The 70,155-nt window shown below is 37.2% G+C and overlaps 6 protein-coding genes across 11 annotated transcripts; 5 read left to right on the forward strand and 1 right to left on the reverse strand.

Moving 5' to 3' along the window:
• The first annotated feature begins 5,652 nt into the window (after nt 1–5,652).
• LOC109236614 lies at nt 5,653–18,751 on the forward strand. Of its 2 annotated transcripts, none has more exons than XM_019402802.1 (19): nt 5,653–6,205; nt 7,384–7,458; nt 7,723–7,838; nt 8,243–8,357; nt 8,478–8,606; nt 10,193–10,240; nt 11,057–11,253; nt 11,344–11,540; nt 11,662–11,954; nt 12,219–12,368; nt 12,472–12,891; nt 12,996–13,145; nt 14,425–14,500; nt 14,705–14,832; nt 14,947–15,147; nt 15,231–15,371; nt 15,453–15,578; nt 16,828–17,058; nt 18,204–18,751. In XM_019402802.1, exons 1-19 carry the CDS (start codon nt 6,074–6,076, stop codon nt 18,366–18,368), a joined length of 3,090 nt encoding a protein of 1,029 aa, XP_019258347.1. In that variant the 5' UTR covers nt 5,653–6,073; the 3' UTR covers nt 18,369–18,751. The 2 variants fall into 2 exon arrangements, with proteins under 2 accessions (XP_019258347.1, XP_019258348.1); XM_019402803.1 differs by having other exon boundaries at nt 5,655–6,205; nt 15,456–15,578.
• A 1,482-nt stretch (nt 18,752–20,233) lies between these two features.
• Nucleotides 20,234–23,474, forward strand: LOC109236615 (probable protein phosphatase 2C 28). 2 transcript variants are annotated; one of them, XM_019402806.1, is made up of 7 exons: nt 20,234–20,462; nt 20,847–20,885; nt 21,031–21,072; nt 21,497–21,883; nt 22,160–22,439; nt 22,908–23,062; nt 23,288–23,473. In XM_019402806.1, exons 1-7 carry the CDS (start codon nt 20,433–20,435, stop codon nt 23,423–23,425), a joined length of 1,071 nt encoding a protein of 356 aa, XP_019258351.1. In that variant the 5' UTR covers nt 20,234–20,432; the 3' UTR covers nt 23,426–23,473. The 2 variants fall into 2 exon arrangements, with proteins under 2 accessions (XP_019258351.1, XP_019258350.1); XM_019402805.1 differs by lacking the exon at nt 20,234–20,462 and adding an exon at nt 20,470–20,603 and having other exon boundaries at nt 23,288–23,474.
• Nucleotides 23,475–24,790: 1,316 nt separating this feature from the next.
• On the forward strand, nt 24,791–25,567 carry LOC109236616 (probable protein phosphatase 2C 28). The gene is made up of 2 exons (XM_019402807.1): nt 24,791–24,975; nt 25,198–25,567. The coding sequence occupies exons 1-2, from the start codon at nt 24,853–24,855 to the stop codon at nt 25,333–25,335; spliced, it is 261 nt and encodes an 86-aa protein (XP_019258352.1). The 5' UTR covers nt 24,791–24,852; the 3' UTR covers nt 25,336–25,567.
• An 11,512-nt stretch (nt 25,568–37,079) lies between these two features.
• On the forward strand, nt 37,080–41,959 carry LOC109236617 (peptidyl-prolyl cis-trans isomerase FKBP42). Of its 2 annotated transcripts, none has more exons than XM_019402809.1 (8): nt 37,080–37,302; nt 37,558–37,694; nt 38,592–38,774; nt 40,193–40,282; nt 40,650–40,834; nt 40,918–41,040; nt 41,135–41,287; nt 41,376–41,959. In XM_019402809.1, exons 2-8 carry the CDS (start codon nt 37,649–37,651, stop codon nt 41,700–41,702), a joined length of 1,107 nt encoding a protein of 368 aa, XP_019258354.1. In that variant the 5' UTR covers nt 37,080–37,302; nt 37,558–37,648; the 3' UTR covers nt 41,703–41,959. The 2 variants fall into 2 exon arrangements, with proteins under 2 accessions (XP_019258354.1, XP_019258353.1); XM_019402808.1 differs by having other exon boundaries at nt 37,589–37,694.
• Nucleotides 41,960–46,224: 4,265 nt separating this feature from the next.
• On the forward strand, nt 46,225–52,316 carry LOC109236618 (protein OBERON 4). Of its 2 annotated transcripts, none has more exons than XM_019402810.1 (3): nt 46,225–46,467; nt 46,905–49,829; nt 51,266–52,316. In XM_019402810.1, the coding sequence occupies exons 2-3, from the start codon at nt 46,928–46,930 to the stop codon at nt 51,838–51,840; spliced, it is 3,477 nt and encodes a 1,158-aa protein (XP_019258355.1). In that variant the 5' UTR covers nt 46,225–46,467; nt 46,905–46,927; the 3' UTR covers nt 51,841–52,316. The 2 variants fall into 2 exon arrangements, with proteins under 2 accessions (XP_019258355.1, XP_019258356.1); XM_019402811.1 differs by having other exon boundaries at nt 46,229–46,459.
• A 559-nt stretch (nt 52,317–52,875) lies between these two features.
• LOC109236619 (DNA topoisomerase 2) lies at nt 52,876–59,767 on the reverse strand. 2 transcript variants are annotated; one of them, XM_019402813.1, is made up of 19 exons: nt 59,141–59,767; nt 58,165–58,439; nt 57,999–58,080; nt 57,632–57,902; nt 57,345–57,544; nt 57,049–57,258; nt 56,841–56,954; nt 56,629–56,739; nt 56,390–56,554; nt 55,954–56,295; nt 55,727–55,860; nt 55,290–55,647; nt 55,012–55,198; nt 54,884–54,933; nt 54,373–54,786; nt 54,106–54,286; nt 53,946–54,007; nt 53,735–53,846; nt 52,876–53,630 (listed from the first exon to the last, which is right to left on the reverse strand). In XM_019402813.1, exons 1-19 carry the CDS (start codon nt 59,690–59,692, stop codon nt 53,044–53,046), a joined length of 4,407 nt encoding a protein of 1,468 aa, XP_019258358.1. In that variant the 5' UTR covers nt 59,693–59,767; the 3' UTR covers nt 52,876–53,043. The 2 variants fall into 2 exon arrangements, with proteins under 2 accessions (XP_019258358.1, XP_019258357.1); XM_019402812.1 differs by having other exon boundaries at nt 53,735–53,849.
• Between the last annotated feature and the right edge of the window lie 10,388 nt (nt 59,768–70,155).

Raw genomic sequence — 70,155 nt, forward strand, 5'->3', positions numbered from 1 at the left:
CTCAGTGACTTGAGCTCCGATAAATTGAGGGCCATTGTCGCATACAATCTCCTTTGGTACACCAAATCGGCAGATGATATTATGCCAAATGAAGTCTCTGACCTCCTTTTCTCGTACCTGTTTAAATGCTCCTGCCTCTACCCATTTAGTGAAGTAATCAGTAAGCACGAGCAAAAATTTTACCTGTCCTTTTGCTTGTGGTAATGGACCCACGATATCCATTCCCCACTTCATGAATGGCCATGGTGATATGACCGGATGTAACAACTCCGCAGGTCTATGCATGTTGTTACCGTACCTTTGACATTTATCACATTTAGCTACAAAACTTTCCGCTTCTTCCTCCATTTTAGGCCAGTAATATCCTGCTCTAATCAAGGTTCTAACCAGTGATCTTCCTCCTGCGTGATTTCCACAATGTCCTACATGTATTTTCCTCATTACGTATTCTGTTTGGGAAAGTCCAAGACATCTTGCTAATGGACCACCGAACATCTTACGATAAAGATTCCCTTGTTTTAAACAGTAACGAGCAGCCTTTTTGCGAAGTGCATGCGCTTGCTTTTTGTCATTAGGGACGGTACCATACTGTAAAAAAGCAACAATTTCGTTTCTCCAATCCCAAGTTAAATTCTTAAAATTTACCTCATTCTTATCTGGATCGAGAACTGAGTGAAATAAATGTATAATTGCAGCATTTGCATCTTTTGCTACATCAGCTGCGGATGCGAGATTAGCTAAGGCATTTGCTTCAACATTTTCATCCCTCGATATCTGTATGACCTTCCAAATTTGGAATTGCTTTATCAGTTCCCATACCTTTTCCAAGTATTGTTGCATCCTTACTTCCCTAGCTGTGTAAGTCCCCAGCATTTGATTAACCACGAGCTGTGAGTCACTTTTGATCACCACTTGATTTATACCAAGTTCTCGTGCCAATTCTAAAACCTGCAATCACAGCTTCATACTCCGCTTCATTGTTAGTTACGGAATGACATTTAATGGCTTGCCTAATAGTTTCACCTATAGGTGGTACTAAAACAATTCCTAATCCTGCACCTTTTACATTAGATGAGCCATCAGTAAATAAGGTCCATGTTCCTGGATTAGCCCCATTAAGTACTTGTACTTCTTTTTCTGCTTCTAATTGCATCCCTTGGCTAAAGTCAGCGACGAAATCAGCTAATATTTGTGATTTTATTGTTGTTCTAGGTAAGTACGTGATTTCATACTCACTTAGCTCTATGGCACATTTAGCTAACCTCCCTGACAATTCATGTTTATGCAATATATTACGTAGGGGGTATGCAGTCACTACAACAATGGGATGACATTGAAAGTAAGGTCTTAACTTCCTAGATGCCATGATTAGAGCAAGTGCTAATTTTTCCAATTGTGGATACCGTGTCTCTGCATCTAACAAAGATTTACTAACATAATAGATAGGAGATTGTTTACCCTGCTCTTCTCGAACCAAAACCGCGCTTATCGCAACTTCTGAAACAGCAAGGTAGATGAAAAGTTTCTCCCCAGCCTTGGGTTTTGCTAGCAAAGGTGGATTTGACAAGTATGTTTTCAAATCTCTAAGTGATTGTTGACACTCCTCATCCCATTCAAAATGATCCTGCTTCTTAAAAGCCGAGAAGAATTTAAAATATTTTTCCGATGATTTAGAAATGAACCTTCCCAAAGCTGCGATTCTTCCTGTTAGTCTTTGAACCTCTTTCTTGTTGGAAAGTATATCAGGAATTTCTTCAATGGCCTTAATCTGTGCAGGATTCACTTCAATACCACGGTTAGAAACAAGAAAACCTAAAAAATTTCCTGATGCCACACCAAATGCACATTTTTCTGGATTCAACTTCATATTATATTTTCGTAAAATTTTAAACGTATCAGATAGGTGTGATATATGATCTTCTGAATGTTGGGTCTTAACTAGCATATCATCTATATATACCTCCATTGTCTTACCTAAATGTTCTTGAAACATTTGGGTAACTAACCTCTGATACGTTGCACCTGCATTCTTAAGACCAAAGGGCATTACCTTGTAACAGTAAGTCCCCCTGTCTGTTATAAAAGAAGTTTTTTCTTCATCTCCTGGATCCATCTTGATTTGATTATAGCCTGAATATGCATCTAAAAAACTTAATAGCTCATGCCCTGCAGTAGCATCAATTAATTGATTATGTGCGGTAAAGGAAAAGAATCTTTTGGACAGGCTTTATTAAGGTCTGTGTAATCTACACAGACTCGCCACTTACCGTTCTTCTTAGGAACCACAACAGTATTAGCTAACCAGTTAGGATATTTTACCTCACGAATTGAACCAATTTTTAGCAACTTTTGAACTTCCTCTTGAATCACCTTATTTTTGAAAGTTCCTTGCTTTCTTTTCTTTTGCTTGATGGGAGGATATGATGGATCTTCATTCAACTTATGAGTCATGACTTCCGGTGGTATCCCTGTCATGTCAGAATGGGACCAAGCAAAACAGTCTGCATTAGCTTTTAAAAATTCAATCAATTTACGTTTTACCTCCGGGCTAAGATTAGCTCCTATGTACACTTTTCTCTCGGGCCAATGTATAAATAACACCACGGCCTCTAGCTCTTCTATCGTTGTTTTGATGTTCTCATTCTCCTCCGGTTCTTGAATGGTATCAGGTCTTGAATCCAGATCTGTTTGCTTTTGCTCAGGTGAGGTTGACTCCGTGTTACCCTCACCTAAATTCTGTAATTGCTATTTGTCTTCACCCTTAACAGTTGAATCTGCAACGGAATTGATGCTTCTAGATGTTCGTTGATCGCCTCTGATTTGGCATATTCCCCATGGAGATGGGAATTTAATAACTTGATGTAAAGTTGAAGGAACAACTTCCATGTCATGAATCCATGGCCTCCCAAGAATCATATTGTAAGCCATTTCCATATCTACAACTTGAAATTTGGTATCTTTAACAACGCCTTCTGCGAATGTAGTAAGTATTGCCTCCCCTTTTGTTACAACACTAGAGTTATCAAATCCCGACAAAGTATGCGCCTTTGGAATTAATTTATCCTCCGCTTGCATCTCGCGCAATACCCGTATTAAAATAATGTTTACAGAACTACCTGGATCAACCAAAACTCGTTTCACGTTAGTATCATGTACAAGTAAAGATATTACCAGTGCATCATTATGCGGAGTTATGAGTCCCTCGGCGTCTACGTTGTTAAATATAACATTCTCCTCTTCCAGTACATGTCGAGGCCGCTTCCCGTGGGTAATTGTCACTTTTGAAACCTTTTTATATGATACATCATTGATCTCTTCACCTCCTCTTATAACGTTGACAGATCTCTTGGGCAAAGGTGGTTTTGGAGGCTCCTGCCTGTTCTTCATGTATGCTTGTTTACCTTTCTCACTGAACAACTCGGTAAGATACCCATGTTTTAACAAATGATCAACTTCACCTTGTAGAAACCTGCAATCTGCTGTTTTATGCCCATGATCGTTATGAAATTCGCACCAATGATCAGGGTTTCGTCTGTTCGGATTTGATCGCATTTCCTTTGGCCATCATACCTTATCTCCCCTGCTTCTTAAAACAGCCACGAGTTCAGAGGTGTTTACGTTGAAGTTGTAACCACCGAACCTTGCCTTTAGACTTCCATCATCGTCTCGTGACCCGCGTGTGTTCCGGTCATTTCCGAACCTCGATGAGGAGCCTGACTCCTTGTTTCTAGGTTTGTGATCGTACCTTTGATTATCTTGCCTTGATCGTGAGTCTTTCCCCGCAGGTCCCATGTATGGCTCGTATCTGTTTTTACCGGATCTCTTTTCATTTTTCACACGCCTTGAGCTTACTTTTCTTCTGTTTTATGTCGTAAAATAATGTCTTCTTCAATCCTCATCTTTGTACTGTATCTGTTGTAGACATCATTCCACGTTGTTGCTGGGAATTCTCAAAGGCTTTCTTTGAGTCGCCTCGTGGCTTCTGAACTCTTCTCATTCAAATTACTAGCAAAGGCTATGGCGACCCAATTGTCAGGTACTCGTGGCAACGTCATTCTTTCCCGTTGAAATCTATATACGAACTCTCTAAGCAACTCTGAGTCTCCTTGTTTGATTTTGAAGATATCTTCCATTCGCGTTTCAACTTTTTGAGCTCCCGAGTGTGCTTTGATAAATAAATCTGCAAGCTCAGCAAACGAATTTATAGAATTTTCAGGTAAAAGAGAATACCATGTTAAGGCCCCTTTAGTGAGTGTTTCACCGAATTTTTTGACCAAGACCGACTCAATCTCTTGCTTAGTCAAATCATTGCCCTTGACACCTGTTGTGAATGCAGTAACGTGATCTCGTGGATCTGATGTACCATCATACTTTGGAATATCAGGCATCTTAAACTTCTTTGGAATTGGGAGGGGAGCAGCACTTGGCTTCCATGGTTGTTGGGAATATTTATCTATATCTACTCCCTTGATCACGGGCGGTACTCCAGGTATTTGCTCTATGCGTTCATTTTGCTCCTTAAGCTGTTTCTGCAAGGTTAGTACTAGATTTTGTAAATCAGAGTTAACTGGATTACCTGGGTCTCTCTCTTGTGTTTCACTAGGGGTTCCACCGCTGCCTGAATTAACCAATCCTGAACGAGGATTCTCCAAAGTGTTGTTGTTTGGAGTAGATGTGGGTGGAACAGCAGGTAATTGGCTAACAAAAGCTTGAAGAGCTTTATTGACTTGAGAGGCAATAAGTTTTTGCAGAGCTTCATTCATGGTTTCAACATTTTCAAATTGAGCCTGTCCATCTGTGTGAGATCCATCAGGAGTGCCTTCACGAGACCGTCGTGGGGAGCCTCGTGGAGAACCTTGTGGAGAGCCTCGTGGGAAATCTCCCTGAAGCTGTTGGATTGTTTGAATTTATGGGTTTCCTTGAGTGTGTCATNACTGATTACCATGCTTTGACTATTTGACCGGTCCACGTGTCATGACACGTCATCTTCAATATTTAAATTCAGTTTTTTCCCAATACAATTTCCCTTGGGATTATGACCGTTAAAACATACTCTTGAGATTCCTAATTTTCACTCAATAGAAACAATAATTTATCAGCATACGTGCCTTAAAAAAAATATGCACAATATAAAAGTTTATTTCTAGAGCAAATAAAAGTGTATATTATTTCAAATTAAAATACATAACAAATATTAGTCGGTAGTAGTACATTATATATATATATATATATATATATATATATATATATATATATATATATATATATATATATACACACACATAATTACGGGAAATGTGTAATGCATAAAGAATTAACCCAAATAGTCGTCTACCCAATCACTTAAATTAAAAACAACCGGTAAAAGTATAATATATGCATAATTCATATTAACACTCACTACTACATAACAAATAAAAACAGAAGCAAGAAATTTACCTAATCATTTCCTATACGTAACACATCAGCAAGAGGCAACAACTCATCACAATATTAAAAAAAATGATAAAAAAAAGTGTTAATCGTACCACCAACCATATTTATATAGAATGATTAGATGATGAGAGTTACTATTATCCTATGCACTATATTATTCAAATTTTGTAAATTCAAAAATTGTAATTTTATTCTGTTTTTTTTTGTGGTCTTGTCTCTCTCACACAACGTAGCCGTTACATAATTTTGCTAAACTAGAGAACGAACGTGAGTCCCATGCAAAACTTAGGGAGATCAGTTCGTTCATGTTGAAATAGGGGAAAGAAAATACCCATTTATTTTCTCTCTCTCATTTTTGTTGCCATTTGAGGGAAGTTGGAGATCTGTGAGAATTCTCCCGATCTCCCTCTTTCCTCTGGCAATCAATTCCCTTCTCTTATATGTCATACATATTAATAATTTCTTCTCTTTTACCACACCCAGTTCTTTAATCTCTCATTTTTACCAATCTTGAATTGGCCCAAGGTTCTTTGATTGGAATTGGAATCAAGAACAGGAAAACCCATATCGTGTTCTCTTTGATTTTGGAGAAAAAAAGGGAGATTTTTTTGTGGGAATTTGTTGAAAATTTGGAAAAATGGGTATTTCTCATAGAATAATGCCAGCCTGTGATCAACTTTGTGTGTGTTGTCCGGCAATGCGGACAAGGTCCCGCCAACCTGTTAAGCGTTATAAGAAGTTGATCTCTGATAGCTTTCCTCGATCTCCGGTTAGTCTTTTTCAATTTTTCATATTTTGATTGAATTGAATTTGTTTGTCTCCAATTATGTTAATTTGTTTATCTTGAAATGAGTGTTTTAAAGTTTGAGAGATTTTCTAATATCTGAATTGGTAGTAGCCTGTGCGGTCTATAGGAAACAACCTCTCTACCTTGGGCGTGGGCGTAAAGTAGCCTGTCCAGGCCCCACTTCTTGTTGTTGGTACTGGCCCCGCGGAAATATCATTCATGCTACATCCTAAAAATGTTCCCAGCTTTATGTTTCTTTACATTAAGAAATTTGATATTCAGAAGCCTTTTAATTGTACAAATCACAATCTATCAGCCAAATCAGCTACTGTCTCTATGTCTATGAGTATCAATAATATAGAAATCGGCCAGAACCCTGCTGCAGGTGTAGGATTCTTCCTGAAAGAAAAGACTCTTCTTTTTCTTCTCCTTTAGCGTTAACACCTTTTCATCAAAGATTTTTGCAGCATGAGCATTTCTTAAATGTTGTTGCTGCTCGCTAATCTAGCCGCTTCTTTGCTAACGTAAACAGTTCATCGATTTTGTACCTCTGAACCTTGGAGCTCCTACCTGATTTTGATGGCAACATTAAATTGTATTTCCTTGGGTCCAAAAGTTGTTCCGCCTGTCAAAGTTCCTAGATTCTAGCATTTTGTACTTTTATAAGCTGCCTCCATGGCTAGCTAATAATGTTCGTGCTTTTTAATTATACACAATTTGCTCTCTTATATATTCATCCAAAGTGTGGTGCTTATTACTTGGTAAAATATGTGAAAGGTCATTACTTGCCCAAATGAGCTTTGAACAATAACACCGCCTAACAGTTGTAGTTCTGGCTTAGTTGGAATTAAATTTAAGCTGGTGTGGATAACAAAACTTGGCCCCAGTTCGACTGGAGAGATGAAGAAACTTTAGCACAAATAGGTGTTTATGTTGTTCATTTTAGAGTATGAATCTCTTAGGATTTTATTCCATCAATGATATTAGTGAGATGTACTTTTGAAATTTACATTTGAGTTTCTTGAATGATTTGAGGTAGGATATAACCTCCTTAACATTTACTATGCTTCCTTTACTCACTTGCCACTATAAGTTTGATCTGTTATTGGTTTGAAAGGACTAAGTTTTTTCAAGCACTAAGTTTCTTTTATTTTTGACAGGATGGAGAGCCTAATGATCGCATGATCAACAAATTGTGTGAATATGCTTCGAAAAATCCACTTCGGATACCGAAGGTTGTGTTACTGAGATATTGAACAAGCTTGATAAGATGGACTTATTCTGCTTCTGAGTTCTACTTTCTGATTTTTATAAAAAAATTTATTCGTTTATTGTTCCTTTTTCACCTTAAAATCATATAGATGGTATGCTTACAACCTTGTCATATTTGGATTCTCAAAGATTGTTAAGGTTTTTGATAAACAGCTATGCGCTAATTAAGATTATATATTTACATTATTTAAAGCTTGAAGAGCTGATTAACTTTAATCTTTGGACAGATAACAAGTGTTCTTGAGCAAAGGTGCTACCGGGAATTAAGAAACGAGAATATTGGGTCTGTAAAGGTAGTCATGTGTATCTACCGGAAGTTGCTTACATCCTGTAAGCAACAAATGTAAGTCCCTTGCTCTTATTGCATTGATGGGGGAAGATTTCTGATCAAGAAAAGGATAATGTCGTGAATATGTACTAATCTTTGTTAGAAGAACATTATCAAATGGCAACTTCTGCATTTTACTGAGGGAAAGTGAGGAAAAAGAGGCTTAAAATGAAAATTTGAATGTATTCCTCATCTGCTACTGTGGGAAAAGAAGCATTAATGCTTCTTCCACTGGGATGTCAACAAAATAAGGAAATGAGGGCGATTTACACAGTTCCATGATATATTTGTTTTTCACTGTTTTCCATTAGCTTTTTAATCGATTGGAGATCATTGCTTTCTTGCTAAACAATGGCGTTTGCTGATTTTCTTATCGTTTTTTGTACAACGAGTCCTGAACTATTAGATACGCACTGCAGGCCACTATTTGCTGGGAGCTTTCTCAGTATAATACACATTTTGCTGGATCAGACGAGGCACGATGAAATGCGCATAGTTGGATGCCAAGCTCTTTTTGACTTCATAATTAACCAGGTCAATAGATCCTTCTTTTGGCTTTACCCTGTAGTGGTGATAGTTATCTTGAAGATAAAGATCTGCAAGTTTTCCTTAACAGTTAAAGCTGATATTCTAATTTGACTGTGCATTGTGCAGAGGGACTCTACATATATGTTTAACTTTGAAGGCCTGATTCCTAAAATCTGTCTTCTTGCTCAAGAGATGGGCGAGGATGAAAGAGTGCTTAAATTGCGCTGCGCTGGTCTTCAAGCCCTGTCTGCTATGGTAAACTGCCAAATAAATTTCCTGTTATTTCCTTATGCTCTTTCTGAGGTATGAACTTTGTTTGATTAAAACCACGTTTGTGGAGATACACTCATGAACACTGAGGTTTCTTAGGAAAGCATGTGCTAGGACATTGACATAGATCTTTGACGACTTTAGATTTGTCAACATTCCGCATTTGTTGTATATTTGTGCCCCATAAACTAGGAAATGAAGTTTACAAGAAGTGTCCTATTGAAGCACAACTTCATCATTTGCTACTGCTTCCTCTGTTGATTATATGTACTGCTTTGATAAAGTAAGTTGCTTATGAGTTCTTTCATGGTGAGTTTCACTTTAATGCGCGGGCTATCTGATTGGTGATGTGGTTTCTCAAAGTAAATAAATCCTTAATTTGGAAGCTATGTTGCTCGGACTCTCGAAAATTATTGCTGGGTGCGTGTTGGATCCTCCAAAAGTAGTGCATTTTTGGAGGATCCGACATGGGTGCGACATCATTTTGGAGAGTCCGCGGAATGTAATTTCGAAGTATATAAGATTGATGTAGATAATAATGGGGTTGATCCCCCACATGAACGGTGGATTTCTGAAAATTTTAAAGTTCCCTAGATCAAATCTAAATTAGAAAGTGACTTTTGAATTTGAAACTAATTTGTTGTTAGCTTTAAAATTTAAATTACTTACAGTAAACTTTACTGGTGTGTTTGGTATAATGGAAAATATTCTTCTGGATAAGTCATTTCTGGTGTTTGCTAAGAAAATGTAGGAAGGACGGATTATTTGGCGTGTAAGGATAGTGCATTTGCCATGAACATGTTGGAAAGACCATTTGGCATGTTGGGTGAAGCATTTCTCTTTTCAGTCTAGATGTATCGGACATTTTGCTATCAATCACTGTGGGCCAGATGGATAGAATTTAAGAAGGGATCTTTACATAAATAGCCGGTTATATTTATTGTTTACTTTTTCTAGCCATATACATAGTTTATACATTGATTATAAATAATTATACACATATAATACATAAATTATACATATATTATACCTCCATCGGCTATTTTTAGTTTAAGCGGTTGGGTGGTCGGCTATTTGGGTTAATTCTTCATCTAAGAATATGTTATGCTGGCACTGGTGTTTTGTATTTGGCTAGAATATAATGGAAGGACTTTTAATATCAATGCAAATCATAGAATTCCTGTAAAAAGAGCTGATTATATCATGTAAGGCCATTGCTTTTAATATCACCTTGTCTTGACTGATCCATGTTCAGATAGCAATCGTTGCTTCCCATCTTCAGCTTCTTTGCTTTGTAGGACTCTTTCCCTTTGCTATTCTGTCTAAACCTTCTATTCTTATTAACAAAAGGTCCTGTTACTGATTCTGAAAGTTGGAAAGAAGCAACAATAACATGCAGCTTCTGCTAGGTCCTTATGAGGATTCAGATATTATTTAATTGATGTTTGTCTTTTCCATTTACTTTGTCAGTTTCTTTATCTGTTTCTCTGGATTCTTTAGGTAAAGTCTGATTTCATTTGTAATGGACAGTCTGAGCAATTCTGTTTCTTTCTTCAACTTTTCATGTACAGATATGGTTTATGGGTGAGTTTTGTCACATGCCAGCGGAATTCGATAGTGTAAGTTATTGCAGACATTTCTATGCTTCTCTGGTTAATCGGTTGTTGATATAATTGGTATAGTATTTCGATTTTGCGAGGTCTTCTTATACCCAATATTAGAACTATCGTGTTGTTTAGGACAAATCTCTTATCTTTCACACAGATTTTCTGCTGCACCTAGTTCAAAATACCATCTTACATGTCTAGGATTATTCTTTTAAATTTGATCACATTTGTATTCGGTCGTTGAAAAGCTTTATATATTTTTACATCACAAAATTTTGATTTAGCCAATACTATGTGTGAAGAAAGAGAGAAGAATATTCTGAGAGTGGATTGTTTGATCTCTCTCAAGTTAGTGCGGATTACATGGTGTTTACAAGAAATTACAGCTCTATTATCAGCCCTATAAACTTGCTAAATTATATAACTATAGGATAAGGGATCCTTTTTATGTTTACAAATTCTTAGTAATCTTCTTCAAGTTGGAGTGCCCATATTGTGCTCCTAACTCGTAGCAAATGTAAAATTGATCCTAAAGTTCCAAATGATTTTGTATCTGCTAAGTGCCCCATTTGAATTGACGAAGTGATAAGTGGTATTTTATTGGATAAAGTGACAGTCTATTTCAATGTAGCTTGGTTTTCTATTGAACAAGATACCTATTATAGGTGTCAAAAATAATATGCATATTACATTGTCTAATGCAGGACATGAACACTTGTTTAAATTCTAACATTCTAGTACTAACACTTGGATTTTCTTAGGGAAGTATTGGGAAGTTCTGTCAGGTGATAGAGAGTATTTTGGTTTTAATTTCATTTATCTTACCAGGTGGCGGCTGCAGTTTTAGAAAATTGTGAAGGCCCTAAGGAGAAGCTGGATCCTAATAATGATAATCAAGATAAGCAGAATCATGGAGTCCAATTGGCTTCTTCTGATGAACACCAGATGTCGTCATCCTCCGATGAATTGAGAAGGGCTACTTCTTGGAGGAATATAGTAACAGACAGAGGCCTTAGTGTAACTGGGTATTTCCTCTTTCCATAGTCTTTATGTATGTTAATTATTTTTACCTTTGTACATCGTCTCACCTCCAATTACAATTCTTTTGTGAACAGGGAAGATTCGAGAAACCCCAAGTTTTGGTCAAAGGTGTGCTTACATAACATGGCAAAGTTAGCTAAGGAGGCAACAACTGTACGGCGTGTTCTGGAGTCCCTGTTCCGTTATTTTGATAATGCTGATCTTTGGTCTCGTGAACATGGAGTTGCCCTCGTTGTTTTGCTTGACATGCAATCTATTATGGAAAATTCTGGTGTTTGATCTTTCTTTATCCTCAGTGATTACCCTTTTTTCTTTTAATTCTTGGGGGGTTAAGCAGCATATATGTCACCTTAACGCCTTGGACTCACTCCATTCCTTTCCTTAAAATGCAGGGCAGAACACACACTTCTTGCTGTCTACTTTGATCAAGCACCTTGATCACAAGAATGTCCTTAAAAATCCAAATATGCAGATAGAAATTGTTGAAGTTGCCAGCTCCCTTTCTAAGGCAACAAAGGCTCAGCCATCTCTTACGATAGTTGGTGCGTTTAGTGATATGATGAGACACCTCCGCAAGAGCATACTCTGTTCTGTTGATGACTCGGAACTTGGGGAAGAAGTAATTCAATGGAACAGAAAGTTTTACACAGCAGTTGATGACTGCCTTGTACAGATGTCCCAGAAGGTGAATTTCATGCTTTTATCCTCTAAAGTCTTAAATATATATGTAATTTCACTTCTCAAGGTCACCAAAATCATGCACTATGCCCTATTTACTTTTGTTCTAAATGAGGTTGTCAGTTTTGAGGATTTTATTTAGTGAGATTCTCAGAAACATCGTCCTAGACGAGACAACATCGCCTGACAAGAAGGGAGATGAACATTTTAATATAGTGCCTAATTTTACATGAGTGTAGACAATGTAAACTCTGATCCCTTTGAAAAACAGGTAGGAGATGCTGGTCCTATTCTTGATGTGATGGCAGTGATGCTGGAAACAATTTCAAATGTAACAGTTATGGTGAGAAATACGATGGCTGCTGTTTATCGAACTGCTCAGATAATTGCATCCTTACCAAATCTTTCATATAAAAACAAGGCAAGGAGGACTCTATTCTTGGCATCGTTATTTTCTCTTAGTGATGCTCTCGACTGGCTGATTGTCAACTTTCTTGTTCTCATTTTTTCCTTTTACCTTTCAGGCTTTCCCTGAGGCATTATTCCATCAAATTCTTTTAGCTATGGTCTCCCCAGACCATGAAACAAGACTTGTGGCACATCGTGTCTTTTCTGTTGTACTTGTCCCATCTTCAGTTTGCCCCCGTCCAACCTCTGTCCATCCACGGTCAACAAAGGCTTCTGGTATTCAAAGGACCCTATCTAGAACCGTTTCAGTGTTTTCTTCTTCAGCTGCACTTTTTGATAAATTAAAAAAAGAACAATCTCCCTCTCATGACAATGTTGCTGGAAAGGAAAAAACATTCAATGCTAAATCAATGGTGAAAAACCAATCAATGCTGAAAAGATTAACATCAAGCTATAGTCGAGCTTATACTGTGAAAAGAAATTCGTTACCTGGAACTGACGAAGGAAAAGAGATTGGTAACACAGAAGAGGAGCAGGTATGTATTTCAATTCAAACAGTTTTTACCTCTGGTTGGAGAAACTAATGCCCACAAGATTATGCTTTCTTGATTGCCCCTTACCACAGTTCACTTCATTTCAGGATGGAATTTTTCTCAAGCTGAAAATTCGACAGATCAGCCTCTTGCTGTCTTCACTGTGGGTGCAGGCAATCTCTCCTGCAAATACTCCAGAGAATTATGAAGCAATTGCTCATACTTACAGCTTGGTGGTGTTATTTTCACAAACAAAGGTGGTGATGCTTTCTTGGTAGTAGATATTAATCTGCATCACTGATATATTTTCCAACATCCATCTTAATCTGCAATCTTTATCTTTGCTCTTTTGTTTTTCTTTAAATCTAGTAGAACTTGAGCGTGAGGTGGTTATGTATCTATAAACTTTGTATTCCTGATATGTAAGTTCTTTCAGCCCCTTATGCTAAATTCTTGACAGATATTTTTCAGTAATACCATCCTGAATTATCAAAGAAATACTCTAGGTACTATTGACTTTTCCTGCTGGTGTCAACTCTAGATAGTCAACTTTTTAGAAGTAAGAAGTTAGTCAAACATTATGTAGTGGCAAATCCTAACATCTATTACAGATATAGAGGGCCTGTATTTTAAGGTAGGAATCTGACTGAGGAATGTGATGGAAAGTTTTATGCTAATCCATTTTTTGGGGGTGGGGGTGCGGGGTCAGGGGGTTTTGGGGGGGGGGAGTGTGGAATTGAGGATGTCGTGCCTTAGAGCTTCTATTTTTTGCAGAATAAATGAATTCCAAACCCTGAGGCTAATGTTTGAAGCCCTGTTTTGCTTCGTATGTGTTCCCATCATGCAGAGCCAAAGTTTCGTACCTTTGAGGATAGGTTTCTTTTTGGTGATATAATGTTGTTATATGATGTTTGTTTGATGAGACAAATCACAAAATTTTGACTGGTAACTTTGATGGAACCAGTGCAAGAATAGATTTCTAGAAAATAAACACAAATTCAAGGATTACAAAATCGAAGACAGTGTAATATTAAAAAAATTGAGGTTGACAAATATAACCTTTAACTGTCTTTCTTCTTCCAAAGGATGGACAACTTAACATGAATGTGGTTGTGGAATTTTCATAAGCAGCTGAATCCAGGCCTCAAATGTTCTGACTGAAATAAACCCATTAGAAGATTTTTCACTACCCTGGAACCTTCTTTTACTATAATCTAATTAGTGCACATTCAAGGTGGTAGGACCCGACAATATAAACGATTTTGGGAAGTATTAGTTAAGAGTATATGTTATTGGATTCTGCTCTATAATGAATTGAAATCTGCTCTAGAATGGAAAACTAAGTGTCTCTTCCTTTTTCCTAAATTGCTAGACATCTTTCTTGTTATCAATCAATCTCATCTTCTTAAGTTTAACTTTTCTCTAGATGCTGACTTTGCAATAGCATCAGAAAGACAAACTTCATATTTGCTTATTAACATTTCTAATATGTTGACTAGGCTGTTGTTGATAACTTGCTTGTATCTCGTTTTCCAGAAATCCAGCCATGAGGCTCTTATTCGAAGTTTCCAGCTAGCATTTTCTTTGAGGAACATTTCTATAGGAGGGAAAGGTATAACACAGTGGTTTGAATCTGAATTTGACAAGTTCTTTATACTCATTTATCCTTATAAAAGAGCATGTTATCTAGATGTTTTGTAAATGCCTGCATATGATCTGATATACTTCTAATCTATGCTGTATTAACGAAACCATGATATGTTATTCCTTAGTAACACTTGCACTGCCTCTTGTCATCTTTATATTGTGTTTGCAGGATCTCTACCACCGTCACGTCGCAGGTCACTCTTTATGTTGGCGACATCCATGATTATTTTCCTATCTAAAGCCTACAACTTTATCCCCGTTGTTGCTTGTGCTAAAGCTGCATTGACAGATAAAACAGTAAGGACAAGCATCAGTCATGTTTTGTTCAATGAACTCATTTTGCAAATATTTTACACAATACTTTCTCTGCAAAGTTGTCTAGTCTAATTCGATGTTCAATGCCTTCAACAGGTTGATCCTTTCCTTCAGCTGGTAGATGACTGTAAACTGCAAGCTGGAACTGGTAACACAGAGCATGCAGTCAAAGTCTATGGCTCGAAAGAGGATGACGATGATGCCCTGAAATCACTTTCAGCAATACAACTATCTAGTAACCAAACTACAGAATATTTTGCTTCAATAATAGTGGAGAGCTTGAGGAATTCTTATAAAGTAAACATCATATCTGTTCTCATTGTGATTCAACGATAGCTTATGCAATGGCGTATGCATTTTGACATTTGACCAATGCGCAGAATAAGACTGCTGCTATAAAGGATCAGTTGCTTAAAGATTTCCTTCCTGATGATGTTTGTCCTTTGGGAGCTCAGCTAGTCTCAGAAACATCAGGACAGATCTACCAATTCGGGTCAGAAGATGATAAAAGTCTGGACGAGGTAGTTGGAGCCACTGCTTCTAAGTCTTTATTTTTTTTTCTCCAATACTCACCATTATCTTATATCCTTGTTTTCTACTAGCAGGTTGGGGACCAGACGCAGCCCATCTTAGAGGACGGTGTACCAACAGAGAATAAGAATATAACTAACTCACACCTTTCTCTGCAAATTCCAGACCTCTTAACTGTCACTCAGTTCCTCGATTCGGTAAGTTTCTGCTTGCATGCCTTCCATTCGTGTCATGCACACAGTAGCCAGGGAATTGCGCAAGGAAGAGTTTGGCTGTCATAATTCTTGCTAGGAACTTCTGAAAGATCTCCTGACAGTTCTTTTGTAGACTCTCCTTTTTTTTCTTTTTACTCATTCTCAAGAAGGTGGTACAGGGGAAGTGAAGGTTCGCTGAAATAAGCTACGAAGCCACTAAAAAAGAGTTTTTTTTTTCTGGTGTTTCTGTGGAAGAAAAAAAGGTCTGAAACTTTAGGCTTCATGACCTCTTGAATGAGGAATATTATTCGTTGGGTTGGAGGGGTGAAAGACAAGGTATGTGAAGAATCTGAACATTCAACCTAAAACCTTAAGGCAATGGGTGGAATGAACAAGATATTATAAACCCCTATGGAAATCTCTATACAGTCATGAGGGACAGGTGTATTCTCTAACACTCTAATACCATGTTAAGAAAATGAACTTTGGGTCTAACTCAACATTTTTTGTTGATAAAGTAATAAGATTTCAATAATGAAGGGCGTAAATGCCCATATACAAGAAGTATACAAAAAAAGCAGAGAGGCCTCACAAAAAACTGGGTCTACTCAACCTTAAAAGCTAGTTCATGCAGTGAAATTTATAAAATCTAATAGAAGCAAATTAATGTAATTGATCCTTCTTGGAAGTAAACAAGTGGTAAGAGAGAAATAGGCATAACATGTGGAGAGATTATTGCATGTTTGATCTGAACTTAAGGTAAAACTGAGAGTGTTGATATTTACTGAATCAAATGATGAGGTCTTCTAAAGAAGAAATTGAGAAATTTTGAATTTTGATACGGAAGGGATACAGGATTTCATTGCTTTCGTCCAATGCCAAACCATCTGGTGGACTGGTGATATTAATAGAATGGCAAAGGACAGCTGGTAATGGAAAAGGTTTTTTTGCCATTTCTTTCCCACATATAATTTTGAATTACATCAATGGTTTTAAGTGAAGGTGACCGGAATAATAATTATTTCATAGGGGTTTTTGGGTGCCCCTATAAATAATTGAGGGGTTTCATCTGAAATAGGGGTGGTTGCTCAGCAGAGGTTTGTGGGAAAAGCCCTTTGGCTATGGTTGTTATTTGTTTTTCGATTGGGTATATGGTTGTAATGCTGACCACTGCGATAATATCATGTATGGCAAGTCTCTTCCCCTAGACATAGTTAACTTTTCTAAATCATTTACCTAAAAACTTATGCAGGTATCAGATACAACACTGCAAGTAGGAAGACTCTCTGTCTCAACTTCTGATATGACATACAAGGACATGGCAGGCCATTGTGAGGCCCTTCAAGCAGGGAAGCAGGAAAAGATGTCACATTTAATGATTGCCCAAGCGTCTCGAGAAAATCCTTTTGACTTTTATGGACAGGACTATATCCAGGCAAATATGAAGCCATCTTACAACTGCGTTGATACAAAATCTACTCCAGTAAGTATAAACGAAATGCGTTCATCTTATAGTTTTGGCATTTTCAGTTTTGAGCATTATTCTCATAGCATGAGACTGGGAAGAGATGTAGTTTTAAACCCTGCATATTATGGAGAGTGTTGCTTGCATACTACTTTGCTGTTAGAGGGAGGGAATAGCGTTTACCCATTTTTACTTTCAACAAGGCAGCCCGGTGCACTAAGCTCCCGCTATACGCGGGATCCGGGGAAGGGCCGGACCACATGGGCCTATTGTACGCAACCCTGCATTTTTGCAAGAGGCTGTTTCCACGGCTTGAAACGTGACCTCCTGGTCACATGACAGCAACTTTACCGGTCTTTACCGGTCACGCCAAGGTTCTCCTTCATCCCGTTACGCCAAGGCTCCCCTTCATCCATTTTTCTTTTCAACAAGATTCCATTTTGCTCCGTTATAAAAAGGAACCGATAGGTTGGTAGGCTTCAAAGTGGCATCGAAGAAGCAGCTTCACATGCTGTAATAACATTTTATTAAAGTGGTGGAATCATGATATAATAGATGTTGTTTTAAAGGGGAAAAGGAAAAAGGAAAAAGAATAGAAGCTCACCATTAAGTATGGTCCCCAGTTTGCTTCCATAAATTGCAATCTAAGGACAATGGAAGCTCAAACTACTCCCCTCTCCCAACACAATCAAGTGCATTTACATACTATGCACAATTGAGCAAGAAGGAAACTTGGGATAATCACATCAAAATTGAGGTGGCATCGATACTTTTAGAAAGGAGAGAGTTTTGTCCTATCACAACCATGTAACATGCTAGAGCTACACCATCTTATATTAGATAATCATTAGTGCTGTCTAATTTCATTGGAAGATAATTTAAAAGAGCATTGAAAATGCTGGTGGCGAACAAGGGTATGTGTGAAACGGGTGCCCAATTTCTCTGGCGCTAGAGAGATCAGTCAATGTGATTCGTTACAAATACGATTTCATGTTTCCTTGTAAGTGTGCGCTGCAGTATTCATACTGGAGATCACATTTCTTGTCTAGTAGCTTCTCTACAAGCATGCATAATATAGTGGCTTTACATGCTACAAATATATTTGTGTGAATGCCTTAATTTCTGTCCTATAGTTTCAACTCTGAAGTTCATGTATGTTGCAGGTCGAACTTACACATGTCAAACATGGCTCTGACTCCAATTTGTCGAATCCCTTTATCAATGTCACTCCAACGCCATGTGCAACTGAATCCCAGCGTCATCCCAACTTCTTTGCACTACCTGCCTCAAGTCCATATGACAACTTTTTGAAGGCAGCTGGAAGTTAATGTCATCAGTTCAAGAGTTTGAGAGGTAGCAAAAGCTTGAAGAATCTCACTTTTGTCTAAATTTTGCATCACTCTACTGCTAATATAGTTTTATGATTGCAAACAATTTTGGGGTCTGCTCATTGGAGCATATTCTGATTTCTTTCTTCTTGTATCGTTCTTCCTATCCATTTGATCCGAGAAAGTTACTAAGATTCATGGAAATGAGGGAATTTTGTATAGAATATTTTCAAAAGAACGTAAGATTGTATAAATATAGGGCGACGAAACTTCTATATGTTGAGCTTAGGTTGGCAAATATCAATTCTATGTTATGTATATATGGTTTTTATAAGTTATAACTACAATTCATCAATGAAGGCATTATTTTCTTTCCTGTTTTACTTTTTTCTCTACTTCAGTTTTATAGCAAAATGTGCATAATGATTAGTCTGGTTTCATGAGCTTCTCACTTTTTCTTCCACCTTTTCTCGAGGGTGAACACAGGACATAGTGAACTTGTGGTGATCTTTTTTCTCTTTTATACCTATGTATGTATATATGGTATCCATATACACGTATGAACACACGTGGATACATACATATATGAAAAACACGAAGCTCAAAGTTACATATTGATAGAGACACATATAACGATGTAATGTTGAGAACTTTTATAGCCTTTAGGAATTAAATTCTTCCATCAACATTAATGTTCAAAAACCTAAAAGCGTTTGATAATAAATATGATTAGTAGGATAGTCCGGTGCACAACGTATCTCGTGTCCACACAGGGTTCGAGGGGGAATGGTCGCATCTCAAGGGGTATGATGTAGACAACTTATCGTAATGCAAACACTAATGACTGCTTCTACAGACCGAACTCGTGATCTATAGGTCCCGCGAAGACAACTTTAGCATTGCTCCAAAGTCCACCTTCCTAAATATCGATTACTATGATATAGAAAATGTAAATAACTATTTGTGTATATCTAATAAGCAACCTGCAATTTGGCTTAAAACTTTGTTGAAAGAACTTAATCAACCTCAAATTTGAAAGAAGATGCAACAAAGTGTTGATAACAAATTTGTTATTGCAATGTCCACATAGTGCATACATCTTAATGTTGTAGTGCATGAACTAAAATATATTAAATGTATTGGTTTAAAAGATCCACATAGCAATATTTAGTTTTGTCCATGTACTCGAATAAAGGAGAAGTCTAAAGTTAAATGAAGATCCATGTACATAAAATTTAAATATATGATGTTATATGACTCATAAATATTAGTGTTGCATAGATATTTTATCTCAACAATCATCATTTCCTCCTATTCTTTCCTAGTAAGTTTGAGTATTTTAACAGCCTGCTCGACTTGACCAATTGAAAGACTAGATGATTTCTCTTAATAAAAATAGTTTTGTGCTTAAAACATTTTTTTTTTTTTGTTAAAATAATTAAAATATCCTTAGAACTTCTTAGAAAAATATAAATTAATAAGTATCAAGGAGGAATGACATAAATGAAATGGATTAATGGAGAAAGAGTTGAGGATTTGTTCAAGATATTTATGGGAAATTGATCAAACCAAATACGTATCAGCTGAAAAATCTTATGTTAAAACTGACCAATTTAGAAGTTTTGGATGAGTTTGCTTTATTAGCACTTCTGATGTTTACAAAATAAAACAAGTAAGCTGAAAATACTTATAAGTAGTAGTAATTGATTTGACCAACGTGTTTTATAGCTATTCCAATTATTATTATTACTATTATTATTCCTAAAAAAAAAAAAAGCAAAGAAAAGAAATGCAACAGGGAATAATAATTAAAATAAGTCACCGTTGTGTGAAACGGCGGTAGACACCGTAGCAAGAGGCCAAGCAAACCACCGACTTCACAGGCGATGCCACGTGTATTTCCACCGCCATCTCCTCCTATACATCACTTAGAATTAATGGACACCTGTTCACTCTTCCCGCCACTTAGTGGCTTTTTCTTTCACTGGTGTAAAAATCTGCTGTCATAAGCAATTCAAGCAAAAGAACAAACTTACCTTGTTGCATCTTCATTAGTATCTTACAATGGAAGGTTCTGATTTTGTTAGAATTAAGGTAAGAATTGTTAAAACACACTTCAATATTATGTTAGGTTTTTTAAGGATTTTTCCTGTTAGAAGAACTGCAGCTTCAATGAAGGCGACCCCCCATTTTCCTGCTTCACTTCTATTCGCCTTTAACCAGGCTTGTTATCTCGTATACTATTATTAATTTTCATGTTATTTACTGGATTTTATGTTATGATTGTGATATAATTTGGTGGTTGCTTTTAATTTGAGTCATTCTTGTTAGTAATACATGATTGCTATTTTCGTGGAGGCTTGATAAACTGTTGTAGGGATTTTCATGCAAACTTAATTATTGATTCGCTTCTGGTAGTATGGTATTGTTCTCAGTTTGTTTCTTTTACTTTGTTGAGGATTCATCTCTTACTTGCAGAGGGGTAAATCAGGTGATCAAGATATCATTAAGATAAAGGTATGCCACCTTCCTTTTTGTTTGCGGTCCAATATTGGGTAATAAAATCATCGAGCGTGGTGCTTATTGATGGAACTATTGCAAAGTAAGATCAAATCCTGCATCATTTGCTCAATTGTTTAATGTTGTTTGCTTTTCTTTGCAGAGGACATCGACTCCAGATGATGTGGCATCTGTTCTTTTGAAGGTTAGAAAATTGCTGTTCCTTTCTGGATGTCACTCTAGTTGTTTCAGTTGTTTGTTTGGTGTAGGGTGTATCTCTCTTTGGTATTTGTCTCCTATTTGTTGGGTGGTCTGCTGCGTTCGCTAATATACACTGGCCTGCAGCAAGGTATCTTATATACAGGATTGGGTATATGTAGCAAGTAGTCATTGATCAGACTGTATAACTTTAAGATGGTATCTAAGTTACAAAACAAGTTCTCGGATTCCAATGGCCTCAGTTACACTGGTTTCAGATATCGCTTGCTTTTGGTTGTTTAGGTTATCAACCACTTTCCTTGGATTTCCTGATGAAGATACTAGGAATCAGTGCAGCAACTGGGTGACTGGACATGTGCTTTCTTGCGCGATGTTAGTAACTTGATTTCTAATTTTGTTGTCTGTTTCAGGAGAGAGAAAGGCAAGGAGTATATGGAGCAGGCAGAGATGTTAACAGCACCGCGGAACGAGAGGAGGATGATGCAGAAAATGAAGACTATAATGGTGATTATATTGGAGCCAAAGATGAGGATAATAGCGAAGTTGTTAATGACCCTGAAGAAGACGGTGGGGATGTAGAAGTCAGCAATGAAGATCAGAAGCAGCAGAGGCGTGTCAGCTGCGGATTTTATTTAGTTGAAGGCAAGATGAAACATGGGATGGAAGATTATCTGGTGGTAGAAAATAGGAAAATGGATGGACATAATCTGGGGCTCTACGCAATATTTGACGGTCATTCAGGACGTGAGGTTGCAGAATATTTGCAAAGCCATCTTTTCGATAATATACTGAGTGAGGTATCACCGAGTTTGTTTCTAAATTAAGATCTGGTTACAGAGCGTCTTTTTTCCTTAAAACTAAAATAAGGGATGTTTTAGAACACTAGGAGTATTTCGTTCCGACTTAAAAGACATAAGAAACTTCCGAAATGTTGAATTGGTCAATGTGGAAACTAGTTAAGCAAGCATTATCAATACATATTAGATGTCTAGATTAATGCCACAAAATGGTGAGATAGGATGGTTAATCGAAGTTTTATATGCCTCAATATTGGAAGTTTTTGTTCTGAACAGCCTGATTTTTGGAAGAACCCTGTAACTGCATTTAAGAAGGCCTATAGAGATACAGATAGCGACATTTTGGAGAATGTGGTTGGTGCACGAGGTGGCTCAACAGCTGTGACAGCCATATTAATCGACCAGAAACTATTGGTAATGGCCAATGTAGGGGATTCACGTGCAATACTAATTCAGAGAGGAAAGGTCAAGCAAATAACAGTTGATCATGAACCGGAAAAGAAGGAAGAAAGAGACCTAGTTGAGAGCAAAGGAGGTTTTGTTATTAAGAGGCCAGGTATGATTCCACTTATTTCCAGCAGATCTTTTGATTTCTGCATTGAATTTTGCATGTGATTTTTATACTGTCATAGATGCTAAGGGAAACACCATTTTTACTTTTTAAATGTTTATATAAACTGAGGAGGAAATGGAGTACAGTTCTGCATTTTCTAGAATAAGGTTAAAGAATATGCTAGAAGATATAGGCCAGAGATATTGTCGAAGAACAAAGAATTTTTTTAATGATGATCACAGGTAGGAATCGATCTTTCAGACAGGACAAAGTGCACTTCATCTCATTCAGTGATACGCGTTTTCTTTTCCCTGTAATATGCCATTTGGTCCTTGCATCAGGGTGCTTACTCGAGCACCTGCTTATTTGTCTTCAGCTCGTGTAGAAGAACTTATGTGTGAGATAATTTTCTTTTGCCTAAATCCGGTTGTAGACTAACCATCTATCCCCTTAATGTTGTCTGAAATGCAGGGAATGTTCCGCGGGTGGATGGCCAACTAGCCATGACAAGGGCATTTGGAGATGCAAAAGTGAAAGACCATATCACAGTGGAACCTAATGTGACAATTGAGAAGATAGACAAAGACACTGATTCCATAATTTTGGCCAGTGATGGCTTGTGGAAGGTAATTTACAGTGCAACTAGTAAGTATTATGGTTAGCATTTTAACATGACGAACCTGGGAAAAAACATGATGATACAGATTCTGAGTTGGGACGCTGACATGATATATATGCTGCTGGTCTCAACATAGGAGAGGCCTCTCTCCTTCTCTCCTAAGCTGAGAAATAAAGATCGGATCATAAACTGTGACCGGCCGTTCAGATGGATTTATTGTACATATATGCAGGTAATGTCAAATGAAGAAGTAGCAGAATGCATTAGAGGGATTGAGCACTGCAATAAAGCAGCAGAAGAATTGATCACTGAATCACTTATGAGGGGGAGTCCCGATGATATTTCTTGCGTCGTAGTGATGTTTCACTGACCTTGTACTGGAGGTTAATTAGCAGCCGGACCAAAATGCGTATGGACAGAGAGAGGAGTTTGGATAGTTGTCAGTCTCATACCTTTTGAAAGATTTGATAATTTTCCCNTGTGTGTAGTGTGTAGTATATATATATATATATATATATATATATATATATGTATTGAAAGCACTGTAGGTTCCAACAAAAAGGATCACAACAATAAAAGAAATTAAACAGTTAAAACACTTGAATTGATAACAACAAATAAACACAGCAACAGAAAGTGCACGGCATCACCCTTCGTGCTTTTACTCTCGTTCTTACCATAAGAATCAATATTCACTTTTATTCTTCCTTGTTGCGGCGTGCAACCCGATCCTAATCATATAGTACTGTTGCGGCGTGCAACCCGATCCAAATCATATAATACTGTTGCGGCGTGCAACCCGATCCAAATCATATAATATTGTTGCGGTGTACACCTGATCCCATATAATATTGTTGCGGCGTGCAACCCGATCCAAATCATATAATATTGTTGCTGCGTGCAACCCGATCCCATATAATATTGTTGCGGCGTGCAACCCGATCCAAATCATATATTATTGTTGCGGCGTGCAACCCGATCCCATATATACAAGTCAACACCAATCACAAAGAATCCCGGCAAGGGAATAATAAGGAAACAACAATATTCCGGCAAGGGAGTCAACAACAAGAATAAAGACATCCCAGCAAGGGAACCAACAGTAAAAATGAAATATGTCCCGGCAAGGGAATCGGCTATAACCAAACTTGTACCAACAATTACTTCACAATGAAACCTCAACTAAACAACAATGCATAATAAGCAAGTGATAACTACACCGGTAACCACAATAATTGGACATGTAATCTATTTGCACGAAGTCATAGAGGAACTCACAATCAAGAAGTATCAAAGTAGTAAGGAAGGCAATCACTTCAATTAAGGCAATTAAGGGTCAAAGCAACATGTAAGAATTAGAGAAAAGCTAACAACATCATGTGGAGCATATAGAGACAATTTAAGCAATTATTACATTCAATCATAACGGAATACTTTCCACATATTGAACGTAAGGACCTAAGAACCCTAAAGCATATTTTCCACAGATAAGTCCGAGCACACACTCGTCACCTCGCATGCACGGACTACAATTAGCATAGAAGACTCAAATCCTAAGGGGAAGTCCCTCACACAAGGTTAGGCAAGATACTTACCTCGAAGATGACAAACCGATACTCTAAAATGCACTTCTCGGGTGAAAAGACCTCCGGACGGCTCATATCTAACCAAAAACGATTTCACAATTTTGGATGTGGCAATTTTCTTTTGCCTAAATCCGGTTGTAGACTAACCATCTATCCCCTTAATGTTGTCTGAAATGCAGGGAATGTTCCGCGGGTGGATGGCCAACTAGCCATGACAAGGGCATTTGGAGATGCAAAAGTGAAAGACCATATCACAGTGGAACCTAATGTGACAATTGAGAAGATAGACAAAGACACTGATTCCATAATTTTGGCCAGTGATGGCTTGTGGAAGGTAATTTACAGTGCAACTAGTAAGTATTATGGTTAGCATTTTAACATGACGAACCTGGGAAAAAACATGATGATACAGATTCTGAGTTGGGACGCTAACATGATATATATGCTGCTGGTCTCAACATAGGAGAGGCCTCTCTCCTTCTCTCCTAAGCTGAGAAATAACTATGTCATAAACTGTGACCGGCCGTTCAGATGGATTTATTGTACATATATGCAGGTAATGTCAAATGAAGAAGTAGCAGAATGCATTAGAGGGATTGAGCACTGCAATAAAGCAGCAGAAGAATTGATCACTGAATCACTTATGAGGGGGAGTCCCGATGATATTTCTTGCGTCGTAGTGATGTTTCACTGACCTTGTACTGGAGGTTAATTAGCAGCAGGACCAAAATGCGTATGGACAGAGAGAGGAGTTTGAATAGTTGTCAGTCTCATATATGTAACTACGTCCTTCTTCATGTGCCATGTTATGCAGAAATCTTACGGTTATCAGTTCTGAAGAAATAATTTTTCAGACAGACAAATTTGTCTCAACAGTAACTGAAACAAGAGCATACTGTCCATCTAAAGCCTGCATTACTGCATTACGGGATCTTTACCCGTAAACGCCACAGTTGAACCTATATGTGGTTTTTATGACAAGTGAACTAATTAGATCGTGAAATAATAAAATAATTGAAGAATTATGCGATACTTAGCCTTAAAATCTAGATGAAACGGTAGAAGCAATAGTTTCGGCAACAAGGTTTTCGGGCATACAATAATGAAATTAGAAAGCAAGAAAGTAAGATTATATATTAAGCTTTGTATAGAATGTAGTGTAAGTTTATCAGAAAATTCGTTCTCCTTACAATAACAGTTGAGCTCATTATTTATAACTACGTATAGGGAAGGAGGTTTTAGGACAATGCCCCTTTTTAATGTCAATTATGAGGGTTATCAATGAAGATGTAACGACGAGCATAAATATCAAATTTCTTGTAACGTGTATTGTATTTAATACCGTGGAATATTCCTTATTAAATGCTATCGAGAGAGGAGTATTTATTACATCCTTATGAGTGTTATTTTCTCCGGTAACAGAAGGAACAGTTGCCTTCGGTCTTGGACATTCCTCCGTTTTAGGTTTCACGTGTCCTTTTTTTGGATGCCTACGTGACATAGCATATTTTATCCTATGCAAATAGTCCCCCTACTTTCCGGTGACATAACTTTGTGTTACGGGGAAGTTGGTAAAAATATTCTTTTGACGGGAATTACTATAACTTCCTCTGAAGGCTTTTGGCGGTTGATTAGACGCACGTCTCTTCGTATTTAATGTCCCGTACACGCGTCATTCCACGATTTAGCATAGTTTTTGCCGATTATCGAGGTAATCATGGCCATAAATTTAGCCGCCAAAACTTTTGCGTATACGCATCAACTTTCTCTCTTATACACCATAATTTTCCAAGCTTCCCTTATCTGAGTTGCATTTCTGGGACAACTCCTTTTTGAGAGGGTGGGGAATTGAAATTGAAAGAGTCGCCACCTAACAGATTAAGGTGCGTTAGGGCACCTAGAGCAAATAACTCATGTTACCAGTTTACATCACCAGAGATCGGGTAAGGGCTCGAAATTACCTCGAAAGGAAGGTGTTAGGCACCCTTCAAGGTCCACACCGGTGGGTCCCGGCTGAACTTAACTTATGAATTAGTCTAATAAAGAAGCGAGAGGAGTATTTGATAGGGATTGGGGGGTCCTAAGTTTTTTAGCCTAAAGGATCACCCCGTGCAACATAAATAATACTTCGTAACTCCCTCGAGTCGGGGTGTTACTTATATTATTCAGCGGGCACAGACTATCATCTCCTGCTACCCTATCACTATCTTTAAGTTGTTACCTAAAGCGCTCTAATTGATTCCAGTTCGTACCTATATGTGCACTACCTGTCCCTTACCTATGGCCCTGGAGGTATTAAGACCTCTATTTGGGATAGTTTTAGACTAAGCCTAGGTTGCTCAAAATATAAAAAACTAGGCGACAAATAAAACATGTTTGGACTTGCAATGTAAAGCAAATATGGGCTCATGTTAACCTCCGCACATAAACAGCAAATGCACGCAATTAATTAGCAGGTTTTATTAATCTGCAGAATCCTATAGACAGGATATCTATGTGAGAAAATAGGCGAGCGGTGTTATATAGAAGCATCTTCGTTAAGGCGGGTATTAGGACCTATTATTTGCCTATTGAATATCGTCTGGGTACTTCAGACAGTAATGCATCATGCTTACCGAATCCAGAATTATTATTAAACATATTGTTTAATTGATTTACTAAGGCGATTGTACCCAAAGCCAATTGACAGAATACTATGGGCGTGATATCTAATGCCGAACTAATTTTAACTCTATAGGCTTGATTTCTAATTACTGTACTGACTTAAATCCTATAGGCATGATCTTTATGTTAGAAACGCTTTTAGTCCTATAGGCATAGTATCTATTACTGAATTGATTTAAATCCTATAGGCATGATTTCTAGATTCGAAATTGATTTTAGTTTTTAGTCCTACAGGCGTGATATCTATTGAGCAGTAATACGGGCAGAAATGGTGCATATTACCAGAAAGGAAAAACAGTTAGATCAACATTGAGGTCCTGTAGGCATGATTGCTAACATATGTTTGTTGGACAAGTTAATACAACCTATAGGCAGGATTTCTAATGCAATTTAATTTCTTATAGGCAGGATTTCTAATATGCAAGCATAGTATATCACTCACGCGATTTTAACAGAGATGAGGTAAAACGGGATTAACAGAGCAAATGAAACCCTATTGGCAGGATTTCTACCCGGATTGCCCAAAGAGAATAAAGATCCTTCCCAATTTTACTATATACCCCAGAATCTATTTGTTACAAACTTATTACAGGCCAGAGTAAATGAATAAATTACATAATAGTAGTAAGATAAACTATAGGGAGCCTTCATTAAGCCCAACTGAACCTGGGAACCAGGCCTTCACACCAATCAACTTTGAGGCTCATTTCATAAGTACAACATAGCCAAAACATGAGTGATTCAATCATAGCACATATAGAACCAGATTTCTAGTGTGACAAAGTTCCCAAGGGCCTCAGGGACCCAGGGCAATGCTCACACCAGAACCATGTATTCAGCAGATGATTCACAAGAGATGGGTAACCAGTTCCCAGTGTGTCAAAGTTCACAGGAGTGTCATGTGGACCCTGAGCAAAGCTCACACTGGGGTNATAATAGGAAAGGCTTGTCTCCAAGATGTGTTCTCAAGGTGGACCTAAGGAAAGTTTATGACTCATTGGATTGGCAGTTTGTTAGATACATGCTTACTGATCTTGGCTTCCCTCAAAAGTTCATTCTATGGATAATGGAATGTGTGACAACAATATCCTATATCTTGGTTCTGAATGGTGGACTTACCAAACCTTTTCCAGCTAAGAGAGGAATAAGACAAGGAGGTCCAATGTCTCCTTATCTCTTTATGATTGCTATGGAATACTTACAAAGGGAGATGAACAAACTGTCCTATCAAAAGGAGTTCAAATTCCATCCAAAGTGCAAAAAGCTGGGAGTGACACATATATGTTTTGCTGACGATTTGTTAATGTTTTGCAGGGGTGACATAAATTCAGTTATTAAATTACAGGAAGCCTTTAATAGATTTTCAGCTGCATCTGAGCTGCAGGCAAGTGCAGAAAAGAGCTCCATCTATATTGCTGGTGTGGCACAGCATATAAAGGAGCAATTGATAGAGCTTACTGGATATACAGAGGGTTCTATACCCTTTAAGTATCTGGGGGTACCATTGTCTGCAAGGAAACTGAATATCTACCAATGTCTACCTCTGGTGGAAAAGATTACTGAAAGAGTAAGATGTTGGTCAGCTAGGATGCTCTCATATTCTGGAAGAATTCAGCTCATCAAATCTGTGCTGTTTGGAATACAAACATACTGGGCTCAAATTTTTTTACTGCCAAAGAAGATCATGAAGATGATAGAGACCATATGTAGGACCTTTCTGTGGACTGGTTCAACTGACTGCTCAAGGAAAGCTTTGATTGCATGGGACAAGATATGTCAACCTAGAGCTACTGGAGGTTTGAATGTTATAAACATGAAGATATGGAACAAAGCAGCATTGTTGAAACATCTCTGGGCATTGGCAATGAAGAAAGATACACTGTGGATCAAATGGGCACACAATTATTATATAAAGAACAGAGATATTGCAGAAATGAACATACCCAAAACAGCAGCATGGATGGTCAGGAAGATCATTGAGGCAAGAGAATATGTGAAGCAGATGAGGCCGGGTCATAGCAGTATTATTTCTACACTGGAGAGCTTAGTGAAGCAAGGCAAGTTCCAAATACATAAAGCTTATGTTCAGATGCAGCCACAATTTCCAAAAGTTATTTGAAAAAACATTCATCTACATACACATATTTATCCTAGATTCAAATTTCATCTATGGTTGGCTATTCATCAAAGGATAGCAACTGTGGATAGACTCGTGAAGTTTGGAATTCAAGTTCCATTAGAATGCGTGTTCTGTGCAAACAATATGGAAACTTTTGATCATTTATACTTTGGCTGTCCAAAAACTAACAAACTATGGGACAGAGTATTGAAATGGCTAGGCATTGCAAGGCGGATAGGAAGCTGGCAGAATGAGCTGAACTGGATGAGCAGTTTGGCAAACAGGAAAAATTATAAAGCAGAAATGACTACAACAATCTTCGCGATGGTTGTCTACTGTATTTGGCGCGAAAGGAACTCAATTAGATTCAACAAAGGCAGATATAACATGGATGACCTATGCAAGGAAATTGCTATACATATGCACATACAAGGGAGGAAAAAGACCAAATGGCAAAAAGAATTGGAGAGTTTAAACAATTTTCCTTAGTATAGTTCATAGTTGATTGAAGTAGTGTAGTCACAGTGTTAAGCTTGTAAACAGTGAATAGGAGATTAATGGTCAGCATTAATCTGGATATGTAAAGACAGTTTTTTTGATAAAATAAAATGTTAGTTTTATTAAAAAAATTAAATAATGAATCATTATAAAATTATTTGTTATACAATTAATAATTATTTATATAAAAATACAGGAATAAATTGATTAAAAGCCTTTAAAAATTATGGAAAAATACTTGGTGATGCTCATGCACTATTTTGAAGGTATATATGTATATTTGAGAGATATGAGGGGAAAATTGGGTATCAACAGCAAACGTGGCCACCATGCTCTATTAACTAGCATGGATGATGACAACGACCGTGGATGGATTGAACGGTTTGTTGCAGTTGCCACAAACGGCATCATCCCGGCAACAACTTCATCCTTTTTGGTCGCTTGGAACCGCACTCGTAAGATCTTTATTTAATATTCCCTTTTACTAATATTCTTCTACAGTCATATTGATCCTTCATCCTTCGCTTGCTTCTGCAACTCGATGGATCCCACTGGTGTTGAATGTTTGGACCGGTGGGTTCAAAAAATTTTGGACGTTATGACGCCCGAAGCTCATTTGTGGAAAGAACTGGCCCCTAAATATGGGGGGGGGGAGGCCAAAAATTATGGTAATTCAAACTCACATTGTTTCAATTTTTCATGTGAAGAACTTGATCCCTTCTATCTATTTCTTGAAATCAGATCTACCTGCGGTCTCTGTTGCTGTCCTCGAGGATGACGTCTTGGCTGATCCTGCTGATGCGGCGAGGCTACTTCAGGAGGCGCTTACTCGAACAGGTGTCTCCGGGCCTGCTTCGAGCACAGGTGTTTTACCACGGAGTTCCCGGTCGGAGAACAAGCAACCAAAAAGAAGGCATTATTCCGTGGCCAGGGAAAAGAATAAGAGGGCTAAGACTATTGCCCCCGAGTCGTCTCGGAAGTTGTGATCACTAGCCCTCCTCCCTGGCCGGTCATAGACACCATGATGATCAACGATGACGGAGAAGCTAGTGATGTTGGGGATTCTCTACACAGAAGGCGACGTTCATCATCAACTTAACAAAATGCTCAATCTGTTGAGTTAGTTACATCAACCGAGGACGACGCCTCTACACTTTGGGGGAGTTTGATTTAGTGGAAAATGACAACTCCCATTTTTGGGGGCCAATTGTTGTGCCCGGTTCTGCGGGGCTGAGTACGGAGTCCCTGTCATCTTTGGTTGGCGAGCATCCAACAACCAACATTGCATTTGATGCAGCTGATTCTCATTCTTCAACTCCAGCAGCTTTATTTCCATCTTCACCAACACCAGCAACTGCTACATCATTTCCATCTTCAGTCACTCTTCCACCTGCAATTACTACATCATCTCCACCAGCCGCATCTGACCATGAAAAAGGTGTTCCTCTTCCCCAATCCCCAGTTCATGGATCTTGGGGCAAAATTATGCTGCCCCTTCTGAAGATCCACAAAGGAGGAAATTCATGGACTTCCTTCACGTCTGACAGTTGGTACGGGATGTCTTCTATGGCCTTAATTTTATTGGGGTTTACCTCAATTCCACTTTGTGAGACTAGAAATCCCAAAAACTTACCAGAGCTAACCCTGAATGCGCATTTCTTAGGATTAAGTTTCATATTATGCTTCCTTAGGATGTTGAAAGTTTCTTGCAGATGTTTAAGGTGATAACTTGCATTCAAAGACTTAACGAGCATATCGTCTATATAAACTTTCATAGTTTTTCCTATTTGATTTTCAAACATCTTGTTCACGAGCCGTTGATAAGTGGCTCCGGCATTTTTCAACCCGAAGGTTATCACATTGTAACAATATGTTCCCAAATTTGTTATAAACGAAGTATTTTCCTGATCTTTCGAGTTCATCTTAATTTGGTTGTACCCAGAATAGGCATCGAGGAAACTCATTAACTCGTGTCCGGCCGTGGCATCAATCATTTGATCGATATTTGGCAGTGGGAACGAGTCTTTCGGGCATGCCTTATTAATATCTTTATAATCTACACACATGCGAAATTTATTGTTCTTCTTAAGAACTAATACTTCATTAGCTAGCTGGTCTGGATATCTTACCTCTCGGATCGAACCGATATTATGTAAGTGGGTTGCCTCTTCTTTGACGAATTTATTCATGGCTTAGGCAATAGGGCGTTCCTTTTGTCTTACTGGAGGTATGTTGGGATCCAAGCTTAACTTGTGTACGACCATCTCCGGCGGGATGCCTATCATATCCTCATGCGACCATGCAAAACAATCGGCATTAGATTTAAGGAATTCAATAAAATCAAACTTGAGCTCCGGGTGCAGTCCAATCCCCAAGTGGAATTTCCTTTCTAGGAATTCTTCGAACAATGCAACTTGCTCCAGTTCTTCCGCTGTGGATTTCATTGCATCTATTTCTTCTGGAACTTGGGAATATCTCGGCACCCGATAATATTCCGACGCCTCTATCCCTGGTCTAACTTCTTCTAGTTCGGGAGTAGGTGCTGGTTCCTGTAATTGCTATGCTGCGTGTTCTTTTCCTTTGCTACTGGAGACCGAAATCACATTCATCTCCCTCATCGCCGATTGATCACCCCTTATCTACTTAATTCCCTTGGGCATTGGAAATTTTAGCAATTGATGATATGTTGATGGTACAACTTTCATCTCGTGCAACCAGGGTCTTCCCAGAATGGTGTTGTATCCCATATCACCAACTACCACTTCGAAAAGAGTTTTTTTTCATTACTCCTTCAGCGTTCGTGAGTTATAAAATTTCTCCCCGGGTCGTCACGCTTGCGAGGTTGAATCCGATGAGGAGCTTCGTGGTCGGAATGATGCTTTCAGTAAGTTTAGCTTGCTCCAATACTCTCTATTGTATGATATTAGCCTAACTTCCTGGATCTACTAGAACACGTTTAATTTTAAAATCTAGCATATTTAAAGAAATTAACAGAGCGTCGTTGTGTGGTAGCAGCAATTCGTCTGTGTCCTCCTCCGTAAAAGTGATATCGTCTTCCCGGAGCCTTTTACTATGGGGTATTGACACTTTCGTCATCTTTGCTGCCGAGAAGGTGACCCTGTTTTATCTCATTCCCTCTGAAGATCATGTTGATCATTTGGCGTGGGGATCTTCTCCTGCTTTCGAGGGTTCCGCATTATCCCGGTTTCGACCATAATTGTTCTTAGCTCGGTCACCTAAGAATTCTCTGAGGTGACCGTTCTTCAATAATGTTGCCACTTCTTCCCGGAGATATCGACAGTCCCCTGTACGATGGACATTTTTCCCATGGTATTCACACCATAAGTTGGGATCCCTCTGGCTGGGATCAGATCTTATTGGTCTCAGAAACCGTGCCTCCTTGATGTTTCTCATGGCTGACACCAATTCCACTATACTGACGTTGAAGTTGTATTCTGATAACTTGGGGTAATAAGGATCCCGTGACCTATTCGTTTCTTTATCCTGCAGTGATCTATTGTTCCGACCCGCGATCAGTCCTCATGTCAACGACGAACTTGTCCGCTGTACGGAAGCCTCTGGCACGACCTTCGGTCCATTCCTAGGGCAAAAACGGCCCCTCGAAGTCCGTTTGTCCGTGTCATAATCATCCTTTGATTTTTCTCTGTTCTTCTCCCGCCTTTTGGTCGTATGATGGAAAGCAAACATGATCATCCTCGAACCTTATTTTTGACTCGTACCGGTTGTGGACATCCGCCCAAGTCGTTGCTTGAAACTCAAGCAGGCTTTCTTTCAATTTTCGGGAAGCGTTTGAGCTTCTCGGATTCAATCCCTTGGTGAATGCTTCAGCTGCCCATTTATCTGGGACAGCCGGGAGCAACATTCTTCCCTTCTGGAATCGGGTAACAAATTCTCATAGTAACTCAGACTCTCCTTGCGCAATCCTGAATATGTCAGCCTTTTGGTCCTATACTTTTCTGGCCCCGGCATGAGCCTTGATGAAAGAGTCCGCGAGCATTTCAAAGGAATCTATGTCAAGGCTCCCCTTGTGAGAGTTTCTCCAAATTTCATTAGCAATACACACTGAATTTCGTGAGGAGCTAAATCATTTTCCTTCATCGCCGTTGTATAGGTGGTAATATGCTCCTGAGATTCTGAAGTTCCGTCATACTTTGCCACTTCAGGCATTTTGAACCGCTTCGGGATTAATTCTGGTGCCGCACTTAGCTTGTATGGCAATTGAGTATACTTCTTTGAATCTGGGCCTTTTAGCACCGGTGGCGCGCCCAAAATTTTGTCCATCCGTGCGTTCACTTCCCTCATAAACCGTAAAAGTTCATTCTTGAAAGGATCGTTCTCTCTATTGAGGCCGGATCCGCTTCCCCCAGCCCCATCGAAGCCAACTTCACCCCTGGGAGTGTTGTTGTCGACCCTCTGCGCTGTTTGGTCTGCGGGAACACCGGGAGAAATTGTATCTCGTCTATTTGCATTATTCGAAGCCCCGGACAGTGCCTGCTTCAATTCCGTCATAACCTTATCCTGTCGCATGAGGTGGCCTAAAATGATCGCTTGTTGCTCTTGCAAGACCCTTACCGCGTCCACAACATGTTCCTCATCAGCATCATCGAGAGTTGTCTCCTGAACCTGTCGAGGATATTGCCTATCATGCACCGGGGTGGCACCATTCCCCTTGTTGTGGGTGTCACTAATTGAGTCCTAAAAATGAAGCTGATCTCCTTGAATCACGGGGTTGTGCGTGTTGTTAATAGTGTTATCTGCCATTTCTTATGAATTTTTTAAGACAAAATAATCAGAACACGTTAGTAAAAAAGGCCAAGTATCAATTTAATTGCACGAATGTCTAGGCCCCACGATGGGCGCCAAACTGTTTACCTGTAAAACGGTACAATTGAATTTATACGTGGTTTCTAGACACGTGAACTAATTTGACCCTAAAATAATAAAATAATCGAAGAATTTTGTAATACTTAGCCTTAAAATGTAGACGAAACGGCAAAAGCAACAGTTTCGGGAACAAAATTTTCGGGCACAATAATAATGAAATTAAAAGCGAGAAAGTAAGATTATATTAAGCTTTGTATGGAATGTAGTATAAGTTTGCCAGAAAATTCTCTCCCCTTACAATGATAGCTGAGCTCGTTATTTATAGCTACGGCTAGGGAAGGAGGTCCTAGGATCATCCCCCTTTTTAATGTCAATTATGAGGGCCATTGATGAAGATGTAACGATGAGCATAAATGCCAAATTTCTTGCAACGGACAAACGTATTTAATACCATGGAACATTCCCTATTAAATGCTACTGGACGAGGAGTATTTATCACATCCTTATGAGCGTTATTCTCTCCGGTGACAGAAGGAATTGTTGCATTCGGTCTTGGACATTCCCTAATCTTAGGTTCCACGTGTCCCTTTTTTGGACGGCCACGTGGCATAACATATTTTAACCTATACATGTGAGCAGGTATTGGGATCTAGGCTTAAAATTGAAAACTAAATAAAAAGTTGTCGAACCAAATTAAATATTGCTGGGTTTTAAGATTAAAACTAAACCAAAGTAACATTTTGTAAATTATTTTTAGTTTAAGCGTTTGAGTGACGATTATTTAGGCTAATTCTTTATCAATAATCTAAAACCAACTGAGTAGACAATCTGCTATACTCACTTAAAATTAGAGCTGTCAAAACGGGCTAGCCCAGTCCAACCCAACCCAAGCCTCGTGGGCTTTTAAATTTGGTGGGCTAGGGTGGACCGACCCTCCATCTATATGGGCCTTAAAAATGGCCAGCCCAGCCCTAAAGGCTAAGAGGGCCGGCCCTTCAATTTTTTTAGGAAAAAATATTTCTTCAAATCTTTAGATATTTTTTCCTGAAATAATCTCTTAATCATATGAACGACTTCAGTTTATTTAGAGTGTACAAGAATCATGATATTTGACAAGGAATTTTGTAATTGAAATGCAAATTCTCTATATCTAGCTCTTTTTTTTATAACGTTACATGAATATTTTTTTAGTACTTTTCTTTCACTTTCCTTAGGTTCACGAATTGCTTCAATACGTTTATATGTTAAGGTTTTATAATTTAGGTTTAACATTATTTGTTGATTTCATCGTTATAGTCCCATAAAATTTGTTAGTGTTGTCAATTTTCTTTTTGTATTAAAACTTGACATTTTACTATACTGAAGATCAATTTAATAATTAATAATATATTAAAGTAATCAAACTGATCATTGGCCACTTAAAGTAATATTTTCTTTTGAAAAAAATTATTATTGGCCACCTAAAACTTTTCTAGTTCGTTGTTAATTAAGCAAAAGAAAAACTAATCTTGTCATACTACATGCACATTAAAAATATAAATTCAAGTTGATATGGAAAGATAAATGAGCAATCTAAAGTTGGAAAATGGGGATTATAGTTAATATTTTTTTTAGGTTTTACTTTTTTTAAATATTTAAATTTGAGTTTAATTAATTTTTGGCCCACAAACCGGCCCAGGCCCAGCCTCGGTCAAGCCTCAAGGGCCAGCGGGCTGACTTGGGCTGGGTTTATAAGCCTCACTTTTAAATGGGCTAAAAAAATCCCAACCCAGCCCTACCCAAGTAGATGGCTGAGTTGGGCTGGCCTCACGGGCCAAGCCCATTTTGACGGTTCTACTTAAAAAATTTAGTATATAATATATATATATATATATGTATGTATTTTTTTTTTAATTATTTCTTAGAAGTTACTGGATAACCGAGTCGTAATTTGATTCATATTGGTAGTGAGCATTCAACTTAGAAGGTTTCTACCTCAACAATGTTTTCTTAGTATTTTGATATTGGTTTTCGCACACAAAGGATATGTTACTTGACTTTCCTATAAAAGATTGTATCATATATGTTACTTAATTATTTATTATCTTATGCGTGAGAAAAATATACTCTACTAAAAGATAATATATTTAATAAATTGGCTTTAAAATTTGTATGTTTGTACGAGCTCTAACTCACAAAAAAAAAGAAGTTAAATTAAATTAAGAATATTTGTCATGTAATATGATAATGATTTTTATTTGTATATAAGAAGTTATTTTTTTCATCAAAAAACTATTACTGAAATAAAACTTGTATTAAAATGTGAAGGGAACTCAAACTTTTCTTCAGTTCTTTGGTCAACACTCGCATTGTGCACATAAGCCATTTGTCTCCTTCTCTCTCTCTCGATCTCGAATCTTCTTCGATTATTCCAAAGCCATTTTTAACTGCTCACATAAACCCCATACACCCTGCAGAAACCCCATATAATATTTTGCCACTTTGACACTATAAGCTCCGTAAAATACTATTTAGTGTGGAGAAGATTAATTCTTGGTAAGACATCTACATATTATATATCTACTCTTTTTAAATCCCTGTTGACTAATACGTGTAAAGTTTTGAATTTCTGAGTAGCTATTTTAATTGTGATTTTTTCTTAATGGGTTCTTGTAAAAATTTGATTTTTGTAAAGTTTCTTATGATTAATACTTGTAAATTGTTGGATTTCTGAGAGAAGCTATTTTGTTGATTGTGATTTTTTCTTAGTGGGGTTTTACAAAAAATTTGATTTTTCTTTTGTTTTTTTAGCCCCGGTGTTCGTAATGCAATTCTTTTGCAGCTGCTTAATTTAGAGGAAAATCTAGTTGTTTTCACATTGGATTGAAGGGCACTTCGAATAATGGATGAAGTAGAAGAGGAGCTGCAGCAGCAGAATTCATCAGTAGGTAAATGCACTAATCTATGACTTTCATCTTCTTCTCAGCTTAAGATAATACTGATTATTTATGAATTTTTAGCTGTAAAATTCAGATAATTGTCATCTATTCTGATTCCTTTAGCTAATGTAATGGTATTAATGGCGTTTGACAGTTTTCCCTGGTTATTATTCACCTTCCCCCTTTAATGTATGATGCGTTTTTAATATGCTATTGGAATATGGAGTGTGGACATATGTCTTAATTTTATTGGCTTCTTGATTGCTAATTTAGTAAATCTAGAGGTGAAAATGAAGTAAATTTCAACGTTTGATGCATTGAAATGATGATTCTGTGTTGACTTCTGCTGCAGAGTTATGTGTTTTTAGTATTTCAGTATTCTTTCAGTAGATGGAAAGTGTTTTCCAGCTACTTCTTGGATGGTGATTTTAGAAACTTGAAATTTGGAGGACATTTGGAAGTTGCTAGTAATTTACCATATTCGAGAACCTTTTTTCTTCTTTTGAATATTTCATTGCAAAAGGAGCAATGTGCTGTGAAGATCAAGTCATTTCACCCTAAATATTGTAATATTGTTTTCGTCATCTTTAATTCCTCCTGCACCTTTATCTTGTAATCATGCAAGTTGACTTAACTAGGGACTTTAGCCATATATCATGCGGTAAAGAATTGGGATCCATGGTGTGTGAACAGTAGTACACTTTTGTACTTGGGATTGAAAGTGATGTTTGCTTATCACAAGTTGGTTGCCTTGCTGAACAAATGCCTCTTCTTTTTGTATCAATGCTGAACTAATTGTTTAAGTGAAGGCTATTCTTTTGGGAGAAGTTAGACCTAAAGTCTTAAACTATTTCGTCATACTTGTTTCTTAAGAAGGTTTGTTTACCGAAATTAAATTCAATGCAGATCAGGTTGGTACTGACGAAATCATCACTGAAGGCGCTTCAGTTGTTCATGGAGAACTTCCACAGGATGATACTGGGCCACCAAAAGTTGATTCAGAAGTGGAAGTCCTCCATGAAAAAGTAACCAAGCAAATCATTAAAGAAGGTCATGGTCAGAAGCCAACGAAATACGCAACATGCTTCTGTAAGTCAAAGCTAAGATTGTTTTTTTTTCCTCCTTCCTTCCCTGTCCCAACTTCTGGTTTCAGAAGCAGTAAACTCATATTATATTTTGACTGGTGAGCGTGAACAGTATCTCTTTCGATAAATCTATTTGATTTAATCGTTTAGGACCAAGTATGTTCTCTCCTCTGCTGAAATATGTTATCTTGTTTTCCTAAATAATTTTTCTCCCAGTGCAAGTTGTTGCATTCTTCTTCTTATGCATGTTTAGGAAATATATATGCCTGCTTTTTTATTTTTAATGATTCTGAGTGGATCAAACTCATGCTTATCTTTTTCTCTTTGGTCAAGAATTTATGAACCATCTCCTAATTCCTTTAAACTCATGCTTATCTTTTTCTCTTTGGTCAAGTATTTATGAACCATCTCCTAATTCCTTCTTTTGATGCTCCATTCTTATTTTATGACAGCAAAGTATCTTTATTCTGTGATAAAGATTGTCATGCATGATTTCACATCTATTGTTTCCAAACAAAAAAGGGTCTCTTTGTCTACTTGTGGTGGGACTATCCCTCAACATAACGTAATATCAATGATATCAAAAAAACTGAATAAGTAACATCATTGTTTGTTTTGCGGAGAACTTATCAACGGACTATAAGGGAAGAGCTGTAATACAGTGTAAAATCATCAATAGATTTATTGTTTGTTATCAACCTTATTGGGATCGAGGCGTAATTGTTGTTGTTGTTGTATCGGGCAAAAATTATATGATTAAATTGGAGAAATAGTTTCTCCTAACAATTTGTTTGGCCTACTTCACTTTATCTTTTCTAGTATTGGTTTTATTATCCTACATGATTAAAATAAAGTTGAATTTGTAATTATCAATTTTGTTTATCTCAAAATAATAAACGATATTAAGAGAAAGTCAAAATGAGGCACAATAAAAAAATTGAGAAATATGAACTAATAACTCTTCATTCCTCTTCTACCCTATCTATTAAATGAGAGATAACAAATAAGAAGTGGTTCTCCACAAATAGTTCCCCATCATCTTTATTAACTGGAATGTCATACATGCACCAAAAATTAAGAACAAACAATATACAAGAGCTCACTTGTGCAGCGATGCTTTTCCTATTTATCCAAAAGCTCTCTTAGTTCTTTCTCTCCAAACTATCCTCATTAGTGCCAAGTGTGCTACATTCCATGCGCTGCGTGTTTTTTCCTCTTTGAAGGACCCAGCTAAACACCAGACTTTTAATGATAGCCAGCATTGACCATTGCACGCCACACAGATTCAGCAATTCATCACTGCAATCACTAGTTAATTTTGCTGTCTCTTTGTTGTTTTTCTTGTATAATCATTCAACTTTTGCTGAGGTAGAGTCTTTCTGCCCTTTCAAGCGCACAAACTGATGAAAATCATCTTTATAGTGCATTACAGGGCGTGGACTGAAAGCACCCAGCACAAGTTTGAAGATACATGGCATGAACAACAACCTCTTGAGCTGGTTATAGGAAAAGGTATATATCCAATTTACAAGATTGCACGCCATTCAGCGTCATTACTTTTGATTTCTTTTTATCCTAGTAAATTAGCAATTGATGCTTATAGAGTGTTAAATTTCGTGATAGCCTGCTTCCACCTGTGTGCTTCTCTTGGTAGAAACAAATTGACTAACACGAAAGGGTCTAAACTATAAAGAAGTTACAATAGAGTTGAAGTTAGCTATCTAGTTCCATTCTGGATATAAAAATTTGGGAAGTGCGTAACACTGATATGATAGTTGGATTTTGATCAGACTGAATGTAAACTACCACCTTATTGTCTTGGATTTCTTAATTTACTTATAATAGAAATAAGATGTTTTGACTTGCTGTTTTCTTGCAGAGAAAAAGGAGATGACTGGCCTAGCTATTGGCGTTAACAGCATGAAATCCGGTGAGCGTGCTCTATTGCATGTTGGCTGGGAACTGGCCTATGGAAAAGAAGGAAGCTTCTCTTTCCCTAATGTCCCACCTACAGCTGATGTTTTATACGAAGTCGAGTTGATTGGCTTCGATGAGACCGGAGAAGTGAGTTATCTGTTCCTTAACTAATTTCTGGTTTGTACTTCTGAAGGTGCTGGTACTCATAATTTTTTGTGCAATATGTTTAGGGGAAAGCACGAGGTGACATGACAGTTGAGGAGAGGATTGGGGCAGCAGATAGAAGAAAGATGGATGGAAATGCTTTATTCAAGGAGGAGAAACTTGAGGAGGCTATGCAACAGTATGAAATGGTCTCACCGCTGCTTATAATTGATTCGTTGTTTCTGCACCCATATAAGTGTCATCTATCCTCATAGTGCATGATTTTCTGTTTGGGTTCCTTAGGCCATAGCATATATGGGAGATGACTTCATGTTTCAGCTGTTTGGTAAGTTCCGGGACATGGCTTTAGCAGTAAAGAATCCCTGCCATCTGAACACAGCAGCCTGTCTGCTGAAGCTCCAGCGGTATGATGAAGCCATTGCTCAATGTAGCATTGTAAGCATACACTCATTATTCTGAAGTTTTTTTTTATAAGAGAGTGATTGAAATTAGTAAATGATCTTGATATGCTGACAACTATTAGGTCCTAGCGGAAGATGAGAACAATGTTAAAGCATTGTTTAGACGTGGAAAGGCTAGAGCTATACTTGGTCAGACCGATGCAGCTCGTGAAGACTTTCTTAAAGCACGTAAGTTTGCCCCGCAAGACAAAGCCATTGCTAGAGAATTGCAATTAATTGCAGAACATGAGAAGGCTGTCTATCAAAAACAAAAGGAACTTTACAAAGGACTATTTGGACCAAGACCAGAGCCTAAACCAAAGTCGAAAAATTGGCTGATTGTCATTTGGCAATGGCTGTTGTCGCTCTTCTATCTGCTTTTCAGGCGTAAGACGCCCAAGGATGACTAACTGAATTTGGAGAAATATTATCGTTGAATGCCAAATTTGAGAAACTACTTCCCACCTTTTTTTCTCCAGCAACACACTTCTTGTGCTCTAAGAAGGTTTTTCCTTGACCTTGTTAAAAGAAAATTTCTAACCAAAAACTTAAGAAATTTGAAGTTCTGGTTTTGTAATTTTATTAGTAAGACAAACTTCTTGCTAATTATTTTCTCATTCTGATTTCAAGTGTTTGCTAATGGTAGATGTATTTGGATATTGCAATTTCCGTTGGCTTAGGAGTAAAATTCTAAACGTAATAATTTTTCCGTACAAGCTACGGCTGACACAATGAGGACAAGGGTTTCTGCATAGATAATAATGCCTGTTAATTCTATAAATGAAACTCATAGGAAATTTTAAGAAAAGGCCACAGCAGGCAACTATTAGTTTTTTTAATTTTTTATTGTAGTAATGGTCGGACAAATCAATTGAACTATGTAACTCCGAACTATGTATGAATTAGTGCTAATGGTTTTTAGATAGGTTTTAAGAAATCTTAAAATTAACGGGTAATATTTGAAGCTAAAAGTTAAAGGATAAAAGCTTGCAAAAGTCTAAGCTTTGGATGGACAGTAATCATGGAAAATTAGTTTATGAAATTTAAGATCTAGTGAGTGAAAATTAAAATTTCGCTTGAAATTCATTTGAAAACTAACGTCTGAAGATTTCATTTGACGTCCAAATGTTGAAGGGACAAGAATTTGCAAAATACTCAACTGAAATACTACTAGTTGTGTTTATCACAAAAAGGTCCTTAATTTTCTGTTTGTACATAAAATAAACAAAATACGTTCTTCTTTGATTGTTAAATAAGGGTTCTATACCAAGTTACCTTTCACGGTAATTAGACATTTGGAGTTCATACTCGAGAATGGAAAAATACATTGTAAGAAGGCCGTGCATAATTTGGTGAATATCGAATTACTGTACTGAAATCGAAAATTTTGGTATTTGGTATTCGGTATGGTATTTGGTTTAAGTTTTTAAAAAATATGGTATTAGGTATGGTATTTGATATTTTTAAATGAAATACCGATACAGCACAGAAATATATATTATACTACACAAAACACATATCATTAATTATAACATAAATATAAAAAATCGAAATTTTACTTTTCTTTATTCTCTAATTTCATCAATTAACTCTAAGCAAGGACGAAGACATTTCTAATGATCAAATTTATTCCTTTATGTGCAGTTTTCTCTCTCTAGGTTGATATTTGCTGGTTTCGGATAAAACTTTTGTCAATAAATGTTTTTTATTTTGTTCTCTTGAGTACTTTAATTAAGAATATTATAGTCTATGACTCTATACACTTGTTAGTATTCAAACCGAATAAAACGAAGTTACCGAACCGAATAAATCGAAACCGAAAAGAGAAAAACCGAACCATACTGAATTTAATTAGGTACGGTATTGGTATAGCATTTTAAGAAATCAAATACCGAACAAAAATATCTAAATACCGTACCGTACCGTACCGAAATAGATATATATTAACAATGTGAATTAAATTAATTGGACCAGTCATACATTTATTATAAGAAAAAAGTTGCAAGAGATTCTAAAAAGCAATTTCTGAAAAGTCAAAAAAGAGTCATACCCCTCTGATTCACTAAAGTGGACCACCACCAAATTCACCAAGTTGGTCCGTCTTTTTCATCTCGGCTGAATATTTAAACAGAGTGGTTCCTACTTGTTTCCAATTTTTTCACTATACTCCTTAAACTTTAAACCATATGCGTTTTATTCCCCTAAAATTCACTTAAAATGTTCCAAAAACCTCTTCCTTCACAACTTTATTTACTAAATCATCTTTACTTTTGTATTTCATGTTTTTTACTATACAAATTAAGTTAGAATAGTCATGAAAATATAAGAAAACCTATAGAGAGAAAAAAGGCATTTCAATGTACAAATCATCCTGTATTCACCCAGAGTCCAAGAAAGTATCGCATCCGTAAGGATTACAAAAAATAAAAACCGTAAATAAAACTAATTCTTTTTATAAGATTGAATGTATTAGAATATGCATATTGATTTTCCATAATTAAATTCAAAACTATAATTCTTGTAAATAAAATTCAAACAGGCAAGAATTTTCCTTTAAAAAAAAAACTCAAACACCAATTCTCCTAAAATTGAATCAAAACTTGATTTCTATAAATTAAATGCCACTAATGACAATAATTCGGGTCTGTCATAAACAAAAGAAGTTGAAATGAAATAGAAAATTAAGAAAAGACAAAGGTCTAATTCAAAATTTAGGTTTAGAGGGTGAGGTGGAAAGTTAATAGTGGTGCACTTTAACTTTCAAAGATAGTTGACTAAACTTCCTTATTAAAATGCGCCCTACGCGCATTGCACCACACTCTCTCTCCTTTCAAATCGCCCAATGTATATTTTATTGATAGCACTCAACTTATGTTAATTTCAGTTCTGGTCCCATATGTTATTACATTTACCATTTAATTTATTTAAAAGGTCCAATAATGATATTTGCACTAGAGAATTGATAAAATTGAATACTTATAATATTGTTAAGTTAGCCAGATTTCTGGCCTTACAGACTTCCCAAGAATAAATTCAAATAACCATGTCATGGACTACTGTAAGGAATTGTTCTAAACTACTGTCGTTTTAATATATTAGCTTTGTGTTTTCATTAGGTAAAAGTTTACACATTTGATAGTATTTGGAGAAAAATAGATGAAATAATTGGCTTAAGTGAAATTATTATCATTACCTAATACAATTATGTTGTTACTCTAGGATGCTGAGGTGGATGTGCCGGTACACTAGGATGGATAAGATTAGAAATGAAGATATTCGAGAGAAGGCAGACGTGGCCCCTGTGGATGACAAGATGCGGAAGTCAGGCTCAGATGGTTCGGGCACATGCGGAGGAGAAGCCCTGATGCTCCGGTGAGGAGGTGTGAGCGGTTGGCTTTAGCAGGTTCGAGAAGAGGTAGAAGGCGGCCTAAGAAGTATTGGGGGAGAGGTGACCAAGCAGGACATGACATGACTGCAGATTTTCAAAGACATGGCCCTTGATAGGAAGGTGTGGAGGTCGAGCATTAGGTTATAGGCTATGAGGTAGTCGAGCTTTATTCTACTTTGAACCGAGGGTGAGGCTAGTTTGATTGGGTTGATCTTAGACGGCTAGTGGTTAATATTGTGTTCACACTATCTTTCTGTTTTTCATAGCACCGGACCTTAATTACTGGTTATTGTTATTGCATGTCATCTGTTTTTTTTGTTCTTATGATGATGTTATTATTTCTATGATTTCTGTTGACGGTACTAATATATTGTCTCTTCTTGCCTTTTCCGTTATCTTGAGCCGGGTCTATCAGAAACAGTCTCCCTGCCCATTGGGATAGGGGTAAGGTCTGTGTATACACTACCTTTCTCAGACGCCATTTATGGGATTTTACTGGATCACTGTTGTTGTTTATTGTTATTGTTGTTACTTTAGAGAAAACGCAACTGTTCATAAGAATTCTACTATCATTTTAGAGACTGTATGAGTCAAAATCAAATCAGAGAAATTTGACATGCGAAGACAATTGTCACGAGTAACATGCGAATCGAATTGAGCTGTCTGGCCGAGGTCGAGCAGTGATCAATAAGGCCGAGGTCGAGCAGTATAGATAGATGTAACAACTAGTTTTGCTTTGGAATCTTCAAAGGAAATATTCTACTGGATATTCCCTCTAATTGTACTTTTTAGGGTTTTCTAGGGATATCCCTTATAAATAGGAAGAGAGGATTTCTCTAAAAGGGGGCATACTCTCTATCTCTAAAAAAAAAAAAAAACACATCTCTCTAAAGAGATTAGAGGATTTTTTATCTCACATTCCCCATCAGATCCGAAAAGGGTCCTAAGATTCTTGTATTTGTTTATCATTCATCGTTATCAAATGAAAGAGGATCCACCACTCAAGATTGGGTGAATCTTCTCCTTTATCTACGTTTTATCCCCATTTAATGTTATTTAGTGTATGGTTTTTTTCATACTATTAGATCCGGCCATAACTACTGCCAACATTTGTACTCAACTATATTTTTCTATTCATGTTATCCGTTTCAGATCTAAAATTGATTATCCTTAACTAGGATTTACCCTCTATCTACTTATTTAATTAGTTTAACAAAAGGGCTGATACTTTTTGGTCAAACAAAAACAATCAAGAGTATAACTTAATGGCTAATAAGGTGAAAGAAAAACTATGAGATCTGAGTTCATACCTCAGCAACCACATAAATGCAAACTAATTTATTTATACTGATGGAAGACAACAAGTTTCAAATGAAATAGTGACCTCAAACAATAAAAAAGGATAATTGTAGACAAGCAAATTAATATAAGAGCTAAAGTGACAATAACCTCAAAATACAAGGACGGAATGTACTAAGAAACAAGAAGCTTTCCAGGTTCCCAATATATCCCCTTGACCGATGCGTTCTACGCACTTTGCGTATTCAAGTCTCCTTCTCTCTCTTTCACCACAAAACAAAGCAAACAAAGACCTACCCACCTCAAGTACGCTAGCAGTTAAAACTCCGTTGACTAATAATACAAATACTATCTTTTTCTCTCTAGGTGTAGACGAATATACACACAAAATCTCAAAAAATGGTCTAAATCTTGGAGCATTTTCTCACCGGAAAATCTTCGCCGGCTGATATTTAGAAGCTACCCCGGTGGACTGCTGTGGTAATATGGTAACATTTCCTCAAATGGGTTTTTGAATCTGAGCTCTGTTGTTGCAAAAAGTTGTAATCTTGAAAAACCCCAAATTAAGCTCTTGGGATTTTAATTGACAAAAGATGGGGTTTCTATAGTTTATGGGTTTCTCGTGATTTAGCTTTTGTAATCTTCTTTGTTTGGTGAATTGGAATAGTTCTCTTTGAGATCTGATGAACAAATTTTTTCCTTCTGCGGAGTGATTTTTGGTTGGGCTTGTTTATGCTTGAGTTTCTATTTCTTTTTGCTGAAGATTCAGAATTGATTAAAGCTGAAAGATTTATTCTTTTTGTTGGTGTTGCTTTTGTACCCTTGGAAGATTAGGTTTTAAGGGTTTTTCTCTGTTTTCTCTGATGCATTTAGAAGACAGGAGTATGGTTTTGATTAAAGTTGAATGAAACTTTTTGACTTGTAGGAAGTTGGTTTTGTAAGCTCACGATGAAGAGATTGAGGTCTAGTGAAGATCTTGAGTCATGTGGGGAGAAAGGTCTGTTGAAAGATTGGGCAAGAAGGGAGGAGGATCTGAGTTTGCATCGCTCGTCTTCCCACAGGAGCTTTTATTACAAGTCTGAGAGTGGGAGAAAGGGATTGTCTTCGTCATCGTCTAGGTATGATCGGTTTGAGGATGACCGTGAAAGTCTGAGACCGATAAAGAAGCGGACAGATTATGATGCGGACAGCTATGATAGGCGGAAGAATTACGATCGATACAGTCATAGTAATGATAGAGGGGTTCTGAGCTCTTCTCCACGGGGTGGATACGGTGCTGATCGGATTCATAGGTCAGAAAGTTTTTCTGGCCCAAGGAGGGAATTCCCTAAGGGGTTTAGATCGGAGAGGGATAGGTCCAGGCGGGAGGGGAGTGTGTCATCATGGCGCAGGTTTGGTGGTGGGAAAGATGGTGATGAAGGTACAAGGAGTGGTGGAGATTCAGCAAGAGGAAGTAGAACAGAATCAGAAGATATAGGGAAGGCAAAGTCACCCCCGGGATGGAGAGATGCAAAATCACCTGCTTGGTCAAAGGACTCTGGTAGCGAGCAATCAAGGAGTGTTGAAGTTAAAAGAAGTGATGCCTTGCCAATGGAGAGTGGTGGACATAGCAGTGAAATGGAAGAAGGGGAACTGGAGCCTGATCATCCATCTTCTGCAGCTGAGCCTGCAGCTGAAGATGAAGCTTCCGATGAGATGAATCCCTCACAGAAGGAGAATGAGAGGCGAGATGATGGGGTTAATTCCTTGTACGAACAGAAGGTTGAGCTCAGTAAAGTAAGTGTTACTGCTGAGCAGTCAGAAGAGACACAGTCGGATAATGTCCGAGACATTTTCAAGGATGGTGATGGTTTGTCTGATAATCAAGGCACTTCAATGGGGCCTAGTGACATGGGAAATGGAAGTGAAGCCGTGGTAGATCACGCTGGTGAAAAGAATGACTCCACCAGGAAAAGCAGTAGCGGGGAAGAAGAAAAGAATATAGATGCTGAGAAGCTACCACCTAAGAAAAGGGAACAAGTGGAGGACAAGAGTAGAGATGTTGAATCTAAGGTAAATCGTATTGACGTTCGTGAATTAAATTGGGAGATTGCTGGGGAAGGTGGACCGCCGGGCTCTGTTTCTTCTGTTGCACATGAAGATGTATCACAGAGTGTCCAGGACAAGGGCAAAAGTGTGGCTGTTTCGCCTGGTAATAACACTGTCCCTCCTGCAGATGGTTTGAGGATGGAAAATGAGTCCAGAGGCATTGTACCTTGTGGAAACTCTGATATGGAAGGACCAAGTAGCAGGGGCCTTGAGTTGTTCTTGTCAGGTCCTGTCAAAAAACCTGAGAAAGCAGAGAAATTTAGTAATTTCATGACCAAAGATGAAAAGTTTGATCTGGAACCACTTGAGCTTTCTCTTAGCTTGCCAAATGTCCTGTTGCCTATTGGTGCACCGAAAGAAGTCCAGCCTCCTGGTTCACCTAGTCAAGGAAGGAGTTTCCAATCCTTTGCCAGCTCATTTCGCACAAATTCTGATGGCTTTACCATGTCTATGTCCTTTTCAGGATCACAACACTTCACTCATAATCCTAGCTGCTCACTGACACATAATTTAGTTGATAATGAGCAATCTGTTAAAAGTCGCCCCCTCTTTCAAGGTGTCGACTGGCAAGCCCTTGCTTCAAATGAGCAGAAGAATAATGACATCCCAGGTTGTCAAGGCATAATATTATCAAATGGAACTGGATTGTATCAGCAGTCTCAAGGAAATTCTAGTGGTCAAGCTGTAGGAAAACATCTCAGAGCTGCAGAGGGAGGCTCTAGATTGCCTGTTGGGCTAGACAGGCAACTAAGTACTGGTAAAGCATCTCGTCATCCAAATGGAACTAGATCTCCTACACAGAGTGTTGGGTCTCATGAAACTGGATCAGAATATAATAAAGATAACAAACAATTAATTAGAGCTAAAGATAGTAGCTTTTATAGATTCGGTGGTTCTGATGGCAAAGAGCTCCCATTGGCTGTTGGAGCGGACTTTGTTGAATCAGTAATCACCACTATGGTTTCTGAACCAATACATGTGACCGCCAGGAGGTTTAATGAGATCTCAGGGCAACATTTGCTTTGTCTGAAGGAGGCTGTCTGCGACATCATTACAAATCCTGGTAAAACCTGGCAGCTTAGTGCTCTGCAAAAGGCACTGCAGAAGAGGTCTGACATCACTTTGGATACACTTTTGAAATCCCACAGGAGTCAACTAGAGCTGTTGGTGGCTCTGAAAACTGGTCTCCAAGAATTTCTTCGGCAAAGTTATGATATTTCATCATCTGATTTGGCGGAGATATTTCTGAATTTAAGATGTAGAAATCTGACTTGTCGATCTTCGTTGCCTGTGGATGAATGCGAGTGCAAAGTTTGCTCACAGAAGAGTGGTTTCTGCAGTGCTTGCATGTGTCTTGTGTGTTCGAAGTTTGACATGGCATCTAATACGTGTAGCTGGGTTGGATGTGATGTATGTCTGCATTGGTGTCATGCTGATTGTGGACTACGTGAATCTTACATCAGGAATGGACGTAGTGTTTCTGGTGCAAAGGGTAGTGTAGAGATGCAGTTCCATTGTGTTGCCTGTAACCATCCATCTGAAATGTTCGGCTTTGTAAAAGAGGTTTTCCAAAACTTTGCAAAGGAATGGACGGCAGAAGCACTTTCCAGGGAGCTTGAATATGTGAAAAGAATTTTTTGTGCCAGCGAGGACGTCAGAGGGAAACGCTTGCATGACCTTGCTAATTATATGCTGTCAAAATTGGCAATTAAGGCTGACCTTCAAGAAGTTCAAAGTCAAATTATGCATTTCTTGCTAACTGGTGAGCTCTTAACCGTTAATCAGCTTTTCTTGATATTCTGTTAGCAAATGATCTTTTTCTTGAGTGCAAGATGGATTGTCAGCTGGTAATTTTGTTGCTGAAGTCTCTATTGTATCTCTTTCCATGATAAGATATAAATAGTAGAAACTTGGAAGATTTTGCCTGAAGCCCTTAACATGATATGTATGACCCCTCGTTTTCTTTCCTATCTTTCCCCACCTCCTTCCTCCCTAATCATCTTCTGTCTTATCCTACCTAACAAGCCCCTTGTGGCCTTGTCCTCTTTTATCATAGTCGGGTTGATAGTATAAGTTAGAGAGAGCAAACCTGTTCAACAATAAGAGAGCAACATTCAATGCGGGGTTATAAGTTAGGCAGTGGAAACCTTGCTAGTTACAAATTTGTACTCAATGTAAGTTGAAACTTCTTCGGTTTTATGTAGAACTTTAATCCTAATGTAATAGAATCTGAGTAAGGAATACCATGCCAAGAAATGTACCCATGTCTTTTACTTTTTGTCTTGTCTTCCTGGAAGTTAAGTGGGGTTCCTTCACTCTTATAGAAAATAGTAAAATGGTTATCAAAAGAAGAAAGAGTAGAATGGATTTGCTGCAGGTGCATAATGCACTTATGTGAATAGTTTTCATGTGTGAACTTTTATTTAGTGGTATGAATATTTGATATTAGAATTGTATCACTGTCTGTTTTAAGTGACAGTTAAACATTTCCAGACATTTCTTTTCTGATCAACACTGTTAACATTTCCCGACATTTCTAACTGTTTAACATGTTTCTACAATTACTGTCATTCTATACGGCTTTCATAGATTTCAATAATTGAAATTTATTTAACTATTTTAATATTAGAACAGATACTGCAATTACTTATTGTAAAATAGAATCCTCAATTGTTTGTTAACTATAGTGTTCTTATTTTGGTTAAATTGGTACTCTAAGGTTATTTCTCCTCCACTCCGTTTACAATTATAGCTTTTGCCTTCTATATGATTTTTCCTGCGTCAATCAATCAACTGTCTCAATTGGTCGATGTCGGCTATGCATCATATTTAGACTATTTTTAGCTGATGATAAACGTACCAAAACCCTGCTCCTTTATCCGGATTTTGACTGGTTATGCTTTGCCAGGCTCACATAGGTGGACTAATATTTGCTTTTCTATTCATGTGACATAATTCCTATGACATTGATTGCTGGTGCCCTTATCTACTTTTCTACTAAGGAATAGATATTGGAAGCTTCATTGTGCTGCTTTTGAGTTGAAAATGTTGAAATCTTACTTTGATGGTTTTCTCACTTGTCTCTCCTCTCCTAACTGTGGACATCCTTGAGACTGTGACTGTCTAGTTCTGTCACTCCCAAGTCCTAATGCTAATGCTCAATTTGATACGGATGTTTCATTTGAACTGCGAATACAGAGCCTGATTCAGTCAAATCTGAAAATGTTCCAAATATTCAAGGAAAGGTGTTGTCAACAAAGAACCACGAAGGGAACAATGGTGTTGCTCGGCCCAACCAGGGAACGTTGTGGTTGAAATCTGTTAGTTCAGAGAAGGCTCCTCAAGTGGAAAAGCCTACAGCAGGTTTGCCTTCAAGTTTTGATAGCCTCCGGAATGACAAGCAGGTGATGATCTCGAGCTTTCAGCCAAGTATAGAAAAGGGACCAGTATTTGATGAACTAGAGAGCATTGTTAGAATCAAACAGGCTGAAGCCAAAATGTTCCAAGCACGAGCTGATGAAGCTAGGAGAGAGGCTGATGCTCTGAAGCGCATTGCTGTAACAAAGAGTGAAAGAATTGAAGAAGAATACATAGCTCGAATCACAAAACTGCGATTGACCGAGGCCGAGGAGATGCGGAAACAAAAGGTGGACGAGCTGCAGTCTTTAGAAAGAGCTTATCAGGACTACTTCAATATGAAAATGAGAATGGAAAATAACATCAAAGATCTATTGTTGAAAATGGAAGCTACTAGAAGGAATCTCAGTTTATGATTGATCAGTAGCATCTTGTTTAGGACAACCTTGGTTTTTTAAAATCAGTATTTGTAGAAACACCTAAAGTATATTAACTTGTAGGTGTTCTTTAGTCTAGTTTTCTTTGTCTTCTGCTAACCAGAATCTGTACAGAGACCACCTTAATGTCTTTATGTTACAGATGAACTCCAGTCACGGACAAGATGAGAAAGCAGAGAAAGTAGAGATTTAGCACTTGGTTATCTTGTATCCAAATGCATTCTTTTCCCAATAGGGAATGATTGAGAATATCATCCCTGAGGAAGAACAATTTAGTTTCTGGATAGTGTATCTAGGGATTTCTGCGATAAGCAAAATGACTACCGTTAGATCTTTTTATTAAGTACCTTGATCGTTCTATTGGGTACTTAATACTTCTTACGAGTACAAGTAACGGGTAACTCCGTTACCAAGACTTGGGTAAATGAGAAGAAATCATAGAGTGTTTCTTTGTCTCTACTGGATTGATTTTCCCTTACTTCATTGACTGAGGCACTCTTGGGTGAATCTACCATTTGTTCTTGAATGAAAAATCCCTTGGTCACAATACTAAAGCAGTATTGCGACATTGTTCAATACTGCTATTCAAAGCAAGATCCCTACAATTATTGTGACACTGTTCATCAATAAGGAGAAGGTTAAACCACTCAAGGCAATATGTGGTGAATGGATAACTTCTTAGTCTAAGCCACAAAAGAGTAAAATAATTACCCATTTTGCCCCTTGTGGTAACTGATATTGTTTTTAATCTTTGAAAAATGGCAAGAAACAGTTATATTTTGATTGAAGTAACCTTTTAATAAAATTCTGGTTTATCTTTTTTCGTACTTAATTTATTCGTCTTAAATTTGAGAGGAAGGTACACTAATTTTGTACTATGTTTAAACTATGGGGTTAATTCACGAGTTTATGTAGAAGTTTAACTACATTTTCAAAGTCGTGAACAAGACTAACTACAAAAATATAAATTGCATTTAGCCAGTATTTGGAGAATTCATGGCCATGGTCTGCAAATTTCTCTACAAAAACATATTTGAGAAACATAAAAATAAAGAGAAGTGAATCATAGAAATAACGAAGTGTCTGTAATGGCAGTTTCATTAGTTAGCACTTAGCAGTCAAATTTTAAAGAAACCAACAAGCTCATTGGTTTACAGCCGCGTAAAATTCAATACACATCAGCTAATCGTAATCTTCATCAGAGTCATCTCCATCAAACTCAGAATCATCAGTAGGTTCATTCTCAGAATCACTGATAACATATGTTGTCTTCTTCCCACGAGTTACCCTAGCTTTTGGAGCCACAACAGCTTCATTGACTTCATCCTCTAGACTGCCCAAAGAAGAAACAGGACTCACGTCTTCATTTTCCTGTGAAGTACTACCCTCCTTGTTCTTTCCCAGAACAGCGCCACTTTTCTTGTTAAATGGAGATGCCCTCATTTTCCTCACTTTTTTCTCAGGTGAGCTATTATCAGTATTCTCTGCAGGCTTCAGAATTGATGTTATGAGTTTCTGACCAATACCTACTGATTGCTTATTAGCTGGTCCTCTTTTCTTTGGGGGTTGTTTAGTTGCTGCTGGTGCTGCTTTCCTCCCTCCTTTCTTTTTCCCTCCCACAGCTACTTCTGGCTCAGACTCATCATCATCACTAATTTCTATCTCATCCTCACCTTCAGAAACATCTGTAATGGATGGCAGAGTCTTTTTTGCAGCAGCTTTTCTAGTAGGTGCTTTCTTTTGAGCTTTTGGGGCTTCAGTCTCCATCGCTGCAGGGGGGGAAGTGATCTTAAGTTCTAGGAGACAAACACCATAATCATGAAAATAGTTTATTCTATACATCCCTTGATATATTATTGGACATTTGACTTACCTTCTGTTGAGTGATCTGGGGAAGAGTTAAGATTGTAAGCTGCAAGTCTGTCTTTCAACGCTAGCACCTCATCATCTTCTTCTTCTTCATCTTCAACTGCAATAGGTTTTGCCTGCTGACCATAGGGATCGAAGGTTAATGTTTCATTTGACAACTATAATAATGAATGAAGAGAAACAGAATTTATGAAAAATCTAATCTGATTCCACACCTTTGCAGGAGCTTTCTTCGAACCTCCTCTGGCTTTTGGTTTCACAACTTCAGTAACATTGGCTGGAGAAGAAAGGAAAGAACAAGAAAGAAACCCAATTCAGTACACATCAATTTATCCATGAAGAGTACAGCAAAAGCCATGACAATTTGATACTAACCTGTTTCCGCTGTTGAAGCAACTGACACGTCCATTGGTTCAGCAGTAGACTCCACTACACTAGCCTTCTTAACATTCTTTCGGGGTTTAGGCTTCGGTGCCTTTAACCCAGCTGCATTCATTACCTTCTTCTTTATCTTCTCTCTAGCTTCCTCTGTCTGGATATCAATTTTGTCTTGTTCCTGAATATAAACAAGTGTAAATTAAGATGAGAAAGGAAAAGCATTCGAAAAATTCGGAAAGAAGGAACAAACTTTCAAGGGCATACATCGAGCTGTTTCTCAAGGACATCAAGATCCTTCAACCACAAAAGCTTTGGAGTTGCATTTCTCATATCTTCAACCTCACCATTCAGTTTATCCCTCTCAGCACACAGTTCTTGAACCTTCTCAAGAGTCAATGTTCCTATTGCCATCGACAGCAAGTAGTCATAATCACCTGCCCTAACTCCTCTGTTTAACTCCTCTTCGCTATCTTCTGCATCATCACTTGTGTCTGCAACAACAGCTTCAACAGCCTTTTTCTTGGGGAAAGGAGTAAAACCTTTCTCCTTCAACTCAAACAATAGATCCGCTCTCTTCCTGTTATTCACAATTATTTCTCCTTTCACAACTCCAAGGATGAATTTCACCTTGTTCTCAATTCGCAGCAACTCCAGTTCAAGAATCTCTAACAGAGCTCTCTGCACAAGTTACAAGTTTATACAGTCAGTGGCCAGCAGTCAGGAGGAAGAATGTGTAGCTTGAAACATATTCAGTTCAGTTATTTCATTAACTTGCCTTTCGCTTCTCATAATACTCGAGTCTTACATGGTAGAACTCCTCAAGGACTGCAGTAAAAGAATGTGAATGGTCAGCAGCAACACATATTTTCTGCTAATCTAATGTATTTAGTTGGAGTTACGTACTGTCTTCTGGGTTGTCATATTTCTTAATTTTGCCCTTAGAGTCGAAAAGGTGCATATTGCTGGTGCTTATTGTAGTAGCCAGCTTAAATTTTTTAAGCAAACCCTCTTGCTGGGCTAAAATCAGATTCTCCTCAGACATGATCACTTCAAAACATACAGAGTTCTCATCACCATACGCTCTGACTTCCTGCAGGAAGAAGCTCCTTATTACTTAGCAACATTCGAAGTACTTGTATAACAAAAAATAATTGAATCAGTAAGGAACTCAAGGGACGTACCTTTATGAAGGGATCCTTGGCCTTGTCATTTGAGACTGTCATGGACTCCAGAAACTGCTTATAATCCTCTGTCCACCTCCGGACTGGCAACTCAGAAATCCTAAGAGTCGTTTCATTGAGCTCTTCTATAATACCAGTGACAGTGTAGGTAGCTCCGGCTTCTTTTGTTGCTGTTTTCTCTATTGTTCCTTTGAAACCTTTATACCATGGATCCATTGGTTTCATTGGCTCATCATTCAGCAAACGCCTTACATTAGCAACAAGGTCTCTTGGATTATAATTTGGAACGTATGAACTCCAACCTGTCCCTATACCTTCACTGCCATTTATAAGTACCATTGGAACGATCGGCACATACCTGAGTGCATAGAGAATCCACTGTTCAGTTATTTGCATCATTTGATTTTTTCTTCACTAGAAATGAAGGTATAACTTACCAAGTAGGTTCAATAGATTGACCATCTTCATTCAAGTAATCAAGAATTGTATCATCCTCCTTAGGAAACAGAAATCTTGCAATCGGTGAAAGCCGAGTGTAAATGTACCTAGAGCTTGCATGATCTTTGCCTCCCTGCAATTGAAGGGTTGTGCGGTATATGGATAAATGAAAAGGAAAGGAATCTATATAAAAGTAAGATTCAACAAATGAAATTTAGTTCCTCACCATATTACGAGTTCCAAATTGACCATTTGGTTGCAAAAGATTTACATTATTACTGCCAACATAGTCCTGTGCCATGCCAATGATGGTGCTGCTAAGACTCTGTTCACCATGGTGATAAGCTGAGTGTTCAGAGACATAACCAGAAAATTGGGAAACTTTTGCTTCCTTAACAAAGTTCCTCTTAAACGCACAGAACAGAATCTTCCTTTGACCCGGTTTCAAACCATCAAGCATTGATGGAATAGACCTTTGAAGATCGGCCATTGAAAACAGAATAAGCTCTTTGTTAACAAACTCAGTGTATGAGATGTACTTTTCTTTTTGGTCTAGATGGGTACCAGGCTGCAGAGTACAGAAGTTAGAGAAGGATCAGTCAAATCAGGAAATTTGGATGTATTGTAATCAAAACTAAAATAAAAATATTGATGGTCCTAACCTCAAATTGCCTAAGCCAATTCTTCCTTGCTTCTATCTTCTTCTTACTGAAAGCAAGTTCTATTGATTCCCCATCTTGGTTATCCGCCCAAATAAAATCTTTCCTGTGTTTCTGAAGATCTTGGAAGTACTCTTTTCCTTCCTTTGAAGTACTTGTTCCCAACCCCTATCAAAGCAGTAAAGAGAAAAATTAGCAGAAAGCCAAGTTTGATGGTTTCATGAAATGTTTGGTTGACAAACCTTATAGTACTTAATTGACCAACCACTTGAAGTAGCACCCAAACTCTTTCTCCACGACTCATACTCAGGCATGGTATAAAATGACAGTATCTTCCCACTTTTATGAGTAGCCTGCAAAACAATAATATACAGACTAATGTATTTAATAAAAGATCGTTTGAACCTGATTGTGGTGGTAACTTTGGCTATTTAAAAAAGGGTACAAAATTCACCTTCACAATTGGTGTGATGAACTCAATCAAGAAAGATGGAACTTTCAGCAAGGATGGCCAAAAAGTGTGGATGAAATTAATTAAGAGACCCTTGATATGTGAACCATCATGATCCTGCACAAGTATAAGATATAGTTCAATTACAGTGAACACAGTAAAACCACAAACCATTCAACATAATGGATACAGTTGAAAAAGAAAGGGGCACCTGATCTGTCATAATCATTAGATGACCATATCTGAGTGATTTTACACTGTCATATTCTTTGCCTGTCTGAAGTCCGAGAATCTTCTTGATAGCCTCAATTTCTTTATTTTCTGAAACCTGCTTATGACTTGCTTCCCTAACATTTAGCAGTTTACCCCTCAAAGGGAACACACCATAGTGATCACGCCCAACAACAGATATTCCAGCCATCTGCAAAACAGCTCAGTTCCCTTAAAAACACATCAAAAGTGGTATTCATCATAATGAGGTTAAATAAGTTAAAAAGAGTAGCATACAGCAAGAGCCTTGGCTGAATCTCCTTCAGTCAAAATCAATGTGCATTTCTCGGAGTTCCTCCCTCCTGCATCATTAGCATCTTCTAGCTTTTCCACTTTGACCTTCTCAGATTTTTTTCCATCAGTCTTCTTAAGGTCTTTGCTATTCTTAAAGTCTGCCCAGGAGAGTAGAGTTTCCACAATGCCAATATTCTTCTCAACTGCAAAATTATAACCAAAATCACGGACTCAACAGAATTGATAGCATAATTGGTCTTCGCAAGAATCAAAGAAAACGACTAACATACCTTTCTTTAGAAAATCTGGTTGAAGTTCACATTTCGAACCGAAACTGCTCTGACGCAGAGTCAAGGTTTCTTTAGTTTGTGAATCAAAAGCAGGATTGTCAATGAGAGCATTAACAAACATCCATAAATGGTTCTTCACTGCGTGGGCTTTGATGTTAGCATTTTTATTCTTCTTGTTCACTACACCCATTATGTGGTTTGCTATCTGGTTGGCCACATAATCAACATGAGTTCCACCCTTGATTGTAGCAATGCTATTTACAAAACTGACCTGCCAAAGTTATCATGCTAGACCATGTTAGTTTCTGACCAACATATTTCATAGTTTACAACAGTAGTTTTGGCTCAAGCAACTTGTCATCATTACCTGTTGAAATTGCCCTTCACTCAAACTCACACATATCTCCCACCTTAATAATCCATCTGCATCTGTAACTTTTAGGAACTCCCTGCAAAATTATTGAATGTTAGCATACATCTCAAACTGAATGGCCTGATAAAGAAGTAAAGAACAGAAAATTTTAACATTTAACCTTTTTGCATCAGTAGAATCTAAGAAAAGCTTGCAATACTCTTCAAATGATTTGACAGGAATGCGTTGTTCATTGAGTTTGACCTTCACAGTCTTTCCAAGGCATCCACCCAAGTCAATCACTCTCTTTCTCATTAACGCAACTACATCTTCTTCAAGGTGTTCCATGTTAAACTTTGCCAGGTCTGGCTTAAATGAAACTTTCGTCCAATTCTCACTCGCTTTGCATTTTGTTATGATTGGTTCACCCTTCTTTCCCATGTTGTTAGAGAAAACCTTCATTGTCACAACACAAAATTCACTTGTTTAAAAACCAGTAATCAGCTGACAATCAAGCAACTAAAAAAAATACAACTACTAGAAAATAGCACAGTAAACGAACAACTATTACAAACAGCCATGAATTACTGCTTTCTGATCGTCAAAGGAAAATAGAAGCTTAATCAAATATCCAAAATTTCCATTATCCTAAATATTAAGATCTTCAGCCTGCTCGAAGGATTATAATTAGACATCGATAAAGTCCATTATCCTAATTAACAAGCTCTTCAATTTCCATTAATAGTTGCAAATTAACATCAGTAAATTCCATTAGTCTAATATTATAATTAAATGATCAATAAGTGCCACTATCCTAGTTCTAAGCTCATTTACCTTCTTATACAACTAAAACTAAGTATCATAAACTCCATCGCGATGATTAAACTTAGGTATCAGTATGTTCCGTAACAAATAAATTAGATATTCTAAAACTCCTATCCTCATTTGTTTATTCAAAATTTCCAGTATCAAACAATATGTATGTTGCTGCTAATTTAGTGCTTCATGGACTCAGAAACTAAAATTCGCACAATAATTAACATTTAACACAGTACCTAAAACGTTATTAGCCCTAAAATCACATTTTCCACAACTCATCAAAATTGACCAAATATTAAGCAATAATATTAAGAAACCCTAGAAATGCGAGAAATTACCTGCTTATATTTCTTCTGGCGCTTCCCATCAGCAGTTTCAATAACAAATTCACTCGAAAAAATATTCGTAAGCTTAGCACCGTAACCATTTCGTCCACCAGTGGTCTTCTTCTCAGCATCATCATAGTTACTACTAGTCAACAAGTGCCCGAAAATCAATTCAGGCACGTAAACACCTTCCTCTTGATGGATCTCAACAGGAATACCATCACCGTTATTATAGACGCTAATGAAATTCTGTTCGGGATCTATCACCACTTCCACTGCGTCCATTTTAGGGTCACGTTGTTTGTTATCTGCCGCATTGACTAAGATCTCGTCGAAGATCTTGTACAAACCCGGGACATAAGTAACCGGACGATGGGTCATCTTATCATTTTCCCATACCCAAAGTGTTTGCGTGTGTTTTTCAACGGATCCGATGTAGGTATCAGGACGAAGAAGGATGTGTTCGAGTTGAGTTTTCTTTTGGTAGGTTTGTTCAATGGTTTTGCCGTTTGTTGCAATGTTGGCATTGCTGCTTGATTGGAGGGGGAGTTTTTTGGAAGCCATTGTTGTAGAGGAGAGAGAGACACAGAGATGGTGTCTTTTGGGGGAATTTGGAGAAATTTGGGAGAGGAGGTTAGGGTTTATAGTACTGAACGAGCGCTTTAACGGTAAAGTAGAGGAATTTGAAATTTGAAATTTGAATTCTGAATTGGAGGGCTGAGATGAAATCTGACGGTGGTTAACTGTTTCGTCGACGTGTACCTCCATTGCGGTGTGGGTAACTGTGCACTGAGTTAGTAAAAAAAAATTATGCTCAGTTATTTTGTATAAAAAATTTATACTCAGCTCTATGTGGGGTCAAAAAAGAGTGGACCACATCGAACTATATGTACGCAAATAATTCTTTATACAAAATTAATTACTTAATATATTTGATAACCTTACAAAATGGAAAATAGTCTTTTTTAATATGTCAAAATAAAATGATAGAGTTTGTAAAAACTTGGTTTGTCAACCTGATTTTTCGATTTTCTTGACAGATTTTTAAACTGAAATTTGAAATTTTTCATAAAAAATTGACTAGTTTCTTTCGCAAAAACAGCTAAAATAATATAACCATCTTAAAAAATTCAACGAAATATATAACCAAGCAATAGACTGAAGATGAGTTTTGGGAAAAAAAATTATATGGACGAGCGAAATCCTTAGAGCACATAAAATCTTTTTCCCTTTTTTCCAATTTTTTTTTATTTTTTTTCGAAATCAGCGTTTGTTCATAAAATTTCCAATTTTCACTTGAAAATGTATTTTGGAAATTTTCGAAAATTTGAAAAACCTCCAAAAAGCTATTTTTCAAAATTTTCACTCAAATCACTCACAAAACTTCAAAAACAACCCAAAATTATATTCATGTCCAAACACAACTCTAAATTTCAAATATCATCTTTACTTGATTTTTTCTTTTTTTTAACCTTTTTTGGAATTTTACAATTCTTATGTCCAAACGCCCACTTAATTTTTGCAAACTCTAAGGGGGTAATTGGGTCTACCACACTAATAATATAATTCCCACATAAAATTTCACATGAGTTACTTTCAAATGTTTGGTTGGTTGTACGAGAAAAAAATTACAGTATAACATAATATAATATTTAATTAACTTTATTACAATTCATTTACTAATACCTTATGTAAAATTTTTGTACTATTTTATCTAGAATTATATATGTAATAAAAATATATTTATAAGCAATTCATATATAGATTAAAGACAAAAAAACATTTAATATAATCAGTCCTTACCTATCAAATAAATTCATAATTATTATTCGTCGTATAACAATGTCCTAACATGTTGTTTATGTTTAAATAGCATTTACTAAAGAGCCTCGTATTGATCATTTCCAATTATTTGAGCAACTAATGTCGTCATCTCTCTAATAATCAGAACTCAACAATCAAAAGTTGATTGAATTATAGCCTTGTGTCAATTTTTCTTTTTTCTTTTTTGCCTATCACATATATCCTGATATTGTTCATTTTGGGACACGTCTTGACCATTTCACATACGCCTATAAAACTATAATCATATGTTACAGTGTTGTTAGATTATTATTCGGCATTAAAATTTATTCTCGGGGTGCTTATTATTATTAGGTATCACAAATTATAACTAGAGTATTAGTTTTGTTTCTTCATCAAAATGGAGTACAATTTCCATTTCCATTTCGTAATGCATTTGAAATTGTAGTATGAAAGTACTTCCAAAAATTTCTCTTATGTAAATAGAAAGAACTTAAGGTGAAGTTGAAAATCCTTAAAAAATGTTAGCAGATTACAAAACAATATGACTTACCAGCAAGGTCTTTTTAAACCTTGAAATCCCTGTAACAAGTGAATATTAGTTAGTCTTCTTTGTGGTTTGTGTTATTACGATTCTACCCCTCATTTAATTTTCTTGTAACAATTAATTTAATCTATTTATCATCAATAAAAAGTAGGTAATTATATTTTGATCAATTTACCCTATGTTACGAAACTTAGCTCAAAATAATAATATAAAACAAGAAAATAGACAAGAATGTAGGGAGCAAGAGAGAAGAGATTCTTATTTCTTCCATGTATTCAAGTATGTACAATGTGGTGTCAAAACCCTCTATTTATAGGATTACGTAGAGGCATACAAAAGAATGCCATAAACATGACATTAAACATTTGAGATCATGGAGGAAGATCATGGGGAGGTTATGGAGGTGTGGGAGTTACAACTATAGTGGTGAGAAGTAGTGGGAGTTATCTACGTAATGTAAAAAAGTAGTGTGAGTAACTTCTTTAGGAGTTATAGATATCCACTACAAAATATAATATTTCATACACTCCCCCTTGGATGTCTATAGATAATGTGCCTCGTTAAAACCTTACTAAGAAAAAACCCTGTGAGAAAAATCTTAGTGAAGGAAAAAGAGTACACATATCTTGTAATACGCATTATTTGCTGCCTCATTAAAAACCTTACCAGAAAAACCCAATGCGATAAAATCTTAGCTAAGGGAAAAAGAGTACAGCGCGTATTTGCCTCCCCCCCCCCCCCCGATGAAAACATCACTTTATTCTTCGGAGACGACGAATTCCAAGCTTGTATAACAACTTCTCTAATATTGAGATCCGCAATGCCTGTAGAAGTAAGTTTGTACTAAATTATCACTTAGAACTAAATTTGTTAGAAGTANTCTCTAATATTGAGATCCGCAATGCCTGTGAAGAAGTTTGTCAAATTATCACTTGAACAAATTTGTTGAAGAACTTTGGTGAATGTGCTTTGTTTTGTCTCTTTCGATAGTCCTTCTTTCAATTGAGCTATGCATGCAGTATCATCTTTAATGTAATTGGAACCTTGTTGAATATCACAATATGGCATTACCCTCATATACAAATAGATTGTTTCAAGAACGAATTTCAGAAAATGCCTGCATTTTCATAACCAACAAAACCTTGACAATAATTGTTAGAATAAACAAATCTATATCAAAGATTCCTTTTGCAATAGAACACTAATCGTATTTCAATATACATAGGAGGAAAAGTATATCTCGCTAAAATATTGTTATACTTATGGTTCTAGCAAGATACGTTAGTGCACCAGTTGCAACAGACACAAAAATAAATCATGCACACCATGATTACTCTAATCCACATAAGGATCTGCTGAAACTTTATATTTCAGAACAATTTAAATCCTTCAAGGATTTTCATTATACACATATCAAGTTTTTCATGTACTGCCAAATTAAAACGTTAAAAGGATTTCATCCACCATAGGAGAACTTATCTCCATATAAAATGCCAGAATATTTATGAAAAATCTTGTGCTACAAGTCGTCTTTATGTCTATTGACTTGATTTTTCATTTCACTTTCAGGTGTTGGGACTATCCGTCCAACTTCACATTTTTTAGATGAAGTCAATTTTCATTGCGTATTTTTCATTTGGCCAATCATTTATCTGTTCAAATTTCATGACACATTTGAGCTCAAGATCCTCGTCAATATTAATAATATTGAACGCTACATTATATCAACACTATCGTCGACGATCATTTTACATCGGTTCCATCATCACTCAATAAAGACATAACTTATCGAGATCTCATATTTTCAGGTACCTGAGCCTCTCCCATGAGGTCTTATGAAGTGTTATGTCATGGTGCTCTTATATAGCACTTGCCTCCTTATTATGACCATCTTGAACATTTTCTCATCTCCTTCTTCAAGGAGTTTAATCTTTGGAACCGATTAGTATATTACGCTTCATGCGTTCCATAGACTATGTCCATCATGAACTTTATTCTATTTGGAGCATTAGTAGCTGAAATATGACATTTAGTTTGGGTCAGCAAATGCGCATGAAAATATTTTGCAAATGAATTATCACTTGAACTTCAAGTTCATATTTTCTTGTACGAGGATCTAAGTGTACTCATAATATTTCATTCCATGTATTACTTTTTTCAGGTGCTCATTTTCTCCCCCTAATGTTGGGATCACTAACACATATCCCTAACCTTCTTTGGGGACCAATCTTTGTGCATTGTGGTGGCACAATTAAATCATATAGTACATCCATATTTCTAGATGAAAATATTTGGTTCCTGAACCTGAACCAATTATGATGGGGAGAGTGTATCATAACTTGTCGGCTAGATGCGTACAAGTGTTGTTGTATATTAAATAATACACTTCAGACAAAATTTCTATTTGGAGTTTGTTCTCATAACCAATGGTTTAGCTATAATTGGAGGCAAATAATTTCTACTAAACCAACTTGGATTTAAACCAGCACTATCATCACAATTTACATTGTGGAATTGTGCTCTAATAATTTGAGCAAGCAACCTTGCAAAAGCCAAATTGCAAGTTGATAACCAACACACATGTGACCATTCAATAGATGCATCTATTAAAATCATATAATAGTAAACGGTCCACATGGCAGGTGACTGGGCTCATATATATATATATATATATATATATATATATATATATATATATATCACCTTTTATACGTTCCAAAAATCAAAGAATACAATCCCAACCCCAGCTGGTATAGTAATCAATTTATCATGAGAACAAGTCGTACATGAGAATTCTCGAAGAATCTCCTTATTCTTCAATTTATGCCAATGTGAATTCTCAATCATTTTTCGCATCATAGTTGAACCGGGATGGCCAACCGGTCATGCCAACTGATATTTGTTTCAGTAAACATTTAATTTACTATGGCATGTGATTTCATCATCATGCTTATACATTTATCATGAGGGGTATCAAGCTGTTGAGTCACACTATGAAGGTTTGGGAGAGGGTGGTGGAGGCCAGGGTGAGGAGGTGCGTGTCTGTTTCCGAGAATCAGTTTGGATTCATGCTGGGGCGTTCGACTACGGAAGCGATTCATCTGGTAAGGAGATTAGTGGAGCAGTACAGGGAGAGGAAGAAGGATTCGCATATGGTGTTTATTGACCTTGAGAAAGCATACGATAAAGTTCCGAGGGAGGTCCTGTGGAGGTGTTTGGAGGTTAGCAGTGTTCCAGTAGCGTACATTAGTGTGATTAAGGATATGTATGATGATGCTAAGACTCGGGTGAGGACTAGGGGTGTTGACTCGGAGCATTTCCCTGTGGTGATGGGGTTGCACCAGGGATCGGCTCTTAGCCCATTTTTATTTACCTTGGTGATGGATGTATTGTCGCGTCACATCCAAGGGGAGGTACCTTGGTGCATGCTATTTGCCGATGATATAGTGTTGATTGACGAGACGCGTAGCGGAGTTAACGCGAGGTTGGAGGTTTGGAGACAGACCTTGGAGTCTAAAGGTTTCAAACTGAGTAGAACCAAGACAGAATACTTGGAGTGCAAGTTCAGTGACGGGACCCATGATGCAGACGCAGAGGTTAAGCTTGATGCTCAAGTTATCCCCAAGAGAGCGGGTTTTAAGTATCTCGGGTCTATTATCCAGGGTAACGGGGAGATTGACGAAGATGTCGCGCATCGCATTGGAGCGGGATGGATGAAGTGGAGGCTCACTTCCGGTGTTTTGTGTGATAGGAATGTGCCGCTAAGACTTAAGGGTAAGTTTTATAGAGTGGTGGTTCGACCGGCTATGCTGTATGGGGCTGAGTGTAAGCCAGTCAAGAACTCCCACGTGCAGAAGATGAGAGTAGCAGAGATAAGGATGTTGAGATGGATGTGTGGGTGTACCAGGAGCGATAGGATTAGGAATGAAGATATCCAGGACAAAGTGGGAGTAGCCTCCGTGGAGGACAAGATGCGGGAGTCGAGGCTGCGATGGTTCGGACATGTTAAGAGAAGAAGCATTGATGCTCCAGTTAGGAGGTGTGAGAGTTGGCCATGGAGAGTTTGAGAAGAGGTCGAGGTAGGCCTAAGAAGTATTGGGGAGAGGTGGTTAGGCAGGACATGGCGCTGCTTCAGCTCACTGAGGACATGACCCTTGATAGGAGAGTGTGGAGGTCGAGGATTAAGGTAGAGGGTTAGTAGGTAGTTTATAGTTGTTCACCGATAGTCTTAGTAGTATGCATGTCCCTTCATATTTTTAGATTTTTATTATGTTATATGGTTTTGTTTACCTCAGGTATTGTATTCCATGTTGCTATTATTTGGTATCACTTATCCTTTATCTCTCCCTTTTTCTTTTATCTTCCATCTTTCTTCCTCCCTTGCTTTCCTGTTCTTCTTCTTGCCCTTCCTGAGCCGAGGGTCTATTGGAAACAGCCTCTCTACCTGCATTAGGTAGGGGTAAGGTCTGCGTACAGACTACCCTCCCCAGACCCCACTTGTTGGGATCAAACTGGGTTTGTTCTTGTTGTTGTTGTTGTTTTGCTTATACATTTGTAGTACAAATAGAAGAAAAATCGGGTAACCTTCATATTTACCCGGTATGTTATAGTAATATGAAGATAATCGATCTTCCTTTCATTTATAGTCTCAATATGCCAACCACTTTGGCTAATACATTTGAAACTCAAAAAGTTTCTTTTGAGACTTACTACCACCAATGCCATGAATAATTTTATTTATTCGATATTTTGCACTACAAGATCTTTTATAACACCATCCAAGTGGTAAATTTTTTCTCCACGGAGAAAATTATCTTATCATAATAATTGTCATGGTCAAAATCATCATAAGCAAAATCTTTTCTTGCTTTAATTTTGCCTTTAATAACTTTTTATAAGGCATGAAAAAATATTTTCGGCGTATCACATGTACATGACCAATGACATATTCGTGCAACCACATAGTAATATTCATGATCTTTCTTTCTCTCAAACCTCCCGTAGAGGTGAGTTGTAGTATTTATTCAACCATGCATAAATACATTCTTGTGCATAATTTGTATCACATATATATTTTCACACTCACTTCAGGAATGAGTCTGCATTTACAATGCTTATCACAAGTCGCATTCTTTCAAAAAAATGGACTATAATCGTCTGAGCGTGCCTCATATTTACAGACCATATTGATACACAATTCCTTCACCTTGAAGGATTGTTTTGAGAAACCTTATTGTTCTCCTTTTTACAATTACCATAATGATGACTATTATTATTTTGGTCTCTGGCACGCCCACGTTCATTAGTCAACTGTCTTCATTTAGATTTATTATGCACCGCTATCACTTTCACTTCAAGAATGGAGCAAATCAAGTGGGACAAGCTTCATGCTTTTTCATGAAAAATACATTATTTTTTATTATTCATCATTAAATCATCAATATGGTGCATTGGGACTCAAACCCAATGTCTTACCCATATAAAAACATGCTAGGCCATAATGAGTTGGGACTCAAATCCAACTCTTATCATCATAGTGCATCAGGACTTGAACCCGATGTCTTACCCTTTTGGTGCGCTGGGACTTGAACCCACCGTCTTAAAACCTCTTTCAAAATATTGCTATTTCAGGAGCAAGTTCGAGATATATTACATTCACTTTAGAAAATACATGTGTAAATTGTAAGTCTATAATGTTGCAATTATGCCTGCACTTAATATGTTAGTTGAAAGTACAAGAATAATTTAAAAATCATATTGGTAGTACAAGTAATGCTCTTATGTTCTGGAGGAGAAATCGCTCCTGAATATTTTTTTTTAATTTCATCGGGAAAAGGAGAACTTAGCATTGTTTCTCAATTAGAATGCATGTTGTGCTAAATCACATTAATAATTATACATCTAACATAATACATAGCCTGCATATAACTCATATATTTGGTTACTTGCACCATTTCTTAAGATGAGAAGGGATTGCTTTTATGTAAGAACAATCATACTTAAAAATGATCTAATTTGATTTGTAATTTATTACATGTTTATGCAAAAGTGAAATTATTGCATGATTCAAAATATAATATTTTTGGGATACAATTTTAGTCCAAAATCTCATGAATTTGAAGCAAGTAGAGATAAACACTAACCAACACATAATAAGATGATCAAAATTAAGTCTAGAAAATGTCATCACCAAATCGGGACTGGCTTGAGATGCAATAGTAGTAATTATGCTAGTGCAATATAAAAGTTTACCTTTCTCATCTTTATGCATATAAAACTAAATTAATGACAATAGTATCATCTTCCATAATTACCACAAGATCTCTGACGAGATGTAATCCAAAGTTTTCCTTGGCAAAAGAAGTAGTAGCTCCGTGGAGAGCGTTTGCCCCTTTTAGGAAGTCTGAGAGGAAATAGCAACTCGTGCTGATAACGTGATACGAAACTTAGCTCAAAGTAATAATATAAAACAAGAAAATAGACAAGAATGTAGGGAGCAAGAGAGAAGAGATTCTTATTTCTTCCATGTATTCAAGTATGTACAATGCTATACCAAAATCCTCTATTTTTAGGATTACATAGAGGCATACAAAAGAATGCCATAAATATGACATTAAACATTTGAGATCATGGAGGAAGATCATAATGAGGTTATAGAGGTGTGGGAGTTACAACTATAATGGTGAGAAGTAGTGGGAGTTATCTACGTAATGGAAAAGAGTAGTGGGAGTAACTTCTTTAGAAGTTATAGACATCCACTACAAAATATAATATTTCATAAAACCCTATTAATATTTTCTATTTTACTCCTCATTTAAGATTAATAGTAATGTCTTCTTAAAAGAGGGTTTTCCAAAAGTGAGAAACCTATTTTCTTTGGTGCAAAAGGCTGACTTTCCTATTCCTTTAGAAAGCATAAATAGCTAAATGGAGATTAAGGAAGCTTTATCAGTAAAAATCAAGGCAATATTCTTGTAACTTGATAGGTTAGAGCCCAAACACTTATTAGGAAAAAAGAAAGCATTAAACAGTGGGTGTAGTGAAAATCAATTATGAGAATATATGTGAGCTTGTTTTTAGTTATTATATAGCTAAAAGATATCGTGGAATATCAAGAACTGGAGTTTATGTTGCTCATGATCCTATAATAAATTATTGAACATTCACACAGTTAGTAACTGTTGTGATATTTCAAAAAATTGGACAAATGTCCTTCCATGTGGCATTCTTGCATGAGAAATCGAAGACAAGTGTTGTACACTTGTCATGCTCTAAGCTTCACTTTAAGGTTATAAATAGGCCTTCAAAATAGCCATCAATTATTAGCATTTTTCTTTGCCTTTTTCGTTTCTCTTCGGATTCTTTTTCTTTCCCCCTTAAACTTTTGTAGTCTACTTTCTTTGTTTTCCTCTTTTAAATAGCTGGGTTTGTAATCTAATATTTTGATGACCTGTACCCTCCTAAATAGAGGTAGACTTGTTTAATCCTGGAGAGATATTTCACACTGCTGAAATAGTTTCTTAGGACAGTGCCCAACACGACTCAAGCCAATTCGTGTATCTACTTATAAATAATATTATTGCAGTATTATTATCATTATTTTTTGGTGTCATTTTCCTACAATCTAAGAAACTATGGCAAGTAATACCACTACGAAAATTTTTTACGATGCTGCCAATTTTGGTGTTGTTCCCGCTGCTACTGTTCCAGTTGTCCTGTCAGATATCCATGGTGTTGCAAATACGTTATTGCATCCACAATTTTGGCAGACACTAATGTCAAAATACAGATATGTAAATAGATATGGTTACATATCCAATGTTAATATTATAACCTTCAAGAAAAATGCACATCAATGCAAGAGAAAAGTTAGGATAAATGATAATCTCGCTAAGTCAAAATTAATTTGACTAAAGCGGATAATATATATAATTGGTGCGGTCATTTCCCAAATAAATAATGTGGCCAATGTAAGAGATTGAGTGATAGACTCCGGTGCTACTAGGCACATTGTGCAAACAAAAATAAATTTTTGTCTTACATCCAAATTGAGGAAGGAGAAGAAACTATTTATCTCGGTGACCCAAGGACAACTCGCATTTTTGGGAAAGGAAAAATTCTTCTCAAACTCACATCTGGTAAAACTCTAGCATTGAGTGATGTATTGCTTGTTCCTAATATCCAAATTAATTTGGTATCTGTGGGATTATTAGGAAAAGTTGGAGTGAAGGTTTCTTTCGAGAATGATGAGGTCGTACTGACCAAAAATAATAATTTTGTGGGCAATGGATATTGTAATCATGGTTCATTTATGCTTAATATTTCTGATACTAGCAATGAAAATGCATCTTCTTCTGCTAATATGATTGAGTCTACTTCTTTATTGCGTGCTAGACTAGGACATGTTAATATTGCGTATATAAAGAAAATGTAGTCACTAGGATTAATATATGGTTTAGACTCAAATAATATTAACAAGTGAGAAATATGTGCTAAAGCTAAAAGTACTAGAAAAACTTGTTTTTCTTTAAATAGAGAAACTAAATTATTATCCTTGATTCACACTGATTTAGGCGATTTAAAGTAGACTATAACTAGAGGTGGTAAAAGATATTATGTGACTTTTATTGATAAATTTTTAGATATACTAAGTTGTATTTGCTTAGAAATAAAGATG

The sequence above is a fragment of the Nicotiana attenuata genome, unplaced genomic scaffold (assembly GCF_001879085.1).
Source record: "Nicotiana attenuata strain UT unplaced genomic scaffold, NIATTr2, whole genome shotgun sequence".
NCBI lineage: Eukaryota > Viridiplantae > Streptophyta > Magnoliopsida > Solanales > Solanaceae > Nicotiana > Nicotiana attenuata.

What these genes read in the sequence shown, in the direction of transcription:
- LOC109236614 (XM_019402802.1), top strand. Translation starts at nt 6,074, where the DNA reads ATGGGTATTTCTCATAGAATAATGCCAGCCTGTGATCAACTTTGTGTG. An exon ending in ATAGCTTTCCTCGATCTCCG is followed by an intron (nt 6,206 to 7,383) that starts GTTAGTCTTTTT and finishes TATTTTTGACAG; the next exon opens with GATGGAGAGCCTAATGATCG. An exon ending in TTCAAGCCCTGTCTGCTATG is followed by an intron (nt 8,607 to 10,192) that starts GTAAACTGCCAA and finishes TTTCATGTACAG; the next exon opens with ATATGGTTTATGGGTGAGTT.
- LOC109236615 (XM_019402805.1), top strand. Translation starts at nt 20,493, where the DNA reads ATGTTAGGTTTTTTAAGGATTTTTCCTGTTAGAAGAACTGCAGCTTCA. An exon ending in TGGCATCTGTTCTTTTGAAG is followed by an intron (nt 21,073 to 21,496) that starts GTTAGAAAATTG and finishes TGTCTGTTTCAG; the next exon opens with GAGAGAGAAAGGCAAGGAGT. An exon ending in TCGATAATATACTGAGTGAG is followed by an intron (nt 21,884 to 22,159) that starts GTATCACCGAGT and finishes TGTTCTGAACAG; the next exon opens with CCTGATTTTTGGAAGAACCC.
- LOC109236616 (XM_019402807.1), top strand. Translation starts at nt 24,853, where the DNA reads ATGACAAGGGCATTTGGAGATGCAAAAGTGAAAGACCATATCACAGTG. An exon ending in CCAGTGATGGCTTGTGGAAG is followed by an intron (nt 24,976 to 25,197) that starts GTAATTTACAGT and finishes ACATATATGCAG; the next exon opens with GTAATGTCAAATGAAGAAGT.
- LOC109236617 (XM_019402809.1), top strand. Translation starts at nt 37,649, where the DNA reads ATGGATGAAGTAGAAGAGGAGCTGCAGCAGCAGAATTCATCAGTAG. An exon ending in GCTTCGATGAGACCGGAGAA is followed by an intron (nt 40,835 to 40,917) that starts GTGAGTTATCTG and finishes CAATATGTTTAG; the next exon opens with GGGAAAGCACGAGGTGACAT. An exon ending in CCATTGCTCAATGTAGCATT is followed by an intron (nt 41,288 to 41,375) that starts GTAAGCATACAC and finishes GACAACTATTAG; the next exon opens with GTCCTAGCGGAAGATGAGAA.
- LOC109236618 (XM_019402810.1), top strand. Translation starts at nt 46,928, where the DNA reads ATGAAGAGATTGAGGTCTAGTGAAGATCTTGAGTCATGTGGGGAGAAA. An exon ending in TATGCATTTCTTGCTAACTG is followed by an intron (nt 49,830 to 51,265) that starts GTGAGCTCTTAA and finishes CTGCGAATACAG; the next exon opens with AGCCTGATTCAGTCAAATCT.
- LOC109236619 (XM_019402812.1), bottom strand. Translation starts at nt 59,692, where the DNA reads ATGGCTTCCAAAAAACTCCCCCTCCAATCAAGCAGCAATGCCAACATT. An exon ending in CCAAGGATCCCTTCATAAAG is followed by an intron (nt 55,199 to 55,289) that starts GTACGTCCCTTG and finishes TTCTTCCTGCAG; the next exon opens with GAAGTCAGAGCGTATGGTGA. An exon ending in AGTATTATGAGAAGCGAAAG is followed by an intron (nt 54,787 to 54,883) that starts GCAAGTTAATGA and finishes TAACTTGTGCAG; the next exon opens with AGAGCTCTGTTAGAGATTCT.